The sequence below is a fragment of the Ciconia boyciana genome, chromosome 4 (assembly GCF_034638445.1).
Source record: "Ciconia boyciana chromosome 4, ASM3463844v1, whole genome shotgun sequence".
Classification (NCBI taxonomy): Eukaryota; Metazoa; Chordata; class Aves; order Ciconiiformes; family Ciconiidae; genus Ciconia; species Ciconia boyciana.
Genome location: NC_132937.1, coordinates 57,101,707 through 57,173,795, shown reverse-complemented (window position 1 = coordinate 57,173,795; position 72,089 = coordinate 57,101,707). Strand labels below are relative to the sequence as shown.

The 72,089-nt window shown below is 40.8% G+C and overlaps 1 protein-coding gene across 4 annotated transcripts; it reads right to left on the bottom strand.

The window, feature by feature from the left end:
* Positions 1 to 18,451: 18,451 nt before the first annotated feature.
* Positions 18,452 to 68,899, bottom strand: CEMIP2 (cell migration inducing hyaluronidase 2). Of its 4 annotated transcripts, none has more exons than XM_072859573.1 (24): positions 68,706 to 68,899; positions 56,221 to 56,557; positions 51,262 to 51,402; positions 50,169 to 50,730; positions 47,408 to 47,577; positions 45,931 to 46,119; positions 42,860 to 43,029; positions 40,109 to 40,318; positions 39,517 to 39,722; positions 38,851 to 38,920; positions 35,933 to 36,061; positions 34,182 to 34,270; positions 32,117 to 32,248; positions 31,585 to 31,620; positions 30,735 to 30,890; positions 28,383 to 28,560; positions 27,683 to 27,898; positions 26,759 to 26,967; positions 26,040 to 26,225; positions 24,413 to 24,632; positions 23,711 to 23,809; positions 22,396 to 22,544; positions 21,519 to 21,625; positions 18,452 to 20,763 (listed from the first exon to the last, which is right to left on the bottom strand). In XM_072859573.1, the coding sequence occupies exons 2-24, from the start codon at positions 56,543 to 56,545 to the stop codon at positions 20,567 to 20,569; spliced, it is 4,146 nt and encodes a 1,381-aa protein (XP_072715674.1). In that variant the 5' UTR covers positions 56,546 to 56,557; positions 68,706 to 68,899; the 3' UTR covers positions 18,452 to 20,566. The 4 variants fall into 4 exon arrangements, with proteins under 4 accessions (XP_072715674.1, XP_072715675.1, XP_072715676.1 ...); XM_072859574.1 differs by lacking the exon at positions 68,706 to 68,899 and adding an exon at positions 57,200 to 57,472; XM_072859575.1 differs by lacking the exon at positions 32,117 to 32,248.
* Positions 68,900 to 72,089: the final 3,190 nt, after the last annotated feature.

The window sequence follows — 72,089 nt, the reverse complement described above, 5'->3', positions numbered from 1 at the left end:
CACGCAGTAGCCATGGAGGTCCTGGGACCATGACCCCAGGCAGGTGCAGGAACGGAGTCCAGCTAAGCAGGGATGAGACACAGACTAGGATGAGGGCTTAGGGGGGAACACTGCGGGCTCCTGCCATAGACAGGAGAAGCACTGCAGGAGCTGGACCAAATGGAGCAATGGGAAATGAGGAATCAGGTGGGGACAGAGAGATGAGCAGCTAGGAAAGCTCCCCAGTAGGCAAGACTACCTGCTTCAGACCTAAAATGAGCTAACTTGAGACAAAAGGAGAGTGTCATGGTTAATATTAAAGGTCAAATTAAATTAAATTAAATTAAAAATAAATGAAATGAAAGTTAAAAATAAAATAAAATAAAATAAAATAAAATAAAATAATAAAACTAGAGGAGCCTAGAAGAACTTTCTATTTAAAATCCTTGTAGCCTAGACAGAATTTATCAGGTAGCAAAACACAAGGGACACGTTCTTAAAAGAAATACAAACGAAACTACATGGTTTCCTATTCAAAGAGTACCTCTGGAGGAAGAGAACTTTCACTCTCCAGGTAACCAAGGCTTTCCTGAAAGAGAGCAAACACCTTTTCACTCTCACATTGACTCCAAATAGGGCTACTTCCCTGAGAGTTTATGTTTTCCCTCCCCCAAAACTATACACTAGTCTCCACAAGCTTTGCCTCACTCACATACCTAGACTACCATGGCTGCACCATTTCTGCTATTTACTTTCTTATAGTTGATATCTTCAGGAAACCAAAACTTTTTTGTGCATAAGATGCAGCTGTCATTATCAGTATATTACAATAAAATTAAAACAAGACAGTGAATGCTAATTGTGAAATAGTGCATGCAGCTTTTCAGATAGTGTTAAATTTCTTTCAAAGAGAGAGAAAAATAAGCCAAAACAAATAAATAACGTTTATCCATAGGAGGACCTGGACTGCTAATATAACTCTTATTTCATGTTTATACTTCAACCTTATACCACATACTCCAGGCTTGGGTCCACCTAAGAGTTAATGATACCTACAAACCTTATTTGATGACTTTCATTTAGTTAAATATTCTAAAAGTAATGTATAAGGTAGCAATTCTTGCTATTTAAAAACTATTAGAAAAAAATAATTTGCAAAATTTTGACTTATACTTCCATCCTTGAATATGTGCTCCTACTGTTTTTGCTGAGGTGAAGTTTTAAGTCTAGTTTAAGATTAGGCCAAATGGAGACTGTCATGCATATGCTACACTGCTATCTTCTCAAATTATTTTATGAGCTTCTAAAATAGGTAGAAGACTGAGCCAGAAGACTGTGTTGAGCTGTATAGTTTAATTATTCTGCAATATAAACATGTTCAGATTATCTAGAATGATAGTTCAGTAATTTCAGCACAAGGTGCCAAGTTTTCAAAGGGTTTCCATAGCTGCACCCGCAATATTTTTAAGGCATATGTTTATACTTGAGAGAAAAAGACTGAATAGTCAGACATATGTGTGTGTGTCTGTGTCTGTGTGTCTGTGCATGTGTGTATCTTTTCATTTATATAAAACCAAGTTGTTATACTCCAACCAAGAAAAATTAAGATGAACCTTCAAACCAATTCAAACCAGAATTACTCTTTTTATTATTGAATAACAAAGGGTTTCACTAGTACAAATAAAAACACTGCATATTTTGCATCCTGGGAGATACCTAAGTGGTATTGAGATTAATTGCTCCACTACAGGCCAAGCACATACTGGGCAGCATTAGCAGGAGTGCAGGCAATCAGGCTGAGGGAAGGGACCCTGGGACTCCCCAGGACCAGTGAGATGTTAATAAATGAGCAGTGGAGGTCACTGTTGTGGTTACAGGGCAGGAGCACCTGGCAAACAAGGAGGGGCTGAGGGAGGAGTGTTGGTTCAGCCTGATAAAGAGAAGAGGAAATGGAGGGCTGATATAATTACAGGACAGAAGTTCGGAGGCTGGAGGGGTCCCAGGAGATATCTAGTCCAACCCTCTGCTCAGTCAGGGTTGGCTCAAGCAGCTTGCTCAGGGCTTGTCACATCTGTAATAGCTTCAAGGGTGGAGATATCATGAACTGTCCACACAACTTTACCCCAGACCACCCTTATGGAAAGATTTTTCCTAATATATAATGGGAATTTCTCCAACTGTGACATTAAGTGGTTGTAGACAGCACTAAGATGTTTCCTTATCCTTCTCTTCTTAAAGCCAAGAAGACCTCAGTGGGACTTAATAGCATGTACAAGGACTGGAGGTCCCTCTTACCCTAAACTTGTCTGTCTTTCTAACATGTCTACACAACCTTGGAGTGAGAAAAAAAGCCCTAAAGTCAGGCATGAACTGCTACTGTGAAAACAGTGAAACTTTTGTAACAGTTGGCAAGTGTGGTAAGTGCTGCATCACAACTACGTGTGCAATTTTTTTCAGTGGGCCCATGTGAGCATGACCTTTATCAATCAAAACATTTCACTTTTGCACAGGTCTTCACAAACTGAAAGAGTCATGAAAGAACCTTATCTCCACCAGTATTTTTGCATTTGACATCAAAGTTTTTCTTACAAGAGTCTGGCATGCACCATGACAGAACATCTTCAAGTTCATTAGTTTGTGGGTTTTTAAGGCTGATTTATGAATGTGTGATATGTCAACTAACAGGAAAATGATTATGCCAAAACAGGCTTCAGACTGGAGCAAAAGGCTTACAGGGAGCACAGTTTTCTTTCTTGAATGTAGTCAGTGAAGAGAGGGAAGAGCAGAATATGATCAGAGAAAAATATATTTGAATCTTTAGTGGAAGGCATAAAGGAGAACCTCTATTTTTCAGTCAGGCCGTTAATGAAATGTTGTATAATCTATTTGCTCCTTCATCATTGAAGCACTTTAAGAGGTAGACAGGAAAACGAAGGAGTGGATGAGATAGCTGTACCTGTGGGCCCTGACAGGACAGAGAGCAGAAGCATTACTGCAAGGCTAACCTGTTAAATCTAGGCATCTAGCTGGGCAGCAGCCCAGCATGTCATTTAATTAGATAACGAGTTGGAATGTGATAGCTTTCTGATGAATGCTGCTTATTTTGTTTCAAAAGAACTTTATTTCTTTTCCAGGCTCAGGACTGTTAAGCATGCCGTACAAATACAGCATATATATAAATTCTTACAAAGTTTAAGTAAGGCCTCTCATGAAAATGCTCTTCACAACAATTCACAGCAGTGGGAGAAAGTTGCTGTACAAAATGTGTTGAGACAGATTCCCATGCACAAAGACATGTTGGCAGGGTCTGTAGCTAGTGATATTTATCAACTCTAATGGTCAAAGTTACTTACAGAGAAAAATTAGGCAAAAAAGGAGGGGGCGGGGAGAGAGAGGAAAGTGTTGAGGTGTCCTCAGAGGAATATCCTCCCAGGTGTAGGTGTCCTCTCTCATGCAGCAGATGATATACCTCAAAACACTTTCCCATATTAACACTACAGGTTTTCATCAGGAGCTGCTTGAAGTCCCTGCTGGCTGCTTGTGCTTATGCTGCCGTTACCGCTGGCAGAAGCATGCTCTGGCGTGGGCAGATGCTGCATGCCTGGCTGGCTTCTGAGCTTTGTGCAGGTGCATTACTGGGTCTCCAAATGAAAGCCAGAGCTGCAGCTGCAGGATAGGGAAAGGGGGGAATAAATCTCATGCCATTGGCAACCACTTCCCATGAGAACCTGCCATAACAACAGCACAGGGGTGGGCATGTGCAAGGCCATGAGACCAACAGCATATTAACAGCAGTGCAGGAACAATATGGGAAAAACACTGCACCGGAGGATCTGGGAAACACTGTCCCCACAGCCTGGGTGAAAGGGTACAGAGCTGTGAGCAGAAAGCAGCTGTGGGGTTGCAGGTAAGAGCACCCAAGGTGCTGAGCAGCGAAGCAGCACCAGTGTCGGAAGGAAAAGCAGGCGGTTATAGGGTTGCTGCCATTAAAACCCACAGGGCTGTCTGCCTCTGGCATCCATGGAAATCAGTGAGGAACAAAGGGTACTCAGCCTATAAACTGCTTCTGGCTTGAGTGTCATAATTTCCCTTTCCTTATTCAAATATCAAAGTAGTGGCTTCCATCAGTTCTGTAGCTGATTAGGTTAGATTAGCTGATTAGCAGAATGCTAGCACACACGCTACTGATACTGCTCCTTTGTGATAATTATCTATTGCAAATACCTGCAGATTGTGCTATCCAACACTTTTCTCTGTAGGTCAGCTTTTAAGCATAGAATGCACTCTTCTGTGCAAGTTGGTTTTGTGTCTAGGTCACTTTTGTGAAACAGAGAGAAAAGAACAACAACAAAAATAAATACTACAGAGACAAGAATCAAAACAAAGGAGGAAAAAAGGAAAAATTATTTGTTCTGTAAGTTCCCCAGAACTAAATCATGATAAGAAAAATTCAATTACTTATGAAGTCAAATATAAACAGGGGAAGTTGAATGCATGGTTAACTTGAATAGCTTGAAGCTATTTGATGAAAAAATAAGTCTTGCTTCAACACATTTTTCCCCCAAAATCTCCATTCAAGATTTATTTACTTGATGCAGAGCTATGTGACAGAAAAGCTCATTTATCAGGAAAGGAACTTTCCTCATCAATACGGTATGTGATAAATGAGGTTTGAGCTAAACAGAGAAAAGCCTTCTGCACCAACAAGGGGATGAAATCAGAGTTTGGATACAAAAGCTTTCATGTAATTATCTCCCATGTAAGGGAGATAATTTCATGAATCTGATGATACTTCAAATTGAGCAAATGAGGGCCTGAAAAAGCAGCTGTAGTGCATGCTGCATGTGAGCACTCAGAGCACAAGTGAGCACAAAGTTACTGGCGGGATCCTGCAAGTATTTGTAACCTTAAAGATCTACCCATTTGCATCCATTTTTACTCCATCTTGTGGACAGTATCTCGGTATCCGAACAGTACCTCTTGCCTGCAGAAAATAGCATGTTTAAAAACATTTGTATTGTAATAACTACCTGTCTAACAGTTCTCTCCTGGTAAAAGCAACCATCAAAACTCTTGCCACAATATAAAACCAGCAATTGCAAAGCAAGAACGCTTAATTGAGAAATAATTATTACAAAGCAGTACATGCCAAAATGGATGCCTTTCCCACAGAAAGGCTTTTTCAAAATGCCATCACTTCATCAGATCCTGGTAGTAGTAAACAGGGTCACTGGAACAGGCTCCCCAGGGAAGTGGTCAGGGCACCAAGCCTGCCAGAGTTCAAGGAGGGTCTGGATGATGCTTTTAGTCATATGGTTTAGTTTTAGGTAGTCCTGTGAGGAGCAGGGAGTTGGACTCGATGATCCTTATAGGTCCTTTCCAACTGGAGATGTTCTGTGATTCTGTGATTCTATGTGACTATGCCTGGAGATTTTCATGCCATCAGCATTGCAGGGTAATAAAGCTAGGTCTTGAGGTAAACATAGTCTGCTGCTTTTGGCTCGAAACTGTGTTTGAGAGCGTTCATAATACATTGTTGCCTGCTGGGTTAAACATGTGCTTAGATTGTAAACTAGTGGGTTTGAAGGACATACTTTTGTAAGCAGCCGCTGTTGGGCTAATGCAAGATTTTACTCTCCTTACCATGCCACTCTTTTCAGGTTAAAGTTTCCAAGCCTCAGCACAGAGAAGAGTCTCCTCTTTAACCAGTGTCCATATTCAACACATTTTCATAAAGCCTTGATTGCCTTGTACCCCACTTAGAGAAGCAAACCTCTGCTTGGAGGATTAAGTCACATTAAATCACAACATCCAGGGCCCACAAACATTTACTAGCATCTCAGCATTCAGAAAACAGGTATGCAATTTTCAGCTAGCTCCCTTTATATTACAAAATGAAATGTATGTGTTCTCATCCAGAGAGTTTCTAATAGCTAGACTCGGTGTGTGTACACAGCAGCAGATGTTACAAAAATCTGTTACGAAAAATACTGCTGAGTGGGCTAACCAAAAATCTGCAGAACTGTATTAAAGACTGGGAGAAGGAGAAGGGGGAGACCAGAAAGAAATCAGCAAGAATTGGTGGATTTGTGCACAAATTATAATGAGAATCCACAGCCAATGTTAAGTGTGAGGGGGAATCACTTTCACAGCTATCAGATCTAAATTAGGCAAAAATTATTACAAAATAAATAATCAGAATTTAGTAACACTCTTGTACCACTTTTAAATCAAAACCTAGCCATGATCACAGAGTCTACAATATTTGTAAAGGGAAGAACATTAAGCCCTGAAGGAGCCATTTAAACTATTTGCAAAGAAAAAATCAAATAGGATTGATGGTTTAAATGACTTAGTATATTCAGAGTCATCAGCATAATTACTGTAATTGATATGGACACTGGGAGAGAAGCTGCCTCTGCAGGAGGAGCATGTAAGGAAATGAAGAGGGGGGAAGAGGAAAGGAGTTGATGGGGAACAAATGATGAACTGGATCATCTTTGTCTTTCCTGACATCCCCACCGTAGTCTCCTTGCCCTCTCTTCTGCCCCATGGGAGCTTGCCGCTCCTTTGTCTGCCAACGGCCATGGCAGAAGCATGCCACGAGCGTGTAGCTGAGGGGAGGTCTCACGGAGGTATCTGCTGGGACACGGGGTGCTCCTGCCCCGGGGGCACCTGGACACCCTGCTCTGGCCCTGGGAGAGCCAGCTCCACCGCCAGCCTCGGTCGCCCATGGCCACTGTGAGCAATGCTGCGTTTCCCCCAGCTCCTGCTTGCGGCCCCCCAAACACTCCCGCAAGCCGATGGGGCCTCCCAACTTTGTGCACGTTTCCCATGTCTCCAGCACCTGCTCTGCACCACAGCTGCTCATCTTCACTGTTGTCCCCCTCTCAGACCAACTCTTCATCTCAGACACACCTCCGTGAAATGCCATTACACCAAACTCAGTTTTTTTCTGCAGTCTGCTGAAGGCTGACAGGGCACGCCTGTGCTTTCGGGGGTGCAATTTGCAATTTAACCCACAAGAAATGCAAGGTGATGATCTTAGGTGACCAAAATGCTATTTACACTGGCAGACTGGAGTTCTAACTCATTTCTGTTGCAATGGATTTGCTACAAATTATTAGAACGCAACTGAAAAATATATTTTGTTGAGAAATCCATAGATATAAATGACAACTTGGCTACATAAATTCCACCTTCACAGGAACTGAAGGGTTTATGCCAGTCATGCCATGGTTTGTTCTCATCACTGTGTTCATCACCTGTTCCTTTTCAAGCCAGTACAGACACACAGGGCGTTTCTTTTCCTCCTTCTCCTTACCATAATGTTAAATCACTTAAAACTTTCTTAAAAAGTTAAACATCTAACCTTATTTTCCATGCCTTCCATTTTATACAGGCCTGGGGGTAGCAGTAAAAGGCAGTGTAGTAGGTAGGATTTCTTTGTTTATTTCACAAGACAAAAAACAGTTAAAAGAGTAAGTGGCAGCTATATTGTAAGTGTTCAGTGTACAGAGGCGAGACTGCTTTCTTTGGAACCAGCACTACCTACAGACTCACAAGACACAAGACACAAGAGAGAGGCTTTTGAACATGATGGAAATTGCATCATTTAGAATCATGAACCAATGTGGGGTCAGTATGGTTTTGAAGTTTCTTGGTGTTGCCATCCAGAGTGGCCACAGAGGTTATTGCTGGGGGACTGTACCAGGCAAACGGAGCCACGCAGTGAAACCTGTCAATCTTCTGAAAGCAGCAAGGGTGGTAACACGTCAAATGAAAAACAGAAGTAAAAAACCAAGACATTATTCTCACATTGTCACAGAGCATCCCTGTTAGCTTCAGCTGTCATGTTTACCCCAAAATCAAAGACACAGAAAAGGTCAGAGAAATTGAACTGCTGCAACTCTTCCTGTGGGTGCAGTGGGTGGATTAGGAACATTAATTAGCTAGAAGTCACTGTTCTGTGTCATATGGCTTTTATGTGCAGGTAGATCTGTTATTTAATACATTGTGAAGAAATAGTTGTCTCATTGGAGGGATCCTGCTGACAGCTTCTAGTAGGACAGCCTGTCAACAAGGTGATGGGAGACTTTGCCACAAACTTTTGGGTACAAACAATGCATAACTATTGTGCTTGTCAGGTATGTTGCGTGCCCATGGAACTAGAAATAACTCTCAGGACATTTAACTCCAGCATGGCAGGACTCTACCATGTTGCCCACAGGAAAGTCCCCTTTTTGTATTACCTGTTTCCAGCATTGGCATTAGATGCCTGTAAACCACAAGGAGCCTCATGTTTCCAGGACATCTTTTGGTACAAGCAGTGTGTAAATGGATCACAACCAACACCAGCGGGTCAACTATATGGAGCGGGTCACAGGCCACAGAAAATAATGGGTGTCTAGCATTACAGCACCCCTTAGTACCCAGGGTTATAATCCTGCAGTCTGAAGCACAAGTGACAGATGCTCATATTTCTGCTTTGAAAAAACAGCAGTTTAATCCCAGAGAGGGAGGGAAAGAAGAGGGTAATTCTTAGAAAACAAATTGCTTTTCTTCAGACATATGCTACCATCAAAACCAAATGGAGATACGTTAAATAAACTTTCCTAGCTGGGGAGCTCAAAGCAACCGTTGTACCTCCTGCCAAGTTATGTATGATCTGTGAGGAATACAAATACCTTTGGATAAAATAGCAGCTGAAAGTTTTGGATATAATCCACTCAATGCAAAAAATTTAAAGGAGTCTAAAATTTAGTCTCTTTCCTTTATCCTGACCTCATCCTTTCATTGTTAATAGCTACATATATACACATACACACCTGAAAGAATGACTGATTTATCTTTTCGGGAACAGTATCAGCTATCTAAACTGCCTCAGACCTTATCGCTCTCTACAACTACCTGAAAGGAGGTTGTAGAGAGGTGGGGGTCGGTCTCTTCTCCCAGGTAACAAGTGATAGGACGAGAGGAAATGGCCTCAAGTTGTGCCAGGGGAGGTTTAGACTGGATATTAGGAAATTTTACTTCACTGAAAGGGTTGTCCAGCATTGGAACAGGCTGCCCGGGGAAGTGGTTGAGTCACCATCCCTGGAAGTATTTAAAAGATGTTTGGATAAGGTGCTTAGGGGCATGGTGTAGTGGTGGTCTTGGTAGTGTTAGGTTTACGGTTGGACTCGATGATCTTAAAGGTCTTTTCCAACCTATACAATCCTGTGATTCTGTGATTCTGTGATATGAAAGATCTCTTTCTATTACTATGCTTTTACTGGCACTTTCTGCGTAGCAGCTGAATAAATTGAATCAGTAAAAGTGCAACTGACAGCAACACCTTTGCTTCCGTTTGCACAGGAATTGTTCAGCTCACACCATTTGACAAAGTGAGGACAGCCTTGCAGCCAGCTCCACAATGCCAGAGACGCAGTGGTTGGTATGCCTTTGGTCAGAGCAAGGGCACACTGCTGGCTTGCAGTGGGCGAGGCTAATGGCCTCACTGCACCGCAGGGCAGCATCTCACACTACCTCTGCTGCTCGTAACTGTGCCTCTCCTTGTAGATGTGAGACGCTCATCACGAAATGCTCCACAGCAGAGGAAGCTGGCGTAACATCAGGTGTCCCAGCCTGGTGGGGAGACAGGCGGCAGAGACCCTCTTCCTCCTTCTTTTTTCCTCACTTCTTCCTCATTTCAGCAAATTCCTAGTGCCTACCTGCTCGCTCAGTGGCTGAGACTCAAAACAAGCCTCAGAAGCCAATGTGCTGGTGCCGAAATGCAAGAGCTGAGCCCACAAGTAAGCCAGGGGCTGGCTGGGGCTAGCAGCATGGGCTTGACTCCCAGAGGAAAGCAGGGATGCCAGTCTTACGGTCTGTCCCGGCCTCCCCCAGGTTTAATTGCAGTGGACCTGAGTTTGGTGATTTTGCCCTTTGTGGGTGGTAATGCACAGAACAGCAGGTGACTTGTTCTTCTTCAGTGACTTGTTCACTTCAGTGAGGTCTGGGACTTTTAAAGGGGTTTTTTTGTTATCCTCTGATATAGCAGCTGCTGTAAAGTTTTTGTTAAAATGCCTACACCAGAGGTTGTACTGTGAGAAACTTTGTTACTCTAGAGGACAAAAGTCCAAGCCTTTATTTAGCTAATTTTCCCCTACAGAAAAGTAAACAGACTTTTTTTAAAAAAATATTAATTCCATGAAGTGTTTTTTATCACTTGCTTCCAGTCTTTTAGCTACGATGATGAGGCAGTGATTAAAATAGAGAATAAGTAAATCCTGCATATATTCCTGTGATTTAAAGACTGATGCTGAGGAAAAATGGTATTTTTTTCCATGCTCGTGGCCCAATTAAAAGATTGAGTTCTCAGTAAGGTCACAGTGCCCTCTGCTGAAATATGAAGCCCTACCTGAAAAAATAAACAACCTTAAAAAAAACCAAACTGGCATAAGAATAACATAATTCCTATTCAACATATAAATCATAAATATAGTTTTGAAATCCTATTTGGGACCTTAGGCTTTCCCTTCACAGTAATGTAGTTGGGAACAATTTTGATTCCAACTTTGTTGTTCTGCTGTGTAAACTGTGCAGCATGGCTCACAACAAAAACCTCAGAAAGCTTTGCTGACATTACTGCTGCAGACATAAATGCTAGTGGAAATGTCTTTCCCTTCCACAGATAGAGGAAAGAAATGGTAAACTGGTGGCAGTCTTTCAAAATAGGCAGTAGAAAACCCAAAAACTTGGTTTTTATCAATGTTCTCTAGATTATGTCTATACTGAGTTAGTGTTTAATCTTGCCCTTCCATTGGAAGAGGAAGGGTTAATAATAAGTGTCACTTTGCTGACTGCCTTTTTTCTTAATGGGTGTGGGAAACCACGATGACTAAGAACAGGAGAGAGAAGAACATCTAATGGATGTTTAAGGCTGAACTAATGTCGACTAATGAGCTTTAGACATTTGACATCTGGAGAAAAACTGATCTGGGAGGAAGAACTCTGGAACAGGCAAGGAAGAAAGGACTCAGATGACAGAGGTGGAAACCACCCCTTCTGGTACACCGTGCCAGGAAATGCATGAGGCCTGAGCCCCTGCACAGTATTTAAAGAAGGTACCTAGGCACTGGGTTAGGAATAAACAACTCTATAGGGTCTGCTACGGCATTTTTTGAGCAGGCTGCTATTGCAATTATCAGCTGGCACCAAATATCCCAATGCAGTTGCTGTCCTCTGTCTCCATCTGTACCTTTCAATCTGATACTGAAAGACCAAAGCTATCTATCTTTACTGCCATGCAGATCTGCTCTTTAGAGTCCACAGATTAATAACCATTACTTTAACAGAAGCATAGCTTTAAAAGAAAAAAATCTAGCTAGCAAAGAAAACCAGACTCCTACCTCCCAACCAGTTCAATTTCTCCTAGTTTCCAATGCATTGTTGCCATATTTTATTCAAGAGGCAACAGCTCCTGAGGTTTTGTTGTTGTGTTTTTAATTACAGTGTGAAATGGCGAGAGAGCTATGGCAGAGCTATCCGAGAACAGCTTTGCTGGTTGATTAAACCACAATCCTCACTCATGCTGAGAGACAGCCTCAGATTTTACTCAACAGCCTACTCATGGGTTTTTGTTTGAAGATGGACATCTGTTGGAGATTTTCAGTGGGGCACATCTGGAATTTAATGCTCAAGATGGAGTGGGAGCTGAGAGGCAAGAAAAATCTCTTCTTCAGTAATTTGTGTTGTCTCTTTTAATCCTTCCTTCATTTCCCTAGTGCTCCCACCCAAGATACTCTTTCATTTGTGCTCACAACAACCCACGCTTTACAGTTCTTAATGCGAACCTCGGCAGATAGCTCCAACTAAGGTCACCCAGAGGTTATTCTAATTCCCTCCATCGAGGTTTCAATTTGGAGACTCACATTAACCCATTAATTAAAGTGACCCCCTTTTTATTATAGCAGCTTCACCTTAATCAGTTAATGTGATGGCAAACCTTTCTTTGTTGCTTTGCCTGGCAGGGAGATCTCATTAAGAGGATGCAATATCTGCTGGACAGGTGCCAAGTAGTAAAGCAATACGAGATCCCTGCCATTTGGCACTACCTCTTCTGGGTCTAAGCATGCTGGAGCTGCAAACACACCAGCAAGTGACTGCTCCTCCCAGACTGGCTCCTGTCAGCTCACCGTTACAGGCTGTAGCCAAGACACACCAAAAACACCTCTTGCAAATAAGCGCAAGCCTCCCAAGGTGTGACAAACCCTGGAGCAGTTAATGCTCCTAAAAGGCTCAAGAAAAGTTGTGCTTCAAGAAGCCTCACTCCAAAACATTGCACTTCAGAAATATTTGGCTACAGATTCTCTTTTACTTCTGGGCTGCTCAGCCACATCCTCTCTCTCACTGGATGCTGGCTCCGGCCAGGCAGGTGTGACACCTCTGCTTCTTTTGTGGGAGCTTCTTTCCCCTGAGTGCGAGACCACAATATGCAAAGGAGGGCTTTTTCTGCATCTCTTGGCAGTGCTTGTAAAATCAGTAGGGGTAGGCTTTGGTTTTGCACATCACAGTGCTTCTTGCTTCATGAATATTAGTTAACTGGAGGTACAAAAATGTAACTTCCTTCAGTGGAAGCACTCTATAGCCTCATGCTTATCTTTTCTTGAACAATTTCCTTCATAAAAGAACTTCCCTTTTTCTGGTAATATCTCAGGTAAATTTATTTTGATAGCAAATGTATTCAGCTGCCTGCCTTTGTTTTTCCATAGTTGGTACCTTTTGATCGAAGTATCTGTTAGGATGAGAGCATGCATTACTGTCTGTCTGAATCAGAGGTGACAACTGTGTTGAAAGCTGGAGTAATTGCTTCTCTGCAGCTCTGCAATAAATTATGCTGTGGCATGACAGAGGAAGGAAATCAGTAGCTGCTGTACTTATTTTGTTTGCTCTGCCACTGCCTTGGCCTAATACACTCTGTTCCCTGGCCCCTTTTACGGAAGAGCTGTTTCCTGCACGGGAATCCATTCCTGTTTGTGACATACTTTATCTGAAAAACAAAAATCATACCAGCATTTACAGACATTTCTCTCCTAAACTCATCCTCTTCCATTGCGAATCAGCTCTCTTTCTGGGTATTCTGTGATGCCTCTACATTTTCTCTGGGACAGTCTCTACACACCCAATGAAAGAAGATTTCTGGATGAGCTTTGGCTAATTGGCTGAAAATTAAACTATTTATATATATAATTACTGCCTTGCATTTCAAAACCAGTCCTGAAGATCTGGATGCCCCATTCCTACTGCATTATGTATGTACATGTGGACTGCATTTTCTTGGTACCAGCATCATTGGCTGCCCATCTTCCAAAAAAAGATGTACAATTGCATACATGCAACTTACCTGTCTCATATGAAAAATAAGTTGTACTACTGCAATTGTATCAATTCTAGGGAAGACGCAGACAAATCTGCAAGAATCAGTGAACACGCACGAAACCCACACTCCTCCCTACCCACTGTGACATGGGGAGAAAGTTTTGTTGGGTTTTTTGGTCTCAAAAATCTCACTGATGGCTCCTCTGTGTGTAGTTGGGTTCATTAATTGTATAAGAAGGAGCTTTACAGATCTGGTATAAGAACTTGGTTTGCAAGAAGTAGAAGTTAAAGCAAGAGTTAACAGACTACAAAAAGAAAAGCAGAATTAAACACTCTTTAGGTACAAATTGCCAAATTACTTCTGCAGCAATTCTCATTAACAAAAAACCACACTTACATTCAAACACTTGTTCCTATGACCTTAAGCTCATGTAGCTGATTATTCACAGGTTAAGCATTTATGGGATGACAACTTTAAAAAATTACAAAGATTTCAAGGTAATGACTGTCTTTAGAGATCAAGGATTTGCCTGCACCTACGTTGTTGTGTCTCTGCCTAATGAGAAATGTCATCTCACTTTGTACTTTCACATCACGGGTATATTCTAGCAAATGGCATGCCTCTGTTCAACTTTATTACTTTTGCATAACATTTCTGAGAGTTCTTAACATTTACAATCAAGACACAGAGTGTTTGAGTCTTTTAAGTGCTTGATCAGAATTTGGTTAACTATAGATGTGGGTTCAGATACTGCTTTTAGTGTATGTATACCCACCTGTGAGAGGGAAAACATGATTTTGACTCAAGCTTACAACACATTGTGCTCCTGACAGAGCATTTGCTTCCCTATTAAGCTCTGTATTGAGACTTTGTACTTGCGGCCCTTCAGCAACAACCTTCCTTAACAACTTCAGTATAGATTCCTGGCAATTTGCAAATTACCCTTTCATAGATCCTGGACACCAGGCTTTCACAGGCAAAAAGGGGAACTGTTTGCACACAAAAATATTTTTGTCATTTTAGGATCTACTTTGGGAAATATATGAATACAGTTATTTACACACATATTAAACACATATAAATCTAGAAACTGCAATTCACTTAAGACCCTGGTTTACTACTTGTATAATCAGTAACTGCTAGGCATATGCTTATTAGTGTGAACTTAATTTATTAGCTTCATTTTAGAAACTGGCTTGTATGTCACTATTAACAATGATGTCATGGAGTTTGTGTAGGACTGCCTGCGGCAGGGGGAGGGAAGAGTGCACAATGACTTAAGTGTGAAAGTAATGAAACTGAAGTATCATAAGAAAAAAACCAGCCAATTATTCCTATAAAAAGTGGGTACCAACATTTCTAAGCTTCATACTGGTACTCATTCTAATTCTATACTCTGGAGCGTAAAGTGTTTAATCTGGTTCATTCGACAGGACAGCTATGGAAGAATTCTAACTCACCCTAACTCCCAGATTATAAAGGGTCTGTTTAGTGCTCACCAAGCAACATTGCACACAAAAATAGACAGTGGAGATCAACATTTTTACACAAGTTCTGTGCCATTAATCCCTTCAGTTTGACATGGGCAGTGTCCCCATACCTAATGCTTATTTGCAAAAGATATTTCCATGCATCTATCTGATCTTGAACATGCTGCTATAATGTGAGTCACAGGGATAAGAGAATTTAATGGAAGAAGTATATTTTGGGTAATGGCTCTGTTAAAAGAGACAGCTTACATTTGGAAACTCAAGTCAGGCTGGGTAGACTAAAAGGGTGGGAAAACAGGAGAGATCCAACCTACTCCTCAAGATGCTTTGGAAATAGAGTTAATGGAGAAGAAGGATGGACAATTACTCAGAAAAATCCACAGGCAGCAAACATTGGGGATATCAGAAATAGAAAATTCTACAGGAACAAGATAACCAGGGCAGCATCCCAGCCAGAGCAGCATCCCAGCCCTTATGGACTGAGAAGAATTGGTGAGGAGAACCCTGTCCCTACAAAGCAAAAGGAGAAAGGTGTGTATGGCTTAGAGGGAAAAGGGACTGCAAACAAATTTTTCTTCAACCTTCATTTGTTTTCTTCCATGTCCAAATATTAAAGGCTAGCATGAGGTCTTACTTTACATTTGTCTGCTCTCTAGCAGAAGGGACCCAATGGCAATTGTGCATGCTGCTGATTCATGTCAGTATACGTATTCGTATCTTCTAATACTTCTAATACATTTCACTGTTGTGAAGGACAGAAAAATCTGATATCAATACAGGAATACTAAAAAGAAAAAAATTAACCCAGAACATGCTGCCATATGGAAATATATATTACACTATTAAAAAAACTATTAAAAAGCAGAAATGTGCAATATATACTACTGAGTGATGCTCATCACAGAATCATTTCTCAGAAATAGAAATAATATGAGACCACAGATAACTGTGGTGTTGTCTGCTATTACTTAGAACAGGAACCAGTCATTTGCACCAGAGATGGAAGAAAACTATTAGATCATAGTTCACACCCTGCAGATGGAGTAAACCATCTTCTGCTGAAGAACCTCACAGATATTAAAAAGATGACATGTCATCATCTGAGATCCATCCCTAAAAGCTACTAATTACACAAAACACATCGGGAACTGATCCCAGTGTATCTGTTGAAAATGTCACTGGAAATGCTGCACAGGAAAGAGACAGTTGTGTTTCTAACTGTTTATAGCAGTTCTAGTACAGCATTATTACTTATAAACTTGCAGACACACAAAAATAATCCTGAAATATCACTTTAAGTTCTGTTTAGAATAAATCATATATAAAGACAGGCCATTGCATGTTCTAAGAACGTTTCCTCAGAAAAAATTATAAATCAGGATATTCGGCTGTCACCGCATTCAACTTGGACAAAGATGAAACAAAGAATTTGCCTCCCAGGCATGGCAATTAAGTTTGCTTTGTACTTTTAAATATAATAGAAATCAGAGAAGTGAAAAAGCTGGCCTTTAAGGACAAAGTTTATATAGAACTGATTACTTTGAAATTTCTCTGTGATCTGACCAAGCCAATTTCTCACTAGTACACCAAACACAACAACCACAAACCTTTCAAGAAAAGCACAAGCCTCTCTGAATTTTGTCAGTATGGGTTAAAGGAAGGACACAAGAGCAGGCACAAGGTGACGTATCAGAAAAGGCTAGGCTTATCTCAGGAGATCCCCACATTGCTCTCTCCCAAAATTGTTCCTATTGTATCCAAAACCTATTTATTTTTCAGAGTTTCATCACATAAAAAAGGAGCAGTGGACTTCTATGAATTGCCAGTCCCATCATTCCCAGTCATGCAAGTCAATGGCCAGACAAGCCTTTTTTTTAGTCAGTTACAATTGTTAATACAATTTAATATGCAAAATTGCAGTACTCCCAGGCCATATAATTAAAAATCTCATAAATTCTTTCAAGCCAAAGGTGGCCCTATATACTTCAATACCAAGTATTATTTTAGAATTTTAACTAGCAGAAGACACAGGAAAAAAAGAAAGCATTAGAAAAGAAAAATATGCTTGTGAACTCTGAGAAAGGAAAGGACAGAACCTTCCCATAAGTGCTAGAAAAAGTATGAACAGAAGAGGTGGAAAAGTAATTACTGAGAAAAGCTCACATAAATGCAATTTTAAGGTTCAGAAGTTACTGCTTTTCTTTGTACTTCATAGATGTTTGGACACTAGGATGACACAAGGATCACCTTAAACAAATATAGCTGTGACATACCCTTTTGACCTTCATTGACCACTGCACCATATGATACAGCTCTCATCAAACCCGGTGGACTAGGCTTTTCAGTCAGAGCTGGGTGACTGTCCTCAGATGTACATCCTTCCTACATAATGTGAAAAGGATTTGAGGGGAAGCAGAGGAAATCACAGGACTTGACCCAAACAGGAAAACTTTTCATGTCCTGGGTCAGAAGTTATCTGGGGCCCCAGCGGTCACTGCAGTCCCACAATACACAGAATTAAGTCTATCTTCCTAAAGCATGTCCTCACCATCATCCTGGCTCTAGGGATGGGTCTCCAGCCCATCATATAGTGGATTTTCAGTGGTGCCTTTGGCCAGAGAGAGTGCCTTATTGATAGTACACTTAATCTGATCCCTGCTCCAAGTAGTTTATTTATTCTGTTGTTGTTTCTTCATTGTTGTTTTTAAAACACAACAATTACAAAATAAAATGCAAAAACAACATGTGGAGCAAGAACATGAGCCAAAATGTGCCTTAAAAAGTTCTAAAGCATTGCATTAGAACTTTAAACTAGCCTTCCTTTCCCTAGCCGGGTGAGTTTTGATTTCTTTACTGCAGAAGGACACCATTTGAGTAAGGAATGGAAATCAATCTATTCGTATACAAAACCTGACCATGAAGAGTCAGTTACGATGCCTTTTAGACTGGGTTTGGGACAGAGATACCTCACTTTTAAGATCTCACTGAGTTTCAGGCATGAGGTGAAAATTGTGTGGCTCAGCCCTTGCAGGCTGCAGTGGCTGGCGTGCTTGGGAAAGAGAGGCCAGGTACATTGGTAATTTTAACTGCACACAACCACAGCAGCACCCAGGCTGGCAGCCACCTCTGGAGATAGCCAAGGACACCTCATGTCTCAAAGCAGGGCCAGCTACAGCTGCTCCTCCACAGACGAAGACTCCACAGCCTCTCTGGCAATCAGTTCCAGTGCTTGACCACCGGCTCAGTTTCTTCTGTTTATGTGGCATTGCCTGCATTTCAATGTGTGCCTACTGCCTCTTGTCCTGTGCCACTGGGCACCATCGAGAATAGCCTGGCTCCATCTTCTTTACTCCCCCACCATGTAGCTATAGACATGGGTAAGATGCCCCTGAGTAGGTAACAATACTGCACTGGCCCCCACCAAGCTGAAATGACTCTACATGCAGCAGCTCAGACAGACTTTAAGATGACAGAGTTTGGAGACAGGCCCCTATCTTCAGTCACCATTACTGTCTTCTTTCCTAGTATTCCCAGCTTGTCTCTGAATGAAGGGCAGGATATGCTCCATAAACTTCACAGGTCTGTTGGTGTTTGAAATAAGATAGTTTATAGTATTCACACAACACACATTACAAAATTACTTGATACAAGTACAGAAGATACCCAAGAATTTATTGCCTTGTCAGATGTAAAAATTTATTTATGCTATTTATCAAGTGTTTAAATTTACACAAAAGACAACACTTCAACTTCAGGTCCAATTGTCCATCAGTAAGCCCTACATCAGAATACCCTTGACACTTCCAAGTACAATTTTTACAAGATGGCTTAGAACAGCAGAATCTCATAAATAATGGCCAACTTCACAAGCCTGAAGGTCACTACCTCATAGGTATTTCTCTGCTGAGCATGACCCACAGAACAGTGAAGTCTTAAAACCATTGTAATCCCCAAAATCTATCACTACTGCACTCAGAGCATTTAAATCACATTGCCCTGCATTAGTAACACCAAACTTTATAGCTAGTCTTAAATATTTACCACATCTCCTCCTAACAAAATGCCTTTTTTTTTTTAGCATTATAAGAGAACTGTGCATCAAAACAACTGCAAAATACACAATCATCGATTTGGCTTGGTTTCACAATAAAAATAACATCAGTCATCTATTTGTTAACTTCATCTCTTGTGTTGTGCTCCTTTCCCCGCTCCTCTCACTTAGGAAACTACACTAGACCAGACAGTTTAATTGTAGCACTGAGGTAGCATATTTTAATTGAACAGAATAATAGGTCTGCTACTGTGCCTCCTCTCCTTTAAAGCACAAAAATAAAATCCCCAATTTTTCAACTTCTTTGGAGAAGACAGGCATTATAGTTAATTTCCAACAGCCACTCCATTTTGAATTCAAAGCACAAAGCATCTCTGAATGGTAGATACATTATATCAGCTAGAATGAATGAGAACATATACAAGAAGAAGGAACTATGTCAGTTTTATTAGAACTATGGTTACATTTTAGCTCTATGGCACCTATTGTTCCCTATTATGAAATGCATCTTCACAGTCTCTGAAATTTACATTTCAAAGACTAGGATCCTGAAAAAGGGCAGCTGTGCCTCAGTTCTTCTAAATTATTTTCACACTATCTGCAGAAAGGGTCAAATAATTGCAACAAAACCAAAAGAAATCAAAACAGACCTAATATAAAAACAATAGGAATTAGCAACATGAGTATATTGAAAGAATAGAAGTTAAGGCAAAAGATTTATCATGCCTGAATGAACTGAGAGCACTTTCCATTCACTTAAAAATTTAGAGCTGGGATAGCCTTAAAAAAAAAAAAATCACGGCAAGAGCAGAAGCTTGGTTTCATAACAAATCGAGAATAACAGTATCTCAGGTTTGCCCTTCTGGCTAAAAGCTCTAAAAGAAAAAGCTGAAGTCAAGCTGTACTCAAGACTGCAGCCTTAACATCCAGACTGTTTACTGAAGTAACTCTTACAGACACCTGTATATTTAGGGGTGAATAGTAAAGAGTGACCCCAAAGAACGGTAGTAATTTTCTGCTCTGTATGCCATACTGGTACACATAGCCTTGTTAAACTCTGTTGCACGGCACACAATCCTCACCCAGCCCCGGGCTGGATCTTTGAATCCCCCCTCTCCAGCTTTCATACAGTAAAGCAAAAATTTTACTGTAGTTAAAAGCCCTTGAGTCAGCTGCATGCATAAGGGAAATTGGTTTTCAACACCTTGGAAAGCAGACTGAGAATGTAACTGAGCTGACTGCTAAATAAACCCTCAGGAAAACACCTAAACAGCTGAGGGAAAATGTGTAAGTTATAATGACCAATTCAAGCTGTTTATGGAGACTTTAATGTTAAACTTTCAAGTAATCCAAGATGCACTCCAACACCTGTTATCAAAACTTTAAGGCTTTTATGAACACCCTCTTACATACAAAAGGAGTATTAAACAGAAGGAACTTGTTTACAGTAAATACAAACATCTGAAAACTCTCTGAAACCTGTTTATACAAATACTAATAAATTCTTTAATATTTTGTACAACTAGAAGGTGCACAGATTGGCATTCAAGCGGTCAATGCTGGCAAATATCTGTCAGACAAAAACATGATTTACTTGGATAACAATATAGTTTAAAATGCCATAAATTAAAAAATAAGTTAGTTCACATTTTTTTTCCCCAGCTTTTATGTACATCTTAGTCTTTACTGAGATCGTGTAGCCTTCTTCAGAAGCTCGAGGTCTTTCCGTCGGCTTTTGATTGCTCTGGCACAGCCATACTCTTCCAGTTGTAAAGGGATATACTTTTCTATCTGAACGAGCCCATGCCCAGCAGGACCGGTAACCAGCTTAATCCAGGATGGCTTAAAGTTTCCTCTGAAGCCCAAAAAGGCCAGGCTTCCTGTGACAAAAACAGCTCAGTGTTACCAAACCAACCAAGCCCGTCCAAGCACAACACAGAACTGGTTGGGAAGGGAACAGCACACTCCTCTGAAATTCCCCCCCAGATTATTCAGGACATTAATCCACTCTTCAGCTTCACATGCACCTTGCAAGGAAATACTGATTTGCAATTTCCTTTGTCAATATTCAGTATTAAATACTTTGAAATCTTAGTTTGAAAACAGCTATCAGGACAGTTATAAAACCTGCTTTCTCAGACAGGACTTGCGTCAGGACTCTGAACGGATGAGAGCTACCCCATGTGGCCTATAAAGTGATCACCCCCCAAAATACCAACAGCTTCTCAACTCTGCCTTCAGATTTTGTTAGAACAGGAAATACTAGCCTGGCACAGGATAGCGTTTAAAAATAGGTTTGCTGGGCGAGACACAAAATACAGGCTTTGGGAAAAAAGCCTGGGGCTCTTTTTCTGTAATCCACAGGCACAAAGCACTGCTAGTCACTTCTCTGCTTGCTACAAGCTTCACACAACGCCCTTCGGGGCAACAGGAAGGGTTTTCTACGCCATCTGCTGAAGGGCTGCCTACCCTCCCTCTCAACAAGGGCTGAAACGCAGCAGCCCACACCAGTGCAGACTGGCAACCATCCTTCACCAGCTGCATCCTTTTCACACACCCTGTGAGAAACCCACCATGCGAACATAAACACACAGACCAAGGTGGTGTCAAAGAAATGTGTAAAATTTCCACCAACCGTTGCTCTGAAGATAAGGCGGTTTGGCTGTCCCCAGGGACATTAAGGCTTCTGATAAATTATTAGGAATTGCTATATCACCTCTTGTGCTCAGTAGAATGATAGACCTGCAGCAGAAAAGGTGCAGAGACAGCAGCTGTTATAAACACAAAGTTTTCTTAATATTTCTGCTACATGCTTTTACAGCTAGCTGGCCTCATAGTCCATTTGCTTAAGAGTACTCATGCCATGTCATTTCATGACATGGAAATAGTCAACCCTTTCTGAAAGCAGTACCTAGAAAAGCACCCATCTAGAATTTTTTTTTTTTAAACTGACCTTTAAATTTAACTTCAAAATCATTGGAAAGTGTTATTTAAATATAGTTTAATACTTTGTATCAAAAAATCAAGTTTAGATACTGATCCAAAATTAGAATATTAGAATGCTGATTTTTCTGACACGAACATTTTATCTTTCTTTAATGATAAGCAATCTTCTCCTTAGGGATGGGGGATGGAGCTCCTTAGGATAGGGATGGAGCAGTATGATATCTTGTCACATAGTTCTTGTCAGTGTCCTTAAGTAACCTTATTAAACAAAAAAAGTTATTATTGTTTTAAGCAAAGAAGTGTTATTACATTATGTTTAGTTAAAAAAAAGATCTTTTGGGGGTCACTTACTAGAAAATTGTAAGTGTTCAAAATTTGAGTTGCTTTGTTTTCTCAAGTAAGGCTAAATTGCCTGTTAAAATACTCCTATGTTTCTCCTTTCCCCTCAACTGAGATACATGTTTTGCTGACTTTCAGTGCTCCTGTATAGACATCATTAAATCTTCATTAGAGAGCAGAGCTACAGCTTACAGAACATACTGGAAATAAATGGTCATTACACATACCTTTGTGGAATTCCAGATTTTAAATATCCATCTACACGCTTAATGTCTACTCCAGAAAAGAATTTGTTTCCCGACACTGTGCCAATGCAGGCATCAACTACAACAATAAGTATACCATTATCCTTGAAGGAAAACATAGTGTCATTGATCTGAATGGGAGAAGAAAAAGAGAAGAGAACTTTTTCTTTCTTTCTTAAAGTTAATATGAATTCAACAGTGATTCTACCGCACTCAGTGTTAATCTTCATCTAGTTTAGACACAGTGGTGTACTAATTTCCTTACAAATGCTTGCTTCTCCCTAGCATCTCTTCATTTTCCCCCTTGAGGAGAGGCTTTCAGTGGGACTTCTGAAATTGCATGGGAGCCTTCAGTCCCTGGCTTCTACAGGGAGATCAAATATTTCAGGTGACTTACTACCTGCCTCAGTCATTACTCCTGCTAAAATTCAGATACTGAACCACCTGGACTTCTTGGCAGTAGTACAGTTAATCTGTCTCTGCAGCAGCCCAGTTCCAGCCCAGTTTCTTCCCACAGTGTGTTCTCACTGCTTTGGATACGGCACACACATTCCCGTAGAAGTTTGCAGCTGCTAAGGTTATGCTGCTCACGTGCCATTTGTCTACCTAACTCACTCACGAGTTTTACTATTTCAGCCATACTGATGGCACTGGCATTGCAGAATGTAAGCCACATACAGACTTTAAGCTTTGTGGTGTGAGGACGTCTGCAAGTGCCATTTCAGCATCATGTGCAAATCTCCTTCAGTATCAGAATAGAAAAGTCTAAGTAAACTACTTTTCATACAGTGTCCCATCACAAGGCTTATCAGGACCACATCAGAACAAATACAGAAATCTGTGGATTCTTTAGTAATTGCCATTTTGAAGGAGTTTAGCAAAGCTTAATGGCTTGAATGACTCATCCTATTAACTCACCAATCTGTTAGCACAAAAAACCAATTTCAACAACATGGATTTAACAGGTGGTTTGGTTTTGGGTTTTTTTTCAAAAGCAGCCATCAATAAATGTATATCCATCCAGATTTCAACATGAACCTGAAGATTTTGAACTCTCCCTTACTGGTACAATTTTCTTTACAGCAGGAAAGGATTCAAATACAAAACAGAGCTTTGGAGCCTCGTTTTCTGAGGTTAAAACATCAGCTTTTTGACTGTTTGGTTTTTAAACTATGAACCAACACTTTGCATTCAAGTGAAGAAAAGTGAGGTCAGCATTATGTAGAGCTGTACAACTGCTGCAATACAAACTGCTAAAAAGAAAGATAGTTAGAAGAAAACCATAAAGAATACTTACAGAAATAAATGCTTTCTGACCTCTGCTTAACTCTTTTTTACCAGATGAATTAATCTGCACAAGGAGGTAGTTTTTGTGTGGATCGCTCGTGAATACCATCTGGATATCAAACAAAGCATGTTAAGTACACATATCCATGTGTCTTCAACACTTTATCATGACAGACAATTTACAACAGACCACTCATGCTCCAAAGCAAATGCATCCATTTGTCAGTGGCATTATTTATGGTAATAGCAATGCTAATAAATATCATGATGTATACTGTAACCCATTTTATTCCTTACTTTCAGTATTTTTCTCAGCTTCTATAGCTAAAATGGATAATGCAATTTCAAGTTCATGCTAATAAGCAAAGACGCAAAAAAGAGAGATGGCTGGCCAGTAGCGTATAGATCTCTGCAGCAAAGCTATCCTACATGGAGTACAGACAATACTGTAGTACAAGACATCAGATCTACCTACGTCCCTTCTCCGTAGCACTCAGTGAGAGGTGAAACAGTATTTTTCAAAGAACAAAAACTGAAACCTTTGTGCTACAAGGGAGTCCCTGCCTTCTAGCGTACAGGAAATTAACAACATGACCATCGCAAACTGGTAGGTGCAGTATTCTGTGCTGAAAGACTGAAATTCTGTCTTAAAGGGAGTAGACAGTAACACCAACTATACAGTTCATGAAGGCTTTTGCTTATTTTATTTTACCTGAGTTGTGCCGCATTTTGTACATGGTACAGTAGTTTTTACTGGCATCCGCTTTATGACGGTTGGTCCTTGGTAGTACTTTGGGTAAGCTTTTGCCATGCAGTTACTGATCCCTTTTGCTGAATCTTTGGTCACAATCTTGATCCTTTCACATCCCTGAGATGAGCAATAACTGTGACCATCCCTATTATATTTGGCTTGAAGAAATAAAAACAGTAATCTACACAAAAGGGGAAAAAAGAATCTAGATCAATTGTGGGAAAGATAGGTATTTATGTTAAGGTTTAACAGCTATATTTCATGCTTTTCAGAAGCAGAGAAACTACAGTATTCACTTCTGCACCATTGTTCAAACTTTTGCAAAATATTTACAGTTTACTAGCGTTAGGGAGGCTCTACTGACATATCTGAAATTCCCAACAATTAAAGGAGCCATCATCAAGACATATGCTTTGAAAAGAACAGCTACTCCTCAAATCAGTGGCTTGCATGAAACAAAAAACAAACTGCAGAGCATAATTGTTTTCTTTGATCACAGATCTTTGCAGATACCCAACAGTAACTGTCTGGATATTCAGCTTCACCCACCAGCACTGGGCAATGTAATTGTACTGTTACAAATGCCTGGAAATGCAATTTAGAGGGTAGTGGTCATTAATGTTCATAGTACATAGAGAATGGTAATTCTTCTATTATATATTTGACTGTATCACTGTAGCTCTTAGACAAAAGAAACTTGAGGTTTAGACTGGATATTAGGAAATTTTACTTCACTGAAAGGGTTGTCCAGCATTGGAACAGGCTGCCCAGGGAAGTGGTTGAGTCACCATCCCTGGAGGTATTTAAAAGACATTTAGATGACGTGCTTAGGGACATGGTGTAGTGGTGGACTTGGTAGTGTTAGGTTTACAGTTGGACTTGATGATCTCAAAGGTCTTTTCCAACCTATACGATTCTGTGATTAAATGTCTTTTCAAAAGCTACATTCATCTGCATATTTACTACAGACAAAGTAGCAGATAAGGGAACAAAATAAATAACGAGAACAAATTATAAATTAAAGATCAACATTTGCAAAACACACAAGTGATGTATGTAGGACTTATTTTACTCAAAGCTGACCGTATCTTACACCTCTCAGAAGGATCTCGGTGGCCTCTGTCAGAAGTACTTTTAAAAGAGAGACTAGGACTTTTAAATACTTTTGAGAAGGCTGAAAACAGATTAGGATTTTCAGAAATACATTCTTAAAATGTTCTTGGAACAGAAAACTTCTTGGTAATTTCTAGAATTTTCAGTTTAACAAGAAGGCACAAGTTTTCTTTGAAGACTTAGAAGTTACTTCCTGAAAGACACTGCTCTGCAGCACGCCAGATACCACATTTTCCCCAGGCATGGGGCAGGAAATATCTGAGGCAACTGTGGTGCTCTTGGAAAAGTATTTCAATGACAACCACTGTATTTTGGAGACTCAAAGTCACATAAAGTATTCTTTCAAAAAGGCTTTGGGCTCCTTCGCAACAGCTTTCCTGTTATGCAGGTGTCTCAATCAGTTGCTTTTAACACTATCAGACTGGACATTTTAAGGTTAAGCATCTTCCTATAGGGTCAAGTTACAAGGAGTTACCCAGTACTGTTGTCAAAGTAAAACTTCTTGTCTGATCGATTCTTTTCAAGCTCCATCATTGAAGATACAGGCATGTAGCGCTCCACCTTGCTTGACAGAGCAGATGACCGCCTTTGAAAGGTTTCCAATACTATAACAAAATCTGTATTTGGTTGATAACAAAGACCAACACGAATCCAGTCATTCCTGAAAACAAAATAAAATGTATGATTCACCATAGGAACGGTTTAGATGACAATACACAGCAAACAGATCACTCAAAAAAACAAATAACAGGAACACAAAAAGCTCCCAAACCCTGAACCAGAAGACCTTTCTTCCCCTCTTTACACAAAGTGTTTCACTGAATATTATAGTAATTTTTGATACTCTCAGGATATATTTGATTTTATACTTCAGACATTTAATAAGTTTATCTGACAATAAAAGCCAGCATGCTAAACTATTCAACTCCAATTCTGCTCAACCTCACTATTTGCACATTGTCTTCTTCAAAGGATTTTCCTTGAAGACACTGCACTGGACAAAAGTTTAACTTCAGGTGCAGGTCTATTGCTTAATGTCTTGCTTTTCATTCTTTAGTATTTGTAAATATGAAAAAAACCCAACCCAAGATCCAGTCTTACTGATGGTTGCACACCTCTCATGCATGCTAATTCTGCAGGACATTACTTCAGTATTGCCTTATGGATTGATGACATGAAAGAAAGTAAACATACTTGTTGAAGTTAATAAGATAAAGATAAGTGACGTTTGGAGCTTTTCCATTCCAATGTATTGTGTAGCCCTTTTGGAGCATCACTACTGGCTGGTATTGTTGAAAGACAGCTCTCTGATTAATACCTCGAAGAACCATAGGGTTGGCTGGGTACTCATCTCGTACGATAGTCATGGAAAGATTCTGTCCATTCCAGGTTTGGACATAAACCTATAGGATATTAAGGAGGATGAAAAGAAAGAGGAAAGTTTTGGACACTGTGCAAAAGGAACTGAAACAGTGAAGAGTAATCAGTACATTATTAGCCAAAACGCTGCAATTTGATGTTTTGAGTTATGCAATACACAAATAACTCCTGAAGAAGAAACCTTTCCCAATTTGAAAAACTATTGTAGATTTTGCCCATTTTACAGACAAAAAAAGGGGAGGGAGGGAAAAAAAAAATTATATATAGAATCAGCTGTGGTACTTGGCCAAACTCATATAGAACAGCAACCAGAATGGGAATCAAACCTATGTGAGATTTGTATTCAGAAGGTGGCATTTAACATCTCCATTTAAAAAACAAACAAATAAACCAACCCCAACACACTCTGTGAAAAAAGACAGACTGAGCTCCAGTGGAAGAAAACACCTCCAATACAAAAATGTTTTAGCAGATAGGGCTGCAACATAGAACTCTTGGCGTGCATACACATTTGGTTTTACCTTGCAGCATCTAATACTGTACTCCCAGTTTCCGTGTTGAACGGAACACGATATACACAACCGGCTGAAAAGTGTAATATGCATAAAAGTATTTTTAAAAGTCAAAGAATTTTTAAATCCAAAGACAGGTAATTTTGTAGTTCTTACACTCCTCCTGTCCCCACAAGTTGTTCATATTGTAGATTTGCCCCAAACAGAAAGCTACAAGAGTACTAGCCTGTGCATAGGTCCCACTGCAAACCACTCCACTCCACTCTGTAATATTAATGCATTTGGGGTGTTGAATCAAGTAGTTATCCATTCTGCCCACATAGGTATCCTTGTAGTCAGTCACTGAACCATCTAGATCATGGAATATTGAGTTCTTGTCACCATCCAGATCTCCTTCTTCAAACCAGGGACCAGGTTTTCCAAAGAAGGCTTTCAAAGAAACCTGGCAACAACAATTAAAATATTTTTTTTTTCCCCAGGTGAAGCACAGACTAACACTTGCACACCTGCAGAAATGCAGGAATTTGACAAAGTTGATTAAAAACCTTATGGCAAGGACAGTGGAATCTCGCAAAACAGACATTTTGATTTTTAGTAATAGGCTCAGGCCAGCTCTTCTTGTGTTAATATTTGCAACTGAAAATTCATTACTAAGGATATACCAAACCTTACAAAAATCTCCTTTCAGCTTTACCATTAGCCATGAAAAGGTTCAATATTGCAACATATCCTACATCTCCCTTGGTATTATTTTTTTGCTCGGGAGACAAAGGATACACCTTGGGTGACTTCCAACCAAGAGAGAAACTCTGGAGTCCAGATGTATGGAAAAGATGACCTAGGGCCCTTGAGATGTTTATTTTACATACAACAAGAAGAAAAGAAAGCCATTTTCAAGAATAAAAGAAAACTTGTAATAAACTCACATTTGGACCAAACTTCACAAGAGAAATGTTGTTTTTTGGTGTCATCTGCCATGGATTTTTCATCAAGAATCCAACTGCACTGGTAAATCTGTCTGGAGTTGGCACGAAGTTTTTGAATGTGCACTTGGTAAGGTGAATAGGTCCATCATAAATTTGAAAGCCTCTGATTGGAAATGTCCTGTTAATGCAAGCAAATATTTATAGCATCTTGTAACAAAACCCATGATAAGCCTCAATCTGTGTCAAATACATTTCCTCTCAGAGGAATCAAGAAAGCAACATTAAGAGAATGACTTGCAGGTTAGATCTTAGTAAAGGAAATCTTGTTTCTGCACTTACCTAATAAGTCAAAAATCCCCACTCTTTTGAATTTTCCTGTTAGAAGAGCTATCACTATCCATTTGCAAATGTGTCCCTTTCTCAATATGGGAAATACAGCAGGAGAATAATACCACCTGCTTTTTGATTGATCTGGCAACTGGGAGAAGTGCCCATAGACTGGAGGAAAGCAAATGTCACTTCTAACTTCAAGAAGGAACACCCAGGGAACTGCAGGCTGGTACACCTCAGCTTGATCCCCAGGAAGGTGATGGAGCAGCTAATCCTGGAAACCATTTCAAGGCACATGAAGGACAAGAAAGTCATAAGCAGTAATAAGCATGGATACACGAAGGAACAGTCATGCTTGACCAACTTGATAAACTTCTGTGATGAAGTGACTGGCCTGGTAGCTGAGGGGAGAGCAGTGGACATGATCTACCTAAACTTCAGTAAGGCTTTTGATTCTGTGTCCCATAAGATCCTCATGAAGTATGGGCTAGATGAGAGGACAGTAAGGTGGATAAAAAACTAGCTGAATGGATGGGCCCAGAGGGTGGTGGCATGAAGTCTACTTGGAGGCCAAGTCTACTTGCACTCCAGGGGTCAATACTGGAACAAATCTTGTTCAATGTCTTCATTAGTGATCTGGATGATGAGGCTGAGTATAGTCTCAGCAAGTTTGCAGAGGGCACCAAACTGTGAGGATCAGCTGATACAACAGAGGGTTGTGCTGCTATCCAGATAGAACTTGAAAGGCTGGAGAAATGGGCCAATGGGAACCTCATGAAGTTCAACATGAGGAAGTGCAAAGTCCTGCACCTAGGGAGGAACAGCCCTATGAGCCAGTGAAAAGGACCTATGGGTCCTGGTGGAAACCAAGTTGACCATAAGCCAACAATGTGCCCTTGCCACAAAGAGGCAAATGGTATCCTGGGCTGCACTGGGAGAAGTGTTGCCAACAGATAGAGGGAGGTGATCCTTCCCATCTATTCAGCACTAGTGAAGCCTAGAGTTCTTGTCCCCAGTACAAGACAGACATGGAGCTACTGGAGAGAGTCCAACGAAGGGCTACAAAGATGATTAAGTGACTGGAGCATCTCCATAGGAGGAAACACTGGGACATCTCAGACTGTTCAGTCTGGAGCAGAGAAGGCTCAGGCAGGAATCTCATCAATGTATAAGAATCTCTGAAGGAAGGGTGCAAAGAAGACAGACCCAGGCTCTTTCCAGTGGTGCCCCCCCCAGTGACAGGACTGGAAGCAATGGCCACAAGCTGAAAAACAGGAGGTTCTTCCTGAATATAAGGAGAAACTTTTTCACTGTGAGGGTGACTGAGCACTGGCACAGGTTGCCCAGGGAGGTTGTGGAGGCTCCTTCCTTGGAGATATTCTAAAGCTGCCTGAACACAGTGCTGGATAACCAGCTCTAGGTGGCCCTACTTGAGCAGGGGAGTTGGACAAGACGACCTCCAGAGGTCCCTTGCAACCTCAGCTGTTCTGTGATTCTGCTCAGCTAAACTGAATACTTCATATATCACCACCACATTAACTTCTTCCCCCTAAATGGCTAAGCAGCAAAAAACCAGGGCAGCCTAGACCTACCTTACCCTTCTTTCCTATTCTGTGGCAAGGGTAGGACTTGGCACTATGTTAAACAAGCATCACAGCAAGCCAGAGAGAAAAGAAAAGGATCATGGTCACAGATTGGAATTTGTCACAGACAGACTGTAGTCTCTAGTCCTAAACTGACACTTGAAATCCTTTTACGTGAAAGCTTTTTCTATCTTCCAGGCCCAAATGTTGTTTAAGACTTGAATTGCTACAGAATAGTGACCTGTGGTAGCATCAGATGAAAACCGACTCAACAAAAAGGCAAGTGACCCAGCTGCACACAAAGTGTGAAAAGGAAGAACAGAGCATCACCTTCAACAAAGTCCTAATCTCTCACAGCTCAAGCAAGAAGGGTGTTTACATCTGATACAGAGAACGTTTCTTGTATCATTTCTACTTACTTCACTCATAACATACTTACCGATTTCTAGGCAGAGTGCGCGCCTTGTTGTCTATTCCTCCAGTTCCCGCGTATTTATTTTGGCCACCTGGAAACCCGTAATTCTTGCTCTCACCTATGAACAGCGACTCAGATACCTCCTGGCTGGCACCTTCATCATTTGGGAAGCTCCCATCACTATCAAAGCAATGTCAGAGATAAGCTTTTAGCCAAGATTCTCCAGCAGATGAACACACCAAGGCATAGTCCTACTTTTACTTCTGTAACAGTCCTCCTAAAGCAGAGCAGTCTAGACTTCATTTACAATACATAGAACAATACCTTTAATCACTAACAGTATTACAGGCTACCTGTTTGAAATGGCAGCAGAGAGCTGAGCATTAAATTTTCTATCTCTCTTTGTAGTGCAGCACTCTCTTTTACAGCCCACTTTTGCAATCCAAGAACCAGTTTGTCATAACCTAAATGGCAGCAATTTTGGCTTACTACTTAAGTTACTTGAGTCTTTTTTATTAGAAGGAGACTCTGCCCCATCTAAATGCTCATCCCCTTTCTTTTCAATTACTCACTTTTGACTGTTCAGGAGGAAAAATCAAAACTGCCTAAAGAATCATACAATACCAAAAATACCTGGATAAACATAACCTTTCTGATGAAGAGGCAGCAAATTGTGGTGTAAACCAAGGACAGGTTGGATTAAAGTGCAAGCTTTGGCAGCTATGTCAGTTTACAGCCTTTATAACATCATCCGCACCACTGGAAATAGAACCGGGTCCAAAAACGAAACTATAGGCTTATGAAAGTATAAATTTCAATAGATGGATGTATATTTTCTAAGCATCTAGGCAAGAACAAACAGAAGTATACTCACCTAGCAAATGTCAAACCTATTCCATTGTCTGCAAACCTAAAAGAAAGTTCAAAGCTTCAGTCATGTTTTCTGGATTATCCTACAATAAGCTACTGCAAGAGCGCATCCTGCTATGCACTGAAGAAAGCCTGAATTTTTCTATAATGGAATGTAGAACCACCACACACTTAACTCTTATAAAAATGATGCTGTTAAAAAAAAAACAAGTAATTTTCTATATATTTTAAGCAGGAACATGAGAGCTTCCGGGAAACTATAGATACCTCAGTATAAATTTACTGTCTCTACCAACTTTTAGACTTCTTTTTATTACATAGTTTCTTATGCCATTTAAGGCAGGTTCTCATCTAATCACATATAAACTTGTTTCATTTAAAGTAGTGGGATGGTGTGAAAGCAGTTCAAGATATCGAGAAGTTCCTCAAGTGAAGCATCAATCTTCTCTTATAACCCTGTTGTAATGCACTTTCATAAACAAAGCTTCAGGGGAAACTTCTTAACAACATGCAGCTGTTTGCTTCCAGATACCTACCCAGAGTTTTGAATGAGGATATCCCCTCCCCTGACCCAGGCCCCATGATCATTGTTTTTGAAAGAGATTAATCTGTCAATCAGGGCAGCAACTCGGGGCTTTTCAGGGTCTGCATCTTGATGAGGTCGAAACCTGGGACAGATAAAAACCCAAACACTCAATATAAGAATACTGTTTGTTTTACATGTGTCATATATGTTGGGCTGAGAGAGCCTGAAAGATAAGCACTCATGCTCATCTGATGGGCAAAATCCGTTCTGCTTCATGTTTGGAATGACAGAAGCCAAAACCAAGTGCATCTCTAGCTCTCTATTTCTAGAAAAGTGTCTTTGGGGTATAATGAAGCAGGAACATAAAACTTCTTTTTCAAGTAACACTCACAGGCTTTTGCTCAATCTCCCTGAGTTTCTTTAGCAGCATCTCACCTCCTTTTATCCCCTAGCTTTTTCTTTTTGCCCTCCCCAAAGTACTCCCTCCCCACTTGTATTGCAGCATTAATATGAAAGTTTGATGGAGGGAATTAAAGCTCCTTGGAAGGGTACACAGGGCTGACATGCACTATACAAAAAAGGCTGGAGGTTGTCTAACTGCTCCTTCAAATCTTTCTAACTCTTCTGACATTGAGGAGTGCTCCTTCTTTGAGCACACCTGAGATATTTTTCTATTCCAGCCCAGACAGCCTGCATTGCTACCAAGATGGTCTCGTACAGTAAGTTAAGGCTGGATCTATTTTAGGCAACAGGAAGAAACAGCCTGATTAAAGACTGGTGGAAGCTTTCACTTGATTATCCTCAAGATCCCAGAGAAAGAGTAATACATTAAAAAAAATATTACAAAAATGCATTTTGAGCAGGTAAAGATATATAGGCCCCTTACCCTGATCATCTTGTACTCTAATTTGGATCTGCCCTGTCCCCTCCCAGGGGAGGAAGGGGAGAACAGGTGAATGTTTGTTTTTGACAGCCTCAGGCTCCTCAATTAACATTTAAACCCCTCCAGTTTGGTTCCATGTACAATGACTAGTGGCCTCATTACTTCTTTGGCTGCTGTGAAACATGAACCCCATCTCATGCACTAAGTTTCTCGCATCCTCTGTTGATGCCCTGTGAACACACTACAGGTTCTCACAGGGCATTCTGCCCCTCATATGTTCCTCCTGACTACCTGCTATGACTGAGGTAATCCTCAAGGGTTATATGAATTCTCTGTCAAAAGTCCAAACTAGCGAGTTCATTTCCAAATCATGAGGTATCGAATATCACCAAAATTGGGAACTTTCCTCTCTGCATCTGCAACTATCACTTAACCATCCGCACCCTAAACACAGGTCAATCAGAAATAAAGATAAAGATAATCTTATGTATGAACTATGTTTTCAGTCTTAATGCTTAGTTGTCACAATAAAATGTTGACAGATACAGTTATCCAATATTGTCATTTGACCAGACTATTTTATTTGAAGTTCAGGACAAGACTAGCCAGGCACAGTATAACCTGGAATTTTCCTCGACTCTCCATTATTTTCTCTCACTTTGTTAACTAAAGAAGATGTGGTTGATTGTAGTACCTCTGCAAACAGCCTTCAGTAAAACTGTACCACTGGGCTATGATCTCCAAGTTTAGAAGGTACAGCAGGAAGCATTCAGCAGTAGGAAAGGCAAGTGGATGTATTACTTGGCTCTGTTAAGCCTTTTTCTAACAATTATTTAAAACTAAGTAATAAATCAGGAGAGCAGATTTTAAAGTAAGAATTTACTTTTAGCAGCAATTCCAGAAAATACTTCAAGCATGACAGTAGAACATGTTTAAAACGATGTCTTCTAAGAGGCTGAAAACTACCCTGAGCAAGAGCTCAGAAGGAACAGCCAACTCCTTTAAGGCACACCATGCTCTGTTGTTCCCAAAACAGATGAATAAATGAGGGAAATGAATATATATGAACTTATTGTTTGGTCATTATTTATAAATACTTATGTTGTTTTAAAAATGTTTTTCCTCACGTGAATGTAAGAGCAATCTCAGAACTTTGCCATTTTTCACTCACTTGAAAGACAATATTCTTTACCTTGCATTGTTGTCCAAACAAAGATATTCTCTGGGATCATCAACGCTAGCATTAGTTGTTTTAACACCCTTATCAATGAACAAACCAGCCTGAAACAAGCAAGGAAAGAAAATTCATACTATCCAAAACTAAAGATAGAGTAAACATCAGATTTCTAAAATGTAAACTTTACATTGCATTCAATACGTGTATTAGAAACTCTTAGATCTTTCAGCTTGGCCTTAACTGACATATTGTCTAAGTGAAAAACAGCATCTGTCTATGCTAATTTGGGCAGAGGAAAATAATTGCCTGGGATTACAAAAAAAAGTAACGGAAAGTCATTAGAATTCATTTCAGATTTCTTTCACAACATCTAACTATTTGAGGTTTTACACTTATTTCCAGATGCTGTTCTGGAAATTCTGGAAGCCAATCTTGTGGTGAATTTAAAATACTCTCACAAATGGAAAAAAAAAAAAAAAAAAACCACGTGAAAAATGCTTTGTATTTCACTTTAAAACTAAACTACCTTCACCACTGAAGCTGATTTTTACCCAAGCAATCATCAACTTGAAACTTAATAATCCAGTATGAAATAATTTACTTGAGAAAATAGAAGCAGAAAGAAGCATTTGTGTTATTTAACCTGAATTACATACACAAATACCTGCAGCTACTTTCACCTCTGATCCAAACTATGATTGCAATTCAGTGCTCCTACACAGGTAGATGCTCAGACCTGCTAGTGGAGTTTGCTTTTAACATGGAATTTCAGCACACAAACTGCTACCCTTGTTTAAAGATAACATGAGCCATACAGCTGAAACACTTTTTTCTTTACAATGCACTTTTGTATTCAGTATGTTTTAATTCCAATCTGAACAAACGTCCTACAGTCCCAAACACACCATTAACACAACTTCTGTAAAACAGTGCATCATTTCTTGGTATCCCAGACACCCAACTGTCAAGTAAAATCAGTTTCACTAGGTAAAAAAAAAAAAGAAGTGATCCTGAACTTTATTAGGTAAACTTCAAACACATAACTATTTAAAGTTAGGTGGTTTTGTAAATGTGATTATATTTTTATATGTACATACACACATGCACACAGAGCAGCTAGATTCCAAATGAAATCATTAATTTAAGGTCTTTAACTTCACTTAGCTGAATGTGGATACTAAAGTTACATTAATAAAACAATACTGAATGCCTGTATCTAGGCTGAGAACCCTCTAACAAAAAACTGTTGCGAATGGCTGGGCTCCTGAAGGCAACCTGGGAAGCTTATTCTCTAGTCAGAGACTGTGCCACCATGTGCAAACACTTGAGTTCTGTACTCAGGTGACAGGATTAAAGACTCAGGAAAACAAGTCACAGCTATTCCAGGAAGCTATTAAATGAATCACAACCATAATAAACTTTGATGCTTCAAGGGTCAGTTTTCTTCAGAATAGAAAACAATGCCATCAGTAAGAGAGTGGCATCTGAAATGCTACTTCTGAGAAAATGTATTTCATTAGAAGTATTACTTGATGTTAGTTGTTTGTGCTTATGAGGATATTAAACAGTGAATACTCAAAATGTGGCAAGAAACTATACGCATGCTGACTATACACTGTTCAACAATACCTAGATAGGTATTGCTGCAATTCAAACACAGCATGAACCCATCACCTAACCAACTTAAAATGGAAGCAGACAGATCCTAATATAGAATAGCTAGAAATAAAGAACTTCAAAGTTTTTTTAATGAGATAATACATTACCTTAAAATTGGAATGAACCCTGTTGTTATAGAATATTCCTAGGGGTGTAAGCTCTGACTTGGTTTCAATGGCTAAACTATGAGAATCTCCTGTAGCAACCCTGTGGAACAAATACCATATTCCAGCATCCTGCAAGTAAGGAGAGAATGACATTACTTGTGAGTGAGTCTGATGCTACTATCAGTGCTGATGTATCTAATCACAAACCAAGTGTACACTAAGTTGAACTTGGATATTTTAAGTAAGGAAGCGAGTAAGAACATAGCCCAAACCAACTGTGCATAATGGAATATATTTTTCACAATAAGGTCTCCAAACAACTGCCCAGTGAGAGAGTAGAAGTTTGCAAATGAGGCTATATTGTAGCAAATAGTATGCACCAAAAAGTGTTTTGCTTCTCAGTGAAGCCATGTAACAGCACACATTCAAGATCCTCTAACACTTCAAACCAGGAAAGTGTCCGAGTTAACGTAATTTTTGCATTTCAGTTATATTTCACCACACACACTTGATTTTCCTTTGCTAGTAAATCATACCATTTACAGTAAAATACTCAAAACCCCTCCTCTTCTCCTTACTGTTACAGTCTGACTAAGGTTTGTTCATCTCTGCTCGCATCAGAATTTAACAACACAGCCAAAAAACCCACAAGAGCTTTCAGAAGAAGGGAAAAAAGCACATCAAGAAGTCTGGCCAGTTCAGAGCACTGTGCCAATAACATGCAGTAATAATTTCAGCATCTGTTCATTTTCTCTGCTTCTTCAACATCCCTGCTCTTAAAGAAGCTGGATTTATCTGCTAAATGAGACCCATAAAACTTTCCCTTTCAACCACATCTGGGTTCACAAGAGGTGGCATCACGACAGCACCTGCATAGCAGATACTTACAAACATGACAAATTTTGCCTGACCACATGCTCTGTGCCCTTGTAAAATTTAAAAAAAAAAAAAAATTGCATAGGCACATTCAAGTGTTAAACAGTAGCTAAAGAAACGCTGCGTACTGAGTGCTCCATCTCATGAAAAAGAGCCATCATCCTCCTGTTCAAGAAACGTAGATAAAGCCAATTCACTCTAGCTTAAAAGATTTCATGCATTTCACTCTGAGAATATACTCATTTTCCAAACGGTCCTGGAAATTCTGCTTCTCAGTAACATATTCCCATCCATAATGATGACACACTTTGACATTTCTGGTGATTAACAATTCCAAAGCAAATGTGGATGTTCCATTAATAAAAATACCAAAATCTTACTTCACATATAATTAAATACAGCTCTGTGCTTGGCAGACTAAAGTAACTTTTATCCAAAACACATCCCGATGCTTGGAAAAAAGTTTAATAAACTTAAAAGCTCCTTAAGCACTTGCAAGAGTTCAGAAAAAGGAGAAAGTTTTTTCCCCTCCTCTCTCACATACAGCTCAACCAAAAGAAACATCTATTGCTGATACATCCTTACAATGGGCTTCATTGTGTAATGAAGGAGCTGGGTTGGGGCGGGGAGAGGCAGGCAATGGAATTATTTTATTTGCTTGTGAATTGTTATAGTTTATACCAGCAAAAGCTCTACAGTACGGAGTTTGTATCAACACAGTTGAAGTATTCTGTTTCTGAAACATAATAAGCTGTAGTCCCTTTATATTAATGTGTTTACATCCATGCAAGGGAGGTATATCAGAGTGGCAAAACTTTGTAACGTACACAAATGCTTGCTCTGACCACGCACGTTCTGGTAACAAAAGGAAGTGACATTTACTGGGATACACTATGGAACCAGAAAAAGACCTTGCAGGTTTTAAGCAGCAGATCAAGGAAACTGTTTCCTTTAACTTAGCCTGCAATGCTAAAACACGGTAAAAGAATATTACATAAAGCAGGCAAAATGGAAAGACATTATGTTGGGAAGAGAAGAACTGTTTTGATTCGATAAGCGTGTCCAGATCCTTCCTAGTAGTAGACAGTCAACTAGAAATTTTTTTGTTTTGTTTTTGTTTGTTTGTTTTGAGGGATTGGTTTTGAGTTTTGGACAAAAAGCCAGACAACACAAAAAGCAGAACAAAATTTTCTAACTTTTTTTATACTCTAGATATCTCAACTCATTTAAATATTTTTCAATCGTGTTCCTTTAATAACAGTTTATTATGTATTCTGTGCCTAAGAATACACTGACACACACTCATAGTCTACTTCCAGCACTGGAGCCTTTGCAACAACAACAACCACCTTTCCTGTTTTCCATTCCCACCGATCTCTTCAGAAAAATCCACTCAAAACCATGCACATCTCAGCCTCTCATCCAATGTAGAACAGAGTCCAGCCCCCTCCTCCACAGCATGTACTGAGTAGTTCAGCTTTACTTTGCAAGCAGCTGTGACAAGAGATTTGCACTAATATAAGGTCACAAGTGAAAACATATCAGCTGTCATTGATGGGAAACAAATTACTAACAACTGACAATAAAAGTGTTTTAGCTGTTTCTTACACAAGGAACATTTTTTTGCAGTCATTTTTCATTCCAATGACTACAGCTATGAAGACAAATCTTGCAGAGCAGTCACACAGTAAACTCATGACAACCTACAGAAAATACACAAGTCTTAATATGAAATGCACTAGTTCTTTGGAAATAAGAGGATTTATTTCTACACACACACATTGACACTATTGTCAGGTCTATTAACTACAAACAGGCAGAGATCTCCTCTATTCCAGACAGAATAAAGATTTTTGGCAACTCTTAAATGCACACCTAGACAAACCCTGCACGTGTAATGCCAATACGCTGCCAAACATAAAAAGAACATATTCATATGTACAAAAGAAAAATGTATGTATTTTTGGCCGTGTAAGCGTTACAGGTTTTACAAATACCAGTGGCATGAGTAGTTTGTGTTGAATTACATCCATACGCCTCACCTGTGAACCTGCTGCTGCATTATTTATAAGATGATTGTTGGGATGAGAAATCCAGAATGTCGAAACTGCCCTGAAACATTATTCAGAAAGAAGTTATTATGGAAAAGCTCTTGCTCCTACAGAAATATCTCCCCTTCATAACAAGCACATCAGAAAAAGCTGAACTGATGTCTGAAGTCACTACTTCACACATGAAATAAAAATCACAAAACCCTCCACAATTAGAAGCGAAAAATGCTTCTTTTTTTACTTCAATGCACAGTATTTTATTTAATGTTGTTCAGATACTCTGTGCAATGATAAACTGTTTTAATAAGCTTCCACAAGAGATTGGTAGTATGCAGAAAAACTAGTGGGGACAACTTGAGAACGTGCATGCCTTTACACAGAAGTAAAGATGCGGCCTTAAAAGTCTGTTGAACAAGTACCACAAGAAACAACCACCTTCCTACAAAACTACTTATCTTTTGTCTTTTATTAAAGACTAAATGCTAACTCTTTTTTTTTTTTTCTTTTTAATACCACGACTATGTGAACTACATTTAAGGTGTCTGCATTCATTAAATTGTACATAAAAATGTTCCCATCTGTATATTGTCAAGAGATCATCAGCAGTTTAACTGCTGCAGCTGGTTTGGTTTTACTTTTTCACCATTAAATACTCACATGCAGTCTGTGGCTGGCACTGGGACATAGCTTCCATACACTTTATCCCTAATACCAATACACATGCTGCTGTTTCTATCTGTAGGAAGAAGAGTGCCTGGTTTCGTGACTAGCCCAAGGTTGTGGAACAAAGTATTCCTCTGCTCAATGCCATCTTCTGTGAAGAAACAGTGACCTAGTGTGTCATAGCCAATGGTGTCCTTTATCTGCAGAAATACAAGTTCATTATGTCAGTAGCAATAGCATTTATGGAGATTTATTTGACAAGTACCATTTAGTTTTACTATCTTGGCACAGCTGCAGAGTGAAGCTTCAGTATCAGCAGTTCAGATGATTCAAGCATACAGTTTTATTTATCCCTTACAAACACACTACTATGTCTGGAGAGCTTAGCTGCCTGGAAGAATCTGAAAAAACAGAATGGTGAGATCTGTTAAAAGTAAGTTACTGTTTGCACTTGTTCATTTATTCATTGCCATAAAAAAAAAATTGCTGAGCATTAAACTTGAGGAAGGGAGGAGACTATCTTTGCTCTAAATGTTCTTTATAACATTTATTTCAACACAGTATGTTTTACTCTCCTTGTACCTACCAGCAAGCCATTAGTTGCATGAACAGTCACACATCTGGAAAAACAGTGATGAATGGAAAGACCTTCCAGGTAAGTCTTAAAACTATAACCTCCTTTTTCATCCACATCCCCACAAAGGTGAAAGTGAACAGGGTAACTTCCAATCTGTTGCTGGCCCATTTGCTTCAATTCCACATAGGAGAGATGAACAGATGTAAAATTCTTCAAAATCTAAAAATATAATGAGAAGTCCAGAATCAATAACCAACTATTTGCTTTTTAACCAATGGAAATTTAAATTAATATATCATCTATACCAGATGTATAGGAGTTAGATGTACACAGTTACCACAGGCCAAGACAATAAAAGAAGAATCATTACTCTCTTGCTCTATATCCTACTTACAAAACAGTATCCTTCATAAATAAGTGCAAAAGCTAAATCTCCCAGTGGCTAAAACAGAGCAATTTTCACCAGACATGTTGCCACACTTTACTGTTTGGTCTTTACCAGCCGGCATGTTAAATATTCTTTATGTATAACCACATATTGTCCAAACAAACAGAAGTCACCCACATCAGGGCCTGTCTATACTGAAGCTGTACCAGCGTAGCACACCTGGGACAGGCTTAGTTGAATAAATTCACAGAGTAATACAGATTCAAAGGAACCTGGTCCAATCACCAGCTCACCACAGGGTCACCTTAAAGACAGCTGCTCAGCACATTGCCCAAGGAATACCTCCAGCCACAAAGATGCCCATATGATGTCAGTTGGTTCTTCCCTTTCGTTTTCCTGGTATCTAAGCAGAATTTGCCTTGTTGAAGCTTGGTCCCATTGCCTCTTGTCCTATCACCGTGCACCTCCAAGAATTGCTCTGGCCTCTCTGAACCCAACCCAGTGCCTGAAGACAGCAACAAGATCCCTCCTCTCTGCCTTCCCCACACCAAACAAGCCTTGTTCTACCAGCTCCTCCTCACTTATCATCACGTACTCCCACACACCACCTTCACCGGACACACCCCAGTGCATCTACATCTTCTTTGCAGTGGGAACCCAAAACAGGCCACAGCACTCCAGAGGAACTTCTTCATTGAGGAAGATATGAAATTGCCTTCAGAATCATACAGCTTCACAGTAACACTACCTAATACAAAGCAAAAACATAATGGGGCTGTACCAGTAACACAGTATTTTCTTCCACCTAACCTGCTATGAAAACAGAAACCAAGTGCAACAGCTAAACTGCAAGGAGCTAAGCTGAGAAAAAACCTTTTTTGTTATTTCATTAATTTACCTGTACTGAGTATTTATCAAAAATAACAATTTTCATATGTACTTTGTCCTCTAAGGAAATTAGTAATATGGGCTTTTTTTCCCCCCTCCTCTGCACTCCTAAAGTTTGCATGCCTAAAATACAGAGGCATGGTCAAAAACAGGCATCTCCAAGATCTCAGACTCTTTAACATTTAAAAGCACTAATGCAGCCGTAAAACTACAAACCAACGCCTCTCCTCACTGCCACTAAGCCTCCTTTATGGTACTGTCCCAGTGACCAGTAGAAAATCCAGGATGATCAAAACCCCTGAGGCCATTAACATTTGCTAGTGCCTAGGCTCCCTTTGCTTGAGCACGCAAGATTAACAGAAGCCGAAAATGCTTTTAGTGCTGAAGTCTATGTTTGGCAGCAGACACTCAGCTACTCTGAACAGTCTCCTGGGAACAGTTTAGCAGCTTTGATGACTCAAAATGTTTGTTTTCTGTTCTATCTTCCAGACATCTGAGGGGTCTGCTGTATTTGCGCTGCTGTGGCAATCAAGGTCATGCTTTGCAAGATTCACAGCTTGTCATTATCTTCTTTCATTACATTATCTTAAACACAAAAGAGTGCCTTAAGCCCACCTACTTCTCTTCCACAAAACAAAAGCTGCCACACAGTAGGGAAAGGGCATATTTTCTTTCCCACCATTATGTCCACCACTATAAAATTAAAATCTGCATCCAAATATTTTAGAAAGAGAGATTTAAACTGTGACCAGCACATAATGAGCACAAATACATTTGCATTTAAAATACAAGGCCTCAAACTTCTCCAGCGTCAGTGAAGGGCTGATACACTGCTACTCAATCTAAATGCACAATCTACACTGCTACTCAATCTACTTATCTAAAAACGTAAGTGAATACAAGTTTAAATATTAGTTTCTATAATACTACTTTCCCTCAGCTTTCTCTGTGTTTATGGTAATACAAGAAATTAGAAGCATTTCCTTTACCTAACCTTAGCAGTTTCAATTAAAAAAAAACCCAAAACCAAAAACAAACCACCATGGTCCGACTCAGTTTCTTTCCTCTCCATGCCTCTCTAGTGCCCAATTTCAGATGAGACAGATCTCTAGGATCCAATGCTCATCGCTTGGGGAGGAAGAAAGGCAGTGAAAGGAAGGAAAACAAAGAAAAGGGAAATCAAACTTTACCCTGTAATATTACAGGATGGACATCACTTGTAAGGTTTAATCACTGCCATACAATGTTGCAATATACACTGGCTACTACAACATTTCATGCATTGATATCGCTTCCTCCAATCCTGCAGACTAAGTCTTGATGAGTTAGATCTAATTTTGGGAAAGCTGAGAACGAAGTCATTTCTACACAAAGCATGAATTGATGTTCTTGAAGTTTTCAAATCCCTCCAAGTTTACAATTAATGTTTTTGTCCTCAGTATGCCTTTACATGACTGAAAGCTACTTTAAAATGTTTTTCAGACCTTGATATGTCCACCAAATGTATCGTAATTGAAGAACTGACACTCCTTTTCACGATAGCAGGTATTTTCTGTCTCCCCCTTGATTAAGATGTTCCTCGTAAGAACTCCGACTTCTGCCCTCATGTCAACTCCATCAATAACTTCTCCTACATGAGGAAACTGAGGATTTTCTGTCCACAGAGTTTTGAAGGGGAGGAAAAAAAAAAGTTGTCATCGATTAAAACCAAAACCAACTTATTTTATATAAACACGCTAATTGTAGCAACAAAACCCATGCATTCTGATACCTTAACATGCTGTTCTCTCTTAGCTTTTCTTGTGCTAAGGCACACAAAAAGCGCATAATTGTTAGATGATAAACATTAACCCAGCTAAACACCAAGCAAATTCCCCCCTTCCAGACTGTGGCTGACCCAATGATAGTTAAGCATCTTGCAGGATGACGAATCAAGTATGCTACCCAATGTCTCCTTCCAAAATAAAGTGCTGTCTATGTATTTTTAATTTTAGTAAGACAACTAATCCTAAACAAATCCCAACATTTTATTTCCAAGTGCTTCTTAATTTCAGTCCAATAGTTTGTGAACAGAATGGATTAAAAAAAAAGTTTAAATGAATCCAATGTTATCTAGAAAACTTTTAATGAAACATAGCTGCAGATTTGCTTTAAAAAAGAAAAAAGATGCTGGCTGCTTAATCTGTTCCGAAGAAAAATTAAGGACTGAAAATGAGGCCAAAACACCTTTAGAAAATACTGTATTCATCCCCCTCTGAAAGAAAAAAGGATTTGCTTCTGTAACTAAATTGGCTCTTTCCTAGATAGCTATTCTGAAGACGCATAAACAAAAATTAGGGAAAACAAGATACTCTGTTTTTACACTGTTCTTCCAAAGAAATAATTAATTTCTTATTTGTCTATACAAACAGAGGAAAATTATCTGGTCCTGTAAACCTTAAAAGAATGTACTTATGTGTTTATTTTTTAGAAAGATTTTTTCCCCCCCTTTCCCCCCCCCCCCCCTTTATTGATTCCCTGAATACAGATTGTCACTATCCCTTCAAAGCTTACAAAAGGATACAAACCTAAAATGGTCATTACCACAATACGAAGCAGAACCAAGAATGGTATTAATACTGTACCTGCTTTAAATCTGAGGATTTAAAAAGACAATAGATGTCTGTAAATGGGACTGCACTCCTCTCCTTGAAGGCTTACCTATTGTTTTTCGCTGTATTTGACTAGCATGCATAAATCAAGCAAAGAGCGAGCAACTAGGCCTCCTACAAAACAATACTTTTTAGTTTTCCTACTACAAAGGGGCCAAAACAGCTAAAAACTTAGCAAAAAATACAAGAAATAATTTCAAAAGATGGCAAGTTCTTCAGCATGTCAAGTTTGCCATTCCACAGAAAATTCATTCTTTGTGGAACAAATATATAGAGTGGTTTGGGGATTTTTAAACAGTAACGGTTACTATGACAAAGGAAACTTGATACTGGGGGTGAAAAAAACCCAAGATGGGCCAGTTCATCTCCTTTAACATCTTTTAAAGATCTATATATAGTTCAGATAGCATTTACTTAAAAAAAAAGCCAAGATTTTGTTTTTATGCCATATTGTAAATCTTGTAAAAAAAAAGTTGGGTTTTTTTTTTTAAATCCTTTAAAAGCAGCTGCTTTTTCACAGTACATTATTTCCAAGACTAAACAGAGTTTGGACATACACTGTTCCATGGTCACAAAAGCTTTCTTAAACTTCATATTGCAACCTTCAAGTTAAGCTTGCTCTTTAAAATACTGTGCTCAATAACACACATAATGTCAGACACTTAAGAAGAAAGCCCAGGAAGCATCATGCTCAAGGGCACTAAGTCAGTTCTGTGGCTTCACGCCCCCTGATATTCTCCAATGTATAGCAAGGTGAACTTAGATATGCTTTTTCCATATCTGGGACTTCACAATGCAGTAAAACATATCTGACCTATGCTAATGAATGCTGTGGGATGCAAACTGCCCTGCAAAGTGAACATACAAACTGGCAGTCCCTTAAGACACAGGGGAACAGGAAAGTTTGAGGGCGTTCACGGAAAACTTCTGAGAACAGAGAAAAGAGAAGAGTGGTTTGAAGAAGAGGAAGTCACACCGTACAGAGGTGAAGGGAACAAAACCAGATCCTGAAGAGCACTGATCGGCTGCTGCAAAGTAACTCTAGTTAGGTCTGTGCTACAAACTGATGCTGCAGCCCACCCGAAGGGAGCGAGAGGGGAAGCTCAAGGCCTGAGGCTGGTGGACAAGACGGGAGGAGGGCGTGGGCATGGAGTGGCAGAAGGAAAACACGGACGCCAGCAGAGTGGGGGAGCCAGTCCCACGGGAGGCTCTTGTGAAGTCAAGTGGAATGACTCAGATAATAAAAAAGGAAACAGTCAACAACACGCATGACCATTCTGCGCGCATCACGCCCAAAGAAAAAACAGATTGCAACTACTCAGGGATATCCTGTGTGAGCAGAGGCTTGGAAGTGCCACTTATTTCATAACCATTTTGCTGGTGGGGGGTGGAGGGGGAACTGAGGAAAAGGGAAAGGAAAAAAAAGACACGTTCAAAGATTGACTTCTTCTCCCCCTACCCCCTTCCCCTTTCTCCTTTTTTAATAACAACAGAAAAAATTATAACGATAATGCTTCAAAAGATGGGAAGGGAGCTAAAGGCAAAGGAAATGGTAATGAACACAACAGCCATTCAAGCACATATAAAGAGAACTAGTGAAAAGACAGAAAGGAGCCAAGAAAGGAAAACAAGCATAATCCTCTTGGAAAAAAACTAAAGCGTTCAATGAGTCTGGGAAGAAAGGAGGAAGAAAAACTAGTATGGTAAGCTGTGAGGCAGACCTGACATTATACAGAGCAATTTTATAGCAAGGAGAAGTATACATTCCTGTATACGGCAACAGAGCGATACAGACATAGGTGAACAGGCTGTTCTTTACTGCTGCCGCTGAAAGGGACCGGCTGGTGTGTACTACCGTGACTATGTATTTGACACAAATCTTCAAGTGGTGACTGCTGTCATACCTTTGACTTTGACCTGATGCTTGGTACACTCTGGGCAGGGAAGGAGGGTGAATTCCTCTGTCTGATACATTGAATAGTCTGTGCTTGCGACCACAATCCGGTCTCCGGGCTCCCAACTACTAACATCATCCAGAAGATTCAGTATCACTCCATCTACAGCTTCTACCTGGAAGCCTGAAATTGGGACACCTAATTAAAAAAAAAAAGTAAACACAATATAAGATTATGTTCACTTTCATATGAAACTATCTCCAAGAAGATACTAATAAGAAATATATGAGATTTCACAAGCTCCAAAGCCCTCTAAAGTGCAATTCTGTTCTGAAACACGCCAGTGTGAGATACCATTACAGCCTGCTTATTTGGTGGACCTCAAATAAAACAAATGGAAAAGATGGAACTAACAGTGACAGGGGAAAAAAAACAAAAATCTATGATTAAAAAAAAAACCCCAAAACCTAATATCATATGGCAACAATTTGTAGGTCTGGCTACCTCTACTTGTTTAAAGTGACATTTTTCTGCCATTTAAAGCCCTACAGATGTAATCAAGGACCTGGCAAAACAAAGTAGGGGACTTTCCTTTTTATTCACAACTAATAAAACAGTTTGGCAGGCTAAATTACACAAACATGCTATTTCAGTGCCTTGTGATAGATTTGCATAAAGTTCAACAACTCTTGCTTACTCTTGACCCTAACACTACAGTACCAGCAAGTAAAAGATATATTTTGGTGCATTATTTTTTTTAATATAAGTCTATACATTTTCATAGGGCTATAATGAACACTAAAGGAGTACTACCAAATAGCTCAATTACTTAACAAATAAATATTCAACTACCTTAAAAAAAATTCTTCTGAGGCAAATACAATGTTGCTTAGTAATTCTACAAACAGAAAAAGATGACTGCCCATAAAAAGCAAAACACAGATCAAAGATATCTTAAATACAAAAATTAATAAAGGATAAAAGCAAATGAGTGATAGGCCTTCCAGGCTCTTTATACCACAGATTCAACCTGGTATGAGAAAAGCTGCCTAAAGTTCAGCATCAAACATCAACAGGAAACTGTAACAAGATTAAAACATTTTTCTTGGCTTCTCCAAGTTTTCTTTTTAAGATCATAATCACCATCTCTGAAGCTTAGATTTAAAATATACATGACTGACAAATTACTAAATGAAAAGAAAAAAAATCTGTTTCAGCCTTTTATAAGACCCCTTATCTCTATCTAAATATCTTAAAAATGAAGACTTAATGTTATGCTGTTCACATACTGTATACAAATAGATTGAGAAAATAGGTTGTACTGAAGAACTGTGTCCTCAGACTTCATCCATAGCAAGAAAACAAAACAAAAACAAACAGCAGTGCTCAGAAATTTAAATTGCAACCAACAGTTCTAGTGAAAAAAGCATATACAGTATTTTTTACTTCTTCCCCAACTGCAGCATTTCACAAAATGCTTTCCTACCATCATTCCATTCACTGTAAGCTCTCACAACAAACTTCTGACCATCCACTGTGAAAAACTCTTTCTGAGCAAGAGCTTTCCCACCAGTGCTGTGATTTTCATAGTTTCTCACTGATTCATTACAGGAAGAATTTCCACCACCAAGGACACCAACGAGAGCCCAGGCTTGCCTGTGAAAAACAAAAGTAAATGTTTTAATACAATGGTCCTTAACAAATTTTTCACAAACAGGTAAAGGACAAGACAAGGAGCACAGAAGTCATAAATAATACAGGAGCTCTTAATGGAGACGACTTTCAGATACATTTTTAGTGCAACATCCAACAAGATACACTTTTTCCAAAAGCAAATGGCAAGAGATGACCAACAGAAGCAATGCAGGATCCTGCTCCCAAACAGCTGTACCAGGGCACAGGAAGACTAGGAGCCAGTGCCGACATTCCTGCCGCAGCCCGCTGCCGTCACGGCACGGCAGCAAGCGGCATCCTAGAGCGGTGGCCAGGAGTCCCAGGAGACCGCACATGCATCAGGCCAGCAGGGATGGACACAGCCAGCAGCGGCTGCTGGTGATCACTGTACTGGACGGGCAATAGCTTTTGAATCTTTCAAGATACTCAGACCCAGAAAAGGAACCGCACACTGTTACACAACCTTTGCACGAGGGATCACCGATGTTTCTGAAGGCTGCGACCAAGGATATTTGCTTTTCCCCCTCGCTGGCCCTTCCCTCAGCTGGACACCTACTTGGCTGAGCACCAGTGTGGAGCAGGGAACTGTCCTGGATGTACTTGCCCTTCCTACAGCTCTGCTCAATGCATCCAAGTTTTTGGAAATTAAAAACAAACCGCACGCCACAGAAGGCTGCCACCAAGTTCAGAAAACAAGACTATTTTGCTGTCCTTTACTGCTCTGTAATGCCATAATTATGTGTGCAGAGGAAGCAGATGAGATCATCTTTTAAAAAGCCGAACAATTTTGCATCATTAAAGTTGAATCATTCACCCCAAATGAAAACAGTGTCAGCTAGCTGGACTGTAGTCTGTTGCTAATGATTGATTCAAAGGCAGATACTAAAACCACCTTCAATCCAGTTGCCTTTATTTTCAGTCCCCTCATGATGTTCTTATTGATTGGGATTAAAAGGCCAAATGAAACAGTTTAGTGTTAACCTGTTCATAGGAATAGTACATACTGGGCCAGCTTTTCAGTAGCAAACAAGCTGAACATTTCACATACCAACGTTTAAAATAAATATCAAGATATTTTAATGCATACTGTTTTGCAGGAAGAGGTAGAAGGGGAGAGGGATGTAACTGAGTATTCACCTCCATGCCGAAATCTCCTTCGCTAGCTTTACAGGTTTAGCAAAACGACCCTGCTTTTCCTCAGTGAGCACTCAGGGAGAGCTTCTCGCCCATCTTCCACAGCAGAACAAGACAATTTTATGTGCTTACAGAGCCTCTACCGACTAATGAAAACAGACAAGAACCAGTTCAGCAGAGAAGGAAGAAAGGCTGCTTCTTCCCCACTGCAGGCTGAAGAAGTTCCTCATTTCAGACAAACTGGTGTGGATGTCTGGAGACATCTGTTTCTGGAGATGAACACCAGAAACCCACACCTCCAGGCTGGCTGCACAGCCACCTGACCAACGGCCACAGGGGCTTCGCTACTTTCAGGAGGTGGTGCTCATTACAGGACACCCAGGTCTCAGCACCTCTGACCAAACTGCTTCAGAGGCAGCACTGCAAGCACTTTCCATCCCATGACCACATGCTTACACAGCCACTGACACAAACGTGCTCCTGACGGGAACCGAGGTCAGAACGTGCCATCCTGACTGACGCCCCAGCCCACGTCTGCCAAAGCAGGAGGAGGAAACGAACGGGAATCCAGATGTTGGGGGATAGTGAGGGGTAAGAATAGAATGGAAAAACTAAATGACCGATTTCCTGGAAAGTACAAACAGGTTATACAACTCCATCTTAATGGAAGCTGAAGAACAGACTGACAGTTAGTTAGGAGACTTGGTGTCCCTTTCACTTCTCTTGCTAACCCTGTGCAGCCCAAAGCCAAGTTCAGAACATGCGCTGCAAAAAGTCATTTGCAGCAACTAAATTAATGGCACAGCAGTTTAAGTTTCCTGCTTGAATAATTCCTATTATACCTATTCTAATGTCCCACCATCCAAACCCTGACCAACTGAAAAGAACGGTCAAAAGATACAGACACACCTTGCAACTGTACTTCAATAACAAAATATTTTTACAGATCAGTTCCCTTGCAGAATCAGTGGAGGGGTAATGTACTTTCATTTCAACGGTGCACAGATATGAATAAGACGCTGTTTGATATACAGGATTAGCATCCCTTCCCTGTATTCAGTTTCTAGCGTGGCATTCCCTGTACCTCCAAACATAAAGTCATATGCATTAAAAGCTTCACCTAGCAACTGTTTTCTATCTGTGTGTTTGATTGAGGAAAAAATGCCTCGCTGTACCCAGTTTAAATTTCTGTAAAGAACAGTGAAAGAGAGCAATTATGAGTAAGTAATAAAGTCTATCACACAGATACCGGTAACTATCAGTCTCTGCACTATCAGAATACTGCACACTGAATAGTACTACTGCAGTACTACATACAACACTGAGAATCCTCTGAAGACTTTAAGAACAGACACTGTCAAAGTTTAACGAATCCCCCAAAGGGGGCAGAAGCTGTATCTAATCTTTACTCAGCACAAAAGGGAAAATAAATAATTTACCTGTAACTCAATCCTCTGACAAACTTACTTCCCAGAAGATTTTGAATAGTCACTCTGGTTTCCTCCAGTAGATTTTTAGCAGCTGAATCTCCTACAGCAATAGCAACGATGCGACCAGGACTTCCATTTTTCAGTAAGTTCTGGAGCTTCAAGCTTTCTTCTGAAAATTCATGAGTATCAAACTTCAGCACTTCCAAAATCTCTGCTGTGTCCTGATCGATCACTCTCACATTTAGTCCTCGGGAAAAATTCTTTTTAAATGTATGATGACCATAGGCCAGCCCTGAGAAATACATAGTCTTTGACAGAAGAGTCCATGATAACTTCTGGTGCCCATGCAACTCCAGCGTTCCTTCAGGGCCCACGCCAATAAATTTTTTGCCAAATTCTGGCACATCAGCACCTTCGTTTGACTTCCCATACAAAATAATAGTTGCTTTGGATTTATAGCGGCATTTCTCTGCTCCAACATGAAGCATTCCACCATCCTTTATCAGGATAAATCGAGTTCTCAAGGTAATATTTTTAGAACCTTCTTTATCATCACCAAAAACAAGTAACCCTAAAGGAAAAAAAATATTTCTGTAGGTCAAAGCAAAATTCAGATAGACTCCAAGAACCAAGTTCTGCAATAAGAACAACAGAAAAATTACAGACTTGTTTTCCACACCCATGAATTAAGCTGTTACGCTCTTATATATGTTTATTTGGGAAAGTAACTCCTACCAATTGTGATTTACCTTTCTAAGAATTTGGTCAGTTTATTCCCAATTTTTTCTGCTGTTTTGGTAGAATTAGTAACATACCACAGTCACCATCAGAAGACAATCAAATCTTGCACAAGGAAGGCTACTACACAAGTCTTGTTTTACTATATCCTACAGAAAACCACGTCAACGCTCCACTGAAAAGACTCTACAGTGTTCATTCATCTTTTAAATAATATTCCTGGCCTGGTAGCAGGCTGAAAAGTACAAGCAGGGGAACTGGTCAATATGCTGCAACATAAAATGCCAACACATTTTTCATATAATCACAGAAGTAAAAACTCTGCAGTAAACTGAAGCATGATGTTCATCTTGCTATTTCATACCTCCATCCTGTATAACTATAGAGTGTACTGTAGCATCTGAGTTCAGACGAAACAAATCCCCTTTTTTGATAAAAACTCTCTTTTCAGGATCTTTTCCAGGGCTCCAGTTTTTAAGACGAGGGTTCTGATCAGGACAATTCTCTGCAATACAAGGTGAAATTCGGCTTTTAAAAAACAGGCATCATCACATCAAACAAGGCAGCATTAGGATGAACACGAGCAAAGCAGAGTCAGTCACCCACAGAGGATTCCCACCCCCTTTTGTGGTTACAATACTGCAGCCACTGGTGCTACTGTTTGTATTCGAGCACCTGAAAGGTGCCTAAACTCTCAAGGGTGGGAAGGCATTCTTATACTGAATTAAACTACTGATGACCACAGACTGAACTGTCAACACATACTGTTGACAATAGATACTTTCGAACCCCATCTGATTTTTTTTTTTGAGATTTTCTACATCACCTGCAGTAGGTGAGGAGAGGTAAGTGGGAAGCACTCAGATCCACAGCAGCCACACTGAGCACGGGATGTCCTAGGCCAGCTACCTAGGCCAACTAACACACTTGTAAAGCAACTAAATATTTCACCTCCCTCACGGTCTCTCCCTGTGTGAGAAAAGCTGATGCCTTCTTGCTTTTAAGCACCCAAATCACTTCTTTCAGTGTAGGTTTGCAGGTGAGGGATAAAGAGGGACAAGACATCCTTAGTATATTTAGTACAATACCTTACTGGTCAGAGCAGTTTCCTGGGAGACAAGACATTTGGGTCTAAACTCACGGTTTGTGCTCCTTAGAAAGTCATCTTAAGTATCAGGCTACAAACCACACAAGAGCAGAGACACATGCAAACCTTGCTGAAACCCTGCTGAAGGTCTGGCACTACACAGGCAATAACACCATACTACCAGGCCAGAAAAGGAGAAGCAGCAGCAAAAAGTGACAGAGCTGTGTGGTTTCAGATGAAGTTACAGCAATGTAGTATTTACAACAGGCACATCTTTAGCATATTAAGCAGCTGAGTAATGCAGCAGCATAGACATACGACAAAAACAGAAACGGGAAGTATATTCCTTGGATTTTCTTACCAAAAGAAAACTCAGACTGAAAATATTTTTCTTAAGCAAAAGACAACCAAAAAGATGACAAAATAAACAGGTTAGCAGCCCAACTGAGAGTAACAGTCAAAATAGCCTTTACACACCTTATCTTCTGGAGAAAAACACCCACACAGCTGCAATGAAACTTCGGGGGCAAAAAGCTCCTAGCAATAGCCCATTCTTGCAAAATCTAAAGAAAGCGAAACCTATCCACAAGTTTAACACAAGCCAGCCTTAGTTTTGCTGACAGAAATGTTTTTCCTTTGGTCTTACTCTTCACATTTCAAATCCTTTCCAGCTCAGGAAACCCACATAAACCAAGATTTGACTACCAGTGGGAAAAAATTAGCAGAACTGCACAAGGGCAAAAGGCATCAAAGTAGTAATATAAATATAAAAATAAAACCAAAAGAAAATCATTTTGGGGGGATTCTAAAGAGATAGCATTTAGAAATGAAATTCAACACATGAGGGAAAGCCAAAAAGCAAGAAGCATTGCGATCGGCAAGACTGCCGAGCACTCACTGGATAAATGCAAGTCTATTGCCTGACTCATGCAGAGTCACTAAACCCCTTCCCCCAGACACTACACACACAAGCAGTGTGAAGAAACATATTTCCTGGCAAAGGGCAACGTGAGGAAACCATGAGTCAGCAACCTGATGATTTCTGCTTAGCATGATTCACAGAACAGAAGATCTCATAACCGTAAATTTTTCTGTTGAGTCAGAAAGAAGAGGTATAGCACAGTAACTTAAAAAAAAAAAAGTAATTCTATTGTACATTACAATCCAGCAAGGAAGCCATCCGCATCAGAGGTAGCCACTCCTGTAATGCAAGCATGCTTCTGAAGCACAGTGGATCGACTTTTTGGCAAGCAGATAGGATGTGCTCACCAGAAGTATTTTGAAATTCTCCCTTAGCAACTGCAGTGGGGTGCAGGGAAACATCAAATATTTAGTACTTCACCATATGTTACCTCCAAAATTACTGATTAGATTTTACAGACCACAGTCATTGCCGTTACAGTTAAGGTTAAATGAAAACAGAAGCATAGACCAGAAAACGTTAGGTAGTTATGGCCTTGCCAAATTTAACCACTCATGTTGAAAATTTTTCAAGTCAGGCCTCTGTTTCAGAGCATTTTTGTAAAAATGGGTCAGCTCTCCTTAAGGTTTAGTTGCTTCTAATAGAGTTGGGGGGGGAGGAAGTGATATTTTTGCAAATGGTGGAGAAAAAAAAAAACAACACAAAAAAATACACCCTGCCCAAAAAAAAATAATACTAGAACCTTCCATGTGCTGGAGCAAGGATATGAAATTTGGCAGGAGAAAAGGCAGGAAACAGTTCAAGATGTAGTTAAATAGTTCCTTTCTACCTGCTTAGCCACCAAGTCTGGAGTTTTTAAGGCCTCTGGGAAAAAGTTATCAGTGTTATATTATGCTCAGCAGAAGTTTATCACAGTTTGGCAGCTAAATTTTCTGAGGATCCTGTTTACCCTGGGCAAGCTCCAGCTGAGAGCTGCAAAGGCCAAGCAGAACTTTTCCCCGAAAACCTCCCCAGCTTGTCATCCTGACCCTGCAGCACAAGCCACTGGAAATGGGGAAGGAAATTGCATTTCCAGTGCTCTCCCTGATCTCCAGTGTTCAGGACTCCTTAGAAAAAAAGATGATGACAGGAAGATAAAAGCAAGGAGGAAAAAAGAAACCAGCTGACAGGCAGGAACAGAAATGCAGACAAGTATCATTTTCCCTTTGGGGAAGGTATACCGGAGGTTTAGGATTTACACGCAATTACTACTAAGTCTCGCATTCCCTCCACTGCCTTTCAAACAGCCATTAAAAGTACTGACAATATGGATTTCCAATTAGCCCTTAAGAAGAACAAACCTAGCTGGAACTGGTGTCATTGGCTGCAGTACCGCATGTGCTAGGTTGGAGCTGAGCGTATTAACGTTTCAACCTGTTGGGAAACTTTAGGGGGGTTGCTGCAACAACAATACTGCAAGATTTAACATTTCAGCCAGACTTTACTTGGTGCCTGTAGGATTCTTCTCTTGTGTCAGGGTTTCCAAAGGATTCTATGGGTGCATGCTGGTTTTTTTTAAAGGACAATGCAGGGAAACTTCAGAAAGACACAATGCAACAATTAATGCTGAAAACTGGCCTGGGCTTTCATCGAGAAGCAGTGGGACATTGAAGAAAAGCAGTCACGACCTTGGGTTACTCCTTAGCCGTTACGTAAGTCATTACTGTAGACAAAAAAAGCCCGTCTACTAAATCACAGCAACTCTTCCTGCAACATCCTCCATAACCCCGGTGATCCCTCAACCACATGCTGCCCATGCATTCAGTGCAAAAAATCTGCACAACTCTGCCCCTGGAATGAGCTACTGCAGATGAAGCAACACCATACCAAAACCACTTACATTTTTTAAAAAAGGCAAGCCATCTCCTTCACATTATCAGCTTTTAAAGCATAAACGGACTATTATTTTACATATCCCACAGCACATGATAACACCCCACTTCTACTAAAACCATCATCAAAATCTACAACTTTTAGTTAATTAAAAGTTAAAGTCTTGGTGTCACAGTAGAAAGGTTTCCCCCCCCAAAGTACTTCTCAGAATCAACTGGCTAAGTCACCCTTCAGCCTTCTCTTGAACTTGGCTGTAATCGAAGTACTTACTGCAGATACGTAGCCCTGTTATCAGTGACCTGGATCAGAACACAACAATAACTTTCCATTTACTACTCCCTCAGGTATGTTTGTTTTCCTTCATAATTATTAGGAAAACTCAGTAACTTCACCGAAGAAGAGATCTTGGCAAGCCACCACCAAGAGTGCTCCGGTTAGATGTGCGCATTCATTTTGTACTGTCATCCAAAATCTTCAATTGGTTATCTAATTTGTTCAGACTGTGTTGCATTGACTTTGGAAACAGAATCTTTTGAGTTACTATGCCAAAAGCCACTGAGGAGTCTAAGTCTGTTGTGTTACAATAGCCAATAGTTTCAATTCAAAACCCTCTTTATCTTTTAGAAATCTGACTTCTGCCTTAAAAAAAACCCCAAAACAAAACAAAAAACCCACCAAACCACAAAGCAACAAAACAACCCATGCTCCAAACTGTACTACTAACCTTTAGCAACTACACCTCATAGTACTACTAACCTCATAGTACTACTAAACTGTACTACTAACCTTTAGCAACTCCTAGCAGTATTTGGCCAGAGGGATGTATACTTAGTGATCAGCGGTTAATCGCATCATCTGTTCATGCTTTATAACCACTGATACATTTGGGAGGTTTCCAAATTCAATGAAAGTTGCCCAGTTTTCTAAGATGAGCTGAAAAAAAATCAGGGCTAATAGATCAAAAAGATCCCTGCCCAATTTCTGTATAAACAAAGCAAACACGTAATGTTGGTATAAATTCTCGCAGATTTTTAAATGTTTTTACTTGAACACTCTTTTACTACCTTCCCTAGTTACTGCTTAAACAGACAGGACTTCATTGTGTCTGCAATTGGTGAACACATCAGACAGCGTCTTCTGCAGACAAAATTACACTTATACAGCATTCATGTTTCTTTCCTCCTCCCCAGTAGTCTTTATTTACTGCTATGCCTTTTTGCTTCATGTAAGTAAATCGAATCATTCACAGTAAAAACACATTAAAATGACACTGATAACAGAAACAGGAGCTGACCTTAGCCCCCAAACACTGCTTCCCTCCATGTTAAAATTGCAGTAAGCATCCTATTTTTGCACTTAACACTAATCCTGATGCTGAATTATTGAATTACGTTCACAGGGACCATAACTTCTAGGATTATTTTTTTTGCAAAAGAACTTACCATCCGGAGCATATTTTGAAGCTATTCCCAAAAAAATCCCCAGTGCAACAAAAAGTGAAAGGCTAGAAATGGCAAAGCAAATGAGAGTATTTTTATGCCTGTTGGCTTCTGCCTGGCGGCGGTGCTGATCCACTGGTAAGGACGGGAGTCTTGTCCGGGCTTCTTGTCTCGCAGAGGTAAATTCGGCTGCAGCATGGCTCTGTGAAGGTGGTGGGGGACGGAGAGGGGCAATTCTCCCCGGGACGTACCCCGAAGACCTGTGACTGCTCCCGTTCTGAGGCCGGAGGAAAGCAGGGGAGCTCCCCCTGGCATCAGTGTCTTGCATGTTATAAAGTCACTGGAACACGCACACACACACACAGGGAAAAAATAAGAGACAGGCTTTCAGAATACAGAGTATAATACATAAAACAAAAAAAAGAAACAAACATAAAAAAAGCAATTTTAAGCCACATGCCTTCTTAAGAAGAACAGCCACTGAAACTGTGTCTATTTAGAAAGTATCAGTCACTCAGTTGCTACTGGTCATTTGCCATGGTATAACAGCTTGAGACAATAGTATACTTATCTTCAACAAAATTAAACTCAAAAGCATCTGGTATGGGAACACAGTACAGCACAGACCATTTCTTCGTAGTTCCACTAGGTATTTTTCACCGAGTGTTTTCACAGTTAATTTGTATTATGCGATTAAGAAACAAGCTGAACAATGAGAAAGCTAGCAAGCCCTTCTTCCCCACAGCTATGCAAAGAATGCCTAAATGTATTTCTTCTGCACGCAGAAGCTGAACAAACTCCTCATTGTTTTCCTTCATGAAAGAGACAAGCCTTCCTTCCACACTGGAAGCAGAAAAAAAGCATTTAAATTTAATCCGTAAAATACCAAACACAATTTTATTTATATTCACACTGATGCAACTTAGTCAACACTTTTAATTAGCTAAGGCATATAGAGCCCACAAACTCTTAGTTTACTCACAGCAAGATTCGGTTGCTAGTAAAGGTGCATCAGGAACGGTCCTGTAAGAAAGTCATCTGCATCTTGTTCAGCAAACCTCATGGTTTTTCTTGTTGCCGAGATGCCTGTGTTTGGACACAAAGCCTGGAAGCAACATGACTGCTCCAGATCTCTGTACCTATCACCCAGAAGTGAGTGCTACTTTTATTTTGGTTACTCATATTGTTTCTGTCTTTTTCTGAAGCAACCAATGAGGAAAGCCGACCAAAAACATCGCTGCCTGGCCCATCCTCACCAGAGGTTCTAACCCACCATGCTTTTCTGGCTTGCTTTAAGAGACGCAAAACTGCATTTGACTGTTTTCTCAGGCTTTCTGGTCAACTGTGTTGTACTGTATGGAGTATTCACAAAGCTGGCATGATTCTTTATTCTTTTTTATTAACGTTTCTTAGGGATGGGATTTTTTGAGAAGGCTGCTCAAGTTTCAGTTAACTGAAACCTAACTTTCTAACCTAAATCCTGAAGGGGATTTAGGCATAAGTCATGTGTATTAAATAGCAAAGTGAATTATGAAAATAAAAACTACCAATAACGGAAGAGCATAAAGATCCTCTTTCTCTTCCATTAACAAAGGGAAGTCTGAGCTATACTCTGAAGTGCCAGGCACGCTGGTGAAGGAGAAACGTGACAACTGTAATCTTATTCTGAGAAGTAGCAAAGGAGCCTTTTGTCTCCCATGCTGCAAAATCTGATACTTCACTGTTTCAAGGCAAAACAGTTGTTATTCTTGAACAGGCTGGATTACCCTTTCATGGGAGACAATGCATCTCCAGATGTACGCACAATGACAATAAAGGCACTGAAACATTAACTGGAGTAGCCATCCCAGAGTGCAAAAAATTATGCCAAGTCCTCCAGCAGCGTTTCTCGCACCTGTTCATTGTAGCAAATCGATTTTCACCATTCTCCTTTCTGTTCTTTGAGAAACTATTTCAGAAACCCAGTCCTCTGCTCTCAAGCTTAACTGCGCAATGCGTTATGAGCACTGTGGAACAGCTTGCTTTCACCACATGTGCTTTTACACTCAACTAGTCATCTTTCAGCAGTGAAAACTCAATCATTTCTGTGTTTTAGAAGTGGTGTTAAAAGCTGAGTAGAGAAAGAGCTTTTCAACTAATTCAAAGACAGTATTTATGTCTAGCTGAAACAAATACTGACGTATCTCTGATTAAAAATTTAAAGAAATCTGATCCAGTATTGAGATTTTTTTTTTTACTGTTTGGACCCCCACCTCCTTAAACTTGGTTAAATAGTTTTCAGAAATGGCATTTATCTATCACACTGACAAAATGACTGCAGAGTGTTCATTATAACGTGATACAAAGAGTTAACAAGGTGGTTAATTGCTCAGCTATATCAACTAAATCCAGAATGGTTATGCAAAACTTAACTTACTTTTACAAAACAATTTTACCACAATTTTGCCTACTAAGGCCTCAAGGTACTGCTAGCCCTTTAAAGTAAAAAGTTATTCGTTACAGACGTGGAAAACACTTGTGTCATATTTCAAGCATATTTTATTCCGTACAAAGCATTCCACCTTGTTTGCAAGCCTCATTTTGCAAACTGTAAAAGTATTCCAACTATCCCACTCAAGTGCAAACACAGGTCACCCCAAGGATGAGTGGAGAAGAGACTGCAGAATCACTGTCTTACCCACTACAAAATAAAGAAACAGAGCCATGAGGAGATACTTAGCACAAACAAAATATATAGTTTTCCATTACAACAGGAGTAACCATTTCAACACTTCCTTCCCTCTTCCTGTGTTATTTGAAATTCTCTAGCGGAAAAAACGATCTTTTCTATCCTGTAGAGCAGCTACTGGCTTTTCTTTAAAATTAAGACACATTGATAATCTGATCCAAATTATTGACTTGTTTATTTCCACTGTGTGGAAGTCTTCAGATAGCACCACACAAATGCAAGTGTGGTAGTTGGCTATATGGCCAGTTACACCCTAGAGAGTGCAGTTATTTTACTCACAAATACAGTCTGAGTAAAATGGGGGGGGGGGGGGGGGGGCGCGCAGAATCTGACTAAACTATTTAAATACCACATTTCCTTGCAAGTCCCCATACACCTGAATTTTTCCATGTAACACTTTTTCTTTCTCCACCCAAGGCTTGACATTTCCCTTTGATTTGTGCCTATGCTGTATTCCTTTTTAAAAAAAGGGGGGAGGGCAAAAATAAGTTGTGGTCAAAGGCCCCAGAAGACTATTTGCAATTATAAACACCAGAGGGGACTGGCTCCTGTCACCAGGATCTCCTAAACCCACAGAATTAGGAGGTCTCCTAAAGGAGCGCATGATCTGGACATCTCCTGATGGTACAGTCCTAGACAAGAACACCACCACTTTTACGATTGTACTGTAGCATACAGAGTAGCACAGTATTTTACTTTGCAGCTTGCTTCAGAACGATTTCAGTAAAAGTCAAGTTCTTGCACACAATATACAACTAATTACCTTACCTAACAGAGTTATACAGAATTCAGTCTGTACAAATCTGTTATTTGCCATGCCATTCAGGCAGGCTGCTATCTCAGTATTCGCAAACTTCTTGCCCTTCAGCCTTCAACAGGGTATTATGTGGTATTTTCAAACCCATTATTCACCACAGCTTTTAGTCAGGGCCACACATAAATATGTGCTTCCAGCTCACCAGTACCAGGGAAGCTTCCAATGCACAGATTCAGCTAGAGCAACTCAGATGCTTCACCCCACCATGTACTCGTCACCACCCATCTTCGGGAAGGCTACACTAATTGCATGTCACTCTTTTGCAAGAGTACTGCTACTCCACACAATCCAGATTTCTGCTTATGCACCCCTTTCCACAACATAAGCAAGCAAGCAAGCACTTCTCATACTCATCACATCAGCCAAGTCAGTTCAAACCATCTTAAATTAAAAAAAAAAAAAAAAAAAAAAAAGGATTTTATTTTGAACAGCGTCTAAGTAAAAACAGTGATTAGCTGCAAGTCTAGCTCTGCCAACAGAGCATCGGAGCTGTGTGGACAGCAAACCCCAGCAGGCAGACAGCAATGAGCCACTGAACAGGCTGCAACATCTCCAGTCTCCTCATGTATTCCTTCACCACTTTTAACTTGTGCCACTACTACATACTTACACAAGCCCACATTGTTCCACACTGGCAGAAACTAGAAACATATGCACTGTACAACCAAGGGATAACATCTGAATCTCCTGAGACATAAGCGTGTGCTCAGAAGCAAGCGGCATGCTTATCTGTTACTCCGTTTGGGGCTGGCTTCCTGGAAAGGAACTGGATTCTTTCACAAGGTAATTCAAAACATCACCTGACACCACCCAAAATGTGAGAAATATATCAAGATATTTCACACTTTTCTCCTGTCAAATGCTTAGTGTAACAAAACATGTCAAACACACTAGAAAACTCCCACACCCTTACACCTTCTCAAAACTTTGTAAACCCTTACCTCCATACAGTGCAAAGAAATTAATGCTTCCCTTAAAGCACATTTTAAGGATGCATAGTTCACAGGTCTTAAAAATGAAACAAAAGAGAAACTAGAAGAAATCCCATTTCTGTTGCTCCGGGCTATCAAACACCACCAGCTGTAGGGCTGACCTGTTACCACACCGTTTAATCTCAGAGTACGTAACTGCGATTAAGGCAAAGACTGAGGAAGGGTGGGGGAAAACCACACACATCAAGAAAAGTATTTCCCCATGCAATACAGTGCCACATTGGTTATTGCTGCTTTCCTGGCACAGGCACTTGTCTGGTATGGGATCAAAGGGCAGTGAGAAACCCAAGAGAAGTGAAAGGGATAAGAAGTCAGTATTAAAAAGCTCCTAAGTAGCTACAATTACTGAACAGAAAGTGGTGTAAAGCAAACTCCTAAAGTATGACATGCACACCTTTACAAGCCTCCAAGCTCGTCAACTACAGCAGAGATACTAATTTCAGGACAATGTTTCAAGTGCCTTAAAAGTCCCCAGTTCAACAAATCTTAACCTCACCATTAAGAAAATTAATGGTTCCCAGTAGACACATGGAGTGCCCCCATGCTTTCCTATCCGGTTCCAGATTTTCTTCCACTGCCTTGTTTTGAAGTTACACCTATTCACTACAATAATAGACAGCATGTTTGTAGGAACCTTTTCCACCCGTGTGTGCAGAAGCTGGAAATAATATGTGCACAGTAAAACACATTAACACAGTTAAGTAACTGTTGGAAATCACAACAATGTTTGTAACAGCCTGAAAAATCCCAGCTGACTTAAAGTGTAAAAACTCTAGACATCTATCATATACACTGTTTTCTGCATGCCACCACTGAGCCTTCTCCCTTGCCCAGCAGTTTCAGAAGAAAATCAGAGGACAAACAGCAAGAGTCAGTGAGAAACACAGATACAAACACAATAAGAATTATAAAACTTTGTCCAAAATAAGTCATGTTGCGCCAGATTTTCTGAATTTCCTGTGTAGCAACTATTAATTTTTAATTATTTTTTTGGCACACAGAAAATGCACAAAATTGCATGATATGCAACCACTGGAAGCTACTCGAGCTGAGGACCACATTTCTTAAAACAAGTCTTTCCAAAGTACCACAGATCAAGAGACAGAAGTGCAAGCATGCATAATATTTACAGTATAATACAAGGTCTGTAGACAGAAGTAATCTTCATCAACTGGTCTAACGAAATCTTTTGAGCACACAAGTCTCTGGGTCAGAAGCAAATTTGAAACATATATACAAGTAGGGAAAGTTTAATTACATATGTTTAGGTCATATGCAAAACAATTTAGTTATTAGCTATGGATTAGAAAGGATGCTGGGGCAGGGGGGAGAGGATGTTGAGAAGATTGCTTCCCAAGGGAAGGTAATTTGTAGCCTGTGGAATATGAGTTTGTCTGTGGGAACAAGTATGAAGTTACAGCACATCAAGCAAAACCACTCTTGGGTTCATGGCTTACAGCATACAGGAGAGCCATTAATTTAGTCCCTAGCCCCTTCTGAAGGCATTTGGTAGATCTCCATTAAGCATGATGCTGAAAGATCAGAGGGAAAGTGGGGGTTTTGTACAAGAAAAATAGTTCCCCTCTCCAATGACAACGGGGCTTTTGTCCTTCACTCACAGTTTGTGTGAATGAGCTCTGCAGCACTCTTGGTTTCACCTACATAATGGTCAGGAAAGCATATGATGCAGCAGATGAAATACCTAACTTTCTGAAAAGTTCATGTACCAAACTTAGAGATCTTCGTAGTTCTTCTGCAGAGATGCATCCTACTGCGGAAACTGCAGGAACATGTTGGTCTTTTCCAGTTCCTGGACACCGAACATTATCCTGCAAGCACTCAAGTGATCTTAGCAGACCTCAAGACACTGCTATTTTCAGTCTGCTTTAATACATTTGTAACATCTTCAGATCTTGACCATTGAAACAAAGAAACATAAGCCAGAAGCCACAGCATTGAACTATGCTCTGTGTATCTAAAACGATGCCTGACGCTTCCAGTGACTTCAATTTTTTTTCCCCCTTTGTTTCTTTTTGACACAGTTATTCTTTATAAATCACAAATTGAGGAACTCTATTCTGTTTTTCATTCATTGTTAAAACAATAGCACGTTCTGCTGTAGAAAGTTATTCAGAGACCATTTGTTTCTTTGCATACACCAATGACTTAAATACAGAGGATCCAAGAGAGCACACTAGGAAATACGGCACGTGTGCTGAAATAGGCAAAATGAATGCAGTAATTTTTACTGTTTCTCTCATTTTCAGAAATGAAAGATTTAATAACTTGCATAAGAGATCAAGAGTGGAAACTTGCATTTTAATCATGCATCTGCCATTAGCTTGCTGCATGAGTCACAGCTTATTTGGGCCCCAAGCCTGTAACATGAGAAAAAAAGCGGTCACTAGCCTCACAGGGACATTGTGAGAGTTAGTTTACAGAACACTTCGGTTTCCCTCAGCTCAGCAATGCATCTGAGTACAAGCCTACTTTTAGGCAAATAAATAGCTCTGTTTAAGTCAAAAGCTTCCACATGAAAGTAACTGATTTGCAGCATTCACCTTAAGAGAACCTGAAGAAGATGGTAGGGAAAAAAGCTAAAAACAGGAAAAAAATTGTTTTGAACTACTTCTCATATTGACAATAAGAAGAAGTGGTATCTACAGACATTTACAGTCTCTAGAAGAACACAAATCCCATCCAAAACCTCTAGAGCTTAGGACTTCACTGCAGAAAAATTTTCTAGGTAATGGTAACATACTTCAGAAAAGTGAAGTCCAGTTCTGGCACTACCTTGAATCACTGATTAAATGGAGTTCTGGCCTGCAATCCACTCAGATGAGGAAGAGACTAGGTGAGTCAGGTGAGACTAGACATCTATTTTCTTCTTATTAAATTAGAAAAGCTCTCATAAATAGATTATAGGCATATATGACAGTACAAAATGTAGCAGGCAGTGGGGAAGAGAGTCAGATCCCATATTTAGGTTTGGCCAACAGACATAAGAATAAATACTCCAAGAAACTCCTGACTGTATTGATAGAATCACTTAATAATCAGTGGGTTGTCATGTTTAAATTATAATTAAAACATGAATCAGTAGCATAACATGCTCTCTTCCATATCAATATATGCATTTCTTCCTTCTTCATCCTGGTATTTTGTACTTATCCTGGTTTTCTTCTCAGGTACAGCTCTCAAGTTCTTATGATTTTTTTTCAGTCCAACTCAAATTTCAGTAAGTGATATGCCACCCCTTATTCTACTTACTTGAAGGACTGTCTCTGCAGTTTTTAATTGTGCATCAGCCACAAAGAAAACAATGCTGCTGGAGAAGCTGAATTGCTGTAGCTGCACACCTACATTCTTTTAGAGTTGTCTTGCATTTGTATGAGCCAAGTTAAATGAGTTTGCATTGAAGATAATTAAGCTAAGAGCTCCAAATCACATCCACTGAGCAAAGAGCCATGACATCAGCACCTCTTAGCTGTCTGAACCCCCAAAGGACTCTTCATCCTGGAGAAGGATGACTAAGAGAGAGGATATATGACACAGGTCCATACAGTCAGAAGTAGCACTGAGAATGCAAATGACTGTTCATGTCTCTTCCAAGAAAAAAAAAAAAGGCAGACAAAGAGGTTTCTGAACCGGACTCAGTAACGCATGCTATGAACTTCAAGAACTTACGTGGGTTCAAAGAACAAGGCCACAGAAGAGAAGTCAGTCGAGGATTGTTGCATAAATAATAGCGCCTCGAGCTTAGGAAGTCCTAGAACCATAAGCTGTTGGAAGCTGCAAGTATCATTATGTAGTATCTTTACCAGACATCTATTACTCGTCACTGTCAGACATCGGGTAATTGTCTGGATGGACACTTTGTCTGGTATGATGTGGCCATTCTTCGACTATGCTTTAAGATCTCATTTAACTGTCTTCTTCTGCCCCCACTTTTCCAAAATCACCTCCTCCTAATAAGGGCCAAATCCCTCCTCAGCTCAGCCACTGCAATTGTCTGTTGACGTTATCAGCACAAAATACACCTGGTGGCTTAAATTAACATGCCAGACTGGCATAAGGTAGCTGAAACATAGGAACAGTTTTCATTTTGCTGTAGGAACGGTGGCCTCCAGCAGAAGGGCAGGGCACACACCAGCTAAACCTGTGAGAGCACAAAGCCTTAAAAGTAACAGTCTTGTGAAAAGAGCTTCTACAGCTAAGCTAATGCAGGATAACTTGACTGTATGTCTGACTGACAACATCCTCTATAGCTCTAAGGCATCACAGGGGTCACAGAACTACGTGAGTCGAGAGCTTGGTGAATAACGTACAGTGATTTAACTTACATGACATAAAACTCTTGTACAATTTTAGAAAAGAAAAAACATTTTCTGTCGCTTCCCTTTTATAAAAATCGCGAACAGTGTATTTGGGATATCTCCAAACAGAAGCAAGTCTTTAAAAAGCAAAACAAAGCCTTCTAATCCACCATTAAGTATGCATTCTGCTGAGCTGGTGGCTGCATTCATATTTTGGATTACTGTGGTAAATTCCTGTCTAGGAAACTCCAAGAACTTTGCACCCAACAGCCAAGCCCTGCAATATCCTGCCAGGTATAGCTAGTCATTTTGCATGACTGCACTAAACTTTTCTTTTTTCCTTCTTAATCCCATGCGCCAAGGAGATAGAAGAGCTACTAGTACATTCCCTTTTGTTAACCTACTTCACAACAAAGGCATAAAGTCAGTTACAAGTTCTAAAGTATGCATTCTTTAATGTCTTCAGTATTTCCTTTCCATATTGGCAAATACATCACTTTTCTCCCTCACATCTTTCTTGAAGGTATATAGCCTTCTACTCCCTCTCCATTTCCTTTCTCAGTATTACTATTCCAAGAAAAAATTTCTGTGGATTTCTACACCCACATCTACAAACAATTCATTCCCATTTGTCTTGCCAAAAACATCTCCATTAAATCAGTAGTGAAATCCTCTTTAGTAAAAATAAGCTGAGAATAGATCAAGTCTAATCATGATTTGATTCCAAACAAGAAACTGTAATTTACAATACAGATTTTAATCACATTTTGATGTATACTTTAGGTGATTTTATCAAACTGCCTTGCTAATGCAAAGAAGGAACTTTACCGATATACTTCAGACTATGCTCCTATCATGCAATTTTTTAATATACAGAAAGTGAGATTTACTAGATGATAATTTTCCCACTAACGTCTGTCAGCAGTTTTTAATCACTGGCGCAAGCACACAGAAGGTGAAGAAGAGCGTCGCTGCAAGCACTGTGGGACAAGCTTCCTTGCAGAGAGGCACGATGTGGCCCATCAGCTGAGGAGCTCCTTTAGCTGTGAGGCGGGGGTAGCAGGGGTGTACCTCTACAGCTGTGGAGGCTGTAGGGTCAGCCCCCAGCAGACACTGGGGAACAGGTTCCCCCTCCACCTCCTGTGCAAGGCAGAACAAAGAGGAGGTGGAGCTCTGATCCCAGTGTAGAGGGTGGTCAGTGCCTTCCCAGGGGTAAAGGAGCAAAGGGCTACCTCATACTCAACAGGTAAGATAAACACAACTGAGTCACTGAATAACATCCTTGACATTTCTAATACCCATCTTTCTTTCCTCACGTGGAAGAAAAATAAGGACCTGCAGAACACTGCTCATTTCCTGCAAACAAAACTTCCACACCAAGATGCTGAACTGACGTACTTAAAAATGCACAAAAATAGTATGCTAAAACTGTTCATTAAATATTTTTCTGCAATGTGCTGGACACATGATAAGGGAAGTTAATGACTGTGCTTGGTATTAAAAGCAAATGAATAAGTTATCTGTAATTAAAGAATGTTTCTAGTCCAGATTTTCCAAGGTATGTGGGCATCTATTTGCATCTTTGGTGATAAGAATGTTGCTTTCAAGTATTTAAATCAGACTGAAAAGCACCTGTCCCACTGCACCCTATCATTACTCAAGGAAATAAAACCTAACCTCCTTTCAAGTACAAGCTATTCAAATATGTATTAACTGAGATTTAAAAATTGGGGGGGGGGGGGGGGGGGGGGATATCAAGCTGTAAAATAACCGAGGAAGTCCCACAGTTTGTTCTTCAATCTTCTAGGATTAGTAGATCTCCTTGTGCTGTACCTATTTTTATACTCATGCCTTAGAGGAAAAACAACCTTTTTGTTCCCCTGTTCCATACCCTGGTTTGTCAACTTGGAAGAAATGTGAACTGTGCTACCAAATGGTAACCCTTCCAGTCATGGGACCAGTTACCGCTGGGAAACCTTTAGTGGATTTTACAGGGCCTGCTGAAAACAACAGTTTTTCCACACAGGGGTCACCATCCTCTACTGCTTAGTGTCTCCGCCAATTAGCAACAAGTCTGATGAACAGGTTAAAAGCTTCGAGCCAACCCTCACCACCACTTTCCCCACAAAATATCGTAGGGCTAAAGTGTTAACGTTCATAATTAAAAAATCCTAGTCCGCCACTGAAAGAAGTATCTATCCACATCTCAAAACAGCACACGCCACAGCTTCTGTTCAGATCAGATGCTAAATTTCAGAAGACACTTCTGCAGTCTTACTTTAGCAAAGACCTCACAGCAGTCCTCTTGTCTCTCTCTCTCCCCCCCCCCCCCCCCTTTTCTTCTTTTTCTTCCTGAATCCCTTTGTACCTGGGGGCATTACTTGTGCTTTACATAAAACTGTTATTCTCCTGGACACTTTGCCTAGCTCCAGCCCCTAGCATACACTCTGCTGGATGCTGTATTCGTAGGGAAAGAGCAAGAGGAACAGGCCCAACAAACTTGATCTGGCAGAAGATCTCACATTCGTGTAGGCAGTGCGCAGGATCCATACAGACAAAGCACCTCCGAGAGCTACAGACTCCTAAGAACAAAGATGAACCTCCCCTCCTCCCTACTGCTACCCATGGGCCATTTCACATCAGTAATGCAGATAAGCTGTTACAAATCTTTTTCTGTGATCCATCAAAACTTGACTGATGCCACCCAAAAATGCGAAGTACTGCTTTATCTTCCTTATTGCATTGTCTTTGTCAAGCCCCGGGCACTATTTCGTTTTTATAACTACTCAGGAATATAAAATCTCTTCCCTTTTAAAGAATCCGTGCCACTAATTCACATTTAAAATATAAACAAGGATAGCATCTTCAGCCCACACCCCTCATCTGAGCTGTGATGTAGCACAAATGTAGCGCATTCATCACCGCACACCCTCTTTTATTAGAAGGGTTGAGATATACCACTCCCGCTCTTTTTTCCGTGCCTCTGGGCAGGTAAAGTAGGCTGCTGGTTATCAGGCACAGGAAAGGCAAGCCGTAATAACCCAGGCACTCGGGGATGCCTATCAGGACAGGTCCTAGCAGACCGACTGCCGTGGAAACGGTCTGAGCCCAGCCTTGCTTCCCAGCGTGATGCCGGGAGCATCTGACCAGGAGCGCTCACAAAAGCAATGAAGCCCTGCCCACGCAGCCCCCGCCGCGGCACCTGCCGCCGGACCCCGCGGAGGGGCGCGGAGCCCACACCTGCCGGCAAGGCGGGCGCCGGGGGCACACGCCGCCTCCGCGCCCAGCGCCCGGGACGCGCTCGCACGGCCCCGGGCGGAGCAGGCGGCTCCTCCGGGCAGCCGCGGCTGCGCCCGCCGCCGGCCCTCCCCGCCCCGCCGCCGGCTGCCGCCGCCCCCGCTCCCTCCTCTCCTCTCCTCTCCTCTCCCCTCCCCTCCCCTCCCTTCCTTCTCTCCCCTCCCGCCGGCCCCGCGAACAAAAGAGGCCGGTGCCGCAGCGGCCGACCGGGCAGCCGCGGCAGGCCGGCCCGCGGCCCGGCGGCTCGCCCCCGCCCGCCGCCCCGTCCCGCCCCGCCGCAGCGCCTCGCCGCTGCCGGCCCCGCCGCCGCCGCCGCCCCCGGCCGGGCGCGCACTCACCTGGGCCCGTCGCGGCGCGGCGGCGCGCTCAGGGCGGCGGCATGGCGCTCCCCGCCCCGGACACGGCGGGAGGCCGCCCGGCTGCTCGCCACCTCCCGCCGCTCCCCGCCCCGGCTGCCGCCCTTACGCAATTGGCAGCGGCCGCAGCCCCCCCGGGGCGACGATCCCCGGCCCCGAAAGGAGGCGGCTGCGCCCCGCCGCCGCGGCCCCGCCTCCCGCCGCCCCCGCGCCGGGGGAGGAGCAGCGGGGCCGCCCCGAGCCGCGCCGCCCGCCCCTCGCACCGCGCCGGCACCGCCCGCCCCGCCCCGCTCCGCTCCGCTCCGCGCTCCGCCTGGCGCCGCGCTGCTCGCCCCGGCCCGGCCCGGTCCGGCCCTGCCCGCGGCAGCGGCAGCGGCGGCGGCGCCCCCGGCCCGGCCCGGCCCGGCCCGGCCCGGCCGTGGAGGTGCCCGGCCGCCCCCGGCCCGGCGGGACTGCGGCAGCCCCGGCTCTCCCACCCGCTGGGAAGGGGCCGGGTGCCCCCTCCTGCAGCGCCCCGGGCTGGGGGGCGGGAGCAGGCACGGGGCGCCTTGCACGCCTGCCCTGACCCACGGCTCTCCTCCGGGCGGCGTGGAAAAAAGCTAAATTACGGCTAAAGTAACAAACACAGCGTTAGATGCCCATGTCCGATTAAAAAAAAAATCCACACTAGAGGCGCACAGGTGCTGCCAGGGGAGGTATAAAAGGTCCCCGATGTAGGAGAGCAGGTAGAGGAGCAGGGGGTCAGCGAGGGGAGACACAACGTGCTGCCTCCGTGAGGACAGCGGGGAGGGACACGCGAAGTAAATCGGGAAACTAGTAAAAAGCAGAAAGGTACGAGGCGGTTATCATTACATGTAGGCTTACTGGGCTGAAAGGGAACAGAGAATAGTGTTACTTACAGGAGTCGTAGCCCGGGCAGTCTCTGACCTGGGAAAAGAGCTGGCTGGAAAATCTGATTCCGCTTTCTGGGAATTTATTTTATTTAAAAGTCTGATTTGGAGTAAAATCAAACTAAAGCGAAAAATGTGCTGAATTTCAAGGAACCGCTGCCTGCAGCTGTTCTACAGCAAAGAACATGAAGCTGCTTTAGAAAATCAGAGGGACTGTGAAGCTCCAGGACTTACCTTTGCTGGGGACCCAGAGCTCCAGGGCACCTCAGCCTCCCAGGCTGTCAGCTTTGATGTAGATCTGACAACGGGCTTCTCTTAAGTTTGGGACCTCCCACCGTTTCCAGTGCACCGAGGCTGGGCCAAACTCATTACAAATAAAAAAAAAAAACCCGCCCTGGTCAGGTTCGAGATGCTTTCAATGAAATGGCTTGGGAAATACAGCCAGCGTTTTCCAACATAATTATTTCCCTGGAAAATTCCAGGCAGCGGGAAACGAAGTGATAACTAATTTATATTCCTATAAACACTGCCCTATGTAACTTTAGTTCTAGCGATTTCTTGTTTACCAGTAAGCATAGCCTGTGTTTGCTTACAGCATATGGAGACATCTAGTGACTAAATAATAAACTGCAAATCAACTTCAATTAGCCTGAAATCTTAGATACTATACTAGGATCCTTCGCTTGCAATATTTCACTAGGACCGCAGCATTCAGGGTGGTACAACTGCAAACCACCGCAGCGCAAAATAGCAGTTGCCGTCCGCGGGGACAGTGATGGAATGAGCAGCTGCAATAACTCAAGCGGTGACTGTGACTGCAGCTCCACTGCACAGCTTCAGCTTCAGGCCATGGCTTTCAGGACTGAGATTTAGAGTAATACTTTACTCAAGACAGAGGTTTGTCTGTATAGACACAAAAAGGGTTGGGGCAGTTCCTGACTTGCCCTTCTCACTAAACCACAGTGAAGGAAGCCCTTAGGTGTATGAATAAGGCAGTTTCATCTTCACTTTGATCATGTCTCTGTGTTTCTATTCCTTCTTCTTTAGTTTAATTTTTTTTTGAATGCCCAGGAGCACAATCCTTCTAACACGTGTGATTGTAAATCTTTGCCTCATTTCAACAAACGCACATGCAAACTGAATATTTATGTTTGCCAATGACTTTGGCTGAAATCAAATTGGAGGTAGTTTGTTTAATATGAAATTCAAATATTTCAGCTGAAAAAAATGCCCAGTTTAAAAAAAAATCAGCATGGCACTGGACATCCATTTTACACATGTAATACTATGTCTGTCCATGAAATGCACATGTCCAATTATTAATTCAGTTGTCTATTTGGATGGGCAAATTGTGTTCATGTACAGTGAAACTGTAACAAATAAGTAGTAGGTGTACTGTTTTTACTCCATGAACTGTTTTTAGTATGTGTCTGACCTTCTGAAAGTTGTTTTTTTTTAATATCAAAACATGCTTTAACTTATCCTTCATCATATAATCCTGTATTAAAAAAAATGCTGAATTATTCCTCAGGAATGCCAATTGTAACACAATGGTCATGCAATGTAATTTGTGGAAATCCCTGTATTCCATAAACTATTGAGGGCTAAGCCTTTCCTCTCCTTTGAGAAATTATTTTCACTTAATGCAATACTTCCACAAAAAATACCTGTAAAGGTGATTTTGACAGATGGATATGTTTTCTGTTCTCATTAAAAAATAGAACCAAACTCTTCAAATGTGTTATTCTTCAAACGCTTTTGGCTTTCATTAACACAAAGCACTGCTTATCCACTGGAAAGATAGGAGTCCAGGAACAGAAAGTATTTACTTTTCATATACTTGTATACAGAATGAAGAAACACAGGCTCCTGATCAACATTCCCAGTCGTAAGCTTGCAAAGAGCTCATTTCAGTGATACCTGGGTAGATGTTTGCTAGTACTACTATATGGGGGCATAAAGTAGAAACACTTCTACATCCTTTAAGTAGTCTGAGGCCAAATATATTGCATTATATATGTATACGTGTGTGTGTGTGTATTTTAAACAACACACATAATGCGTACTTGTCAGTCTTAGGCAAATCACAAATACCTGTCAGCTGTAAAAACACTAGATCTCTTATACAATGGAATTATCACCCAACAACTACAATTTTTTAAAGTGATGGATACATTTGAATAAAACAGTCCCTAAACCCTGTAAGTATGTGAAAGATTGGACTTTAAGATTACCTGAGTATTTGAAATCTCTGTATCAAACCCAAGTGGCGCACTAAAGCATTACATCTCCATCTGGTATGACTTTTTTCATCATACTGCTTTGGGTTTAAGCAGACAAAATCTTGGCCAAGTGTATAGTCCAAAGCTTAAAAATAGCAGAAGATAGACTTGAAAGAGGTCATTGATGCAGTCACTATGGTCCGATGATTTAAAAATAAGCAAGAAGGAAACCAACTTTTGTCCTGAACAAAAAG

Bases quoted from the DNA above. Each gene is read 5' to 3' on its own strand.
- CEMIP2 (XM_072859573.1), bottom strand. From the start codon at position 56,545: ATGCAAGACACTGATGCCAGGGGGAGCTCCCCTGCTTTCCTCCGGCCT. The intron at 34,271-35,932 runs GTAATGTATTAT...TGCTTGTTTCAG, and splicing joins GGGTTCATTCCAATTTTAAG to GCTGGTTTGTTCATTGATAA. The intron at 26,226-26,758 runs GTATGTTTACTT...TTTTGTTTTCAG, and splicing joins TATCTTATTAACTTCAACAA to GAATGACTGGATTCGTGTTG.